Raw genomic sequence first — 55,747 nt, 5'->3', positions numbered from 1 at the left:
ACGCTTACTCTAAGCGTTGTAGAAGCGTTTTAAAACCTAAAAATTTAAATTTTTTCAAAAGGCCCGCCCGAATTTCAGACTTAGTCAATTTTTCTTCTTAATTCTTGATTCTTCTTCTTCATTTTTCATTGTTCTTCATTCTTCTTCTCCACCCTCTCTCTCGCTCTCTCTCTCTCTCCGCCGTCACTCTTCTTCTCCGCCCTCACCCTCTCTCCGCCTTCACTTCTCTTTCTCTCTCCGCCCTCACTTTTCTCTCTCTCTGCCCTCGCTCTCTTCTTTACTCCCTTACTCTCTCTCCGCCCTCACTATTCTTCTCCGTCCCCACAAAACCCAAACCTCAAACCAACAAAAGCCACAACCACAAACCCATAAACTCCTCCACCACGTCAAACTCACATAAGCCTAGGCATCTTCGGCGACAACTCCGACTCTCTCTTTCTTCCACGCCTCCATGCTCCACATCTACACTCCGGGTTAGTTTTTGGTTGAGAATTATGTATAATTTAGGTTGAAAATAAGTGTTTGTTTGGAATTGAGAGTATGGATTGATATAATTTAGGTTGAAACATCATATTTGTTTGATACTTTTGTTGGAATTGAGTTTGCATTTGATATTTAGTTGAAATTGTGGTTCTTAGATTTCACGTCATCCATTACTACTAGTTGTAGCGGTAACAGTAAAAGAAAAACTAGAAGACGACCTCAAAATACACATCGCCGCGAGGAGAATTGAGGTAGAACCCAGATATTTCTCGCCGCGGCGATGTATATTTCTCGCCGCGGTGAGATACTTCTACAATGGATATCTTATCCGTTGTAGAATATCTCACCGCAGCGAGAAATATACATCGCCGCGGCGAGAATTCTGGAATTTTTTAAAATTGGACAATGGAACTCTATCCTTGTAGAAGCTTCTACAACGGATGTGTAAGCGTTGTAGAAGCCAAGCTTCTACAACGGATATCTAAGCGTTGTAGAAGCTTCTACAACGCAGGATTCTACAACGCTTAATAAGCGTTGTAGAATCATTCTACAACTATTTTTAAACGTTGTAGAATCTCAGTTTTGTAGTAGTGTCTTCTTTTCTATCGCTTGAATTAAGTCCGTGCGTATTGCTTTTTGAGATTCATGACCTCATTCATGATTTTTAGGATTGACTTGATTCTTGAGAAATATTAGGTTGATCGTGCATAAGAACTATATCACCGTAGTACATTCCTAAGATAGCGATAGTTTAACTCAAGCATATGAGCGTTTAACTCAAGCAGATACCGTGCTCTCCAGGGCCAGGAAAGCCAAAATTCGGCGGTCTGTCTAGGACCACCGTAGTCACGGAGGCCCCACCAAAAATGGAATGGCGCAAGTACAAAAACAAAAATGTATAATATATATATATATATATATATATATATATATATATATATATATATCAATAAGGCACAAATACAAGTATTAAATTTGGCACTTGTTCTCTATTATGTAATCTCCAAAACTTTTTAGGAAAAAAAAAACAAGAAAAGAATACAAAATTACTAATCTATCATTGAAGAGCTATAAAAAACAAAAAATAAATGATCATGGCGTTGAAGGAAATGAGGGTTCGAGGTGCATTGTTTGGGAGAAATGGGTAAGAATCAGGCGGCGGCATCATGCATTCTTCGCCGTTAAAGTAGACTTTACGAGGGAACGCCCACCCATTCTTGAATGTGAAAGTGTTCTTGTCCTTTTGCAAAAGAACCTCCGATTGAATGTTCCCGGATGGCCCCGCCTCCATCAGCAAATCATTGTAGAATTTCATCCCATAGAACATCCCCGTATCATCTGTGTATTTGACAAAATCAGTATAAAGTAATAACATTAAAAAAATATCACGGGCAGAGTTTCAACCAAGGTTAAAAAATTTGGAAAAATCAGCGTGTTTTTTAAATTTTTATTTGTTAGCCAACAAATAGAATAGTTTACAAATTGGCGTTACAGTTAGAGACGGAAAAAGTCAATATTACGCACTTATGCTTCCGTAGGGGACGAGAGGCTTGTAGTCGAAGCTGAAAACTTGCGTGACGTTGTTGAGATTAGGGTGTTGGATGGCCAGAGTCCAGTGTGTGTAGTTCATCCTATAGTTGAAGTTAGTGACGGCGAGCTTGACTCGCCAATAGTCTTTGTAGTTGAGCTTGACGTGCCAGTGGACTCGGATCGGGCACATGTGGTGCGTGCATTGAAGTAGCGCTGCATTGTTCTTCCTTGGTGTGTTCACTCCCGCGGATTTCAGGATTTTTGACTCTGCTCTGAAAATAAAAAAAAATCAAGCGAAGTCATGATTTTTATTTCAAATAATACTGTAACTAGCTATATTTACACTTTCACATTGTTATATAGCCACCCTTCGTAAATACTAAGTAAATGGGTATAAACATGACGTGTCATTCATGACTTGATCTTTCATTGCGGTGGAGTATTTATGTCAATTTACGCGTGTAGATACGTGGACGTGATCGTTTACCTAGTATTTACGAAATGTTAGCTATATAGCAACATGAAAGTGTTAATGGCTATATACCTAATGGACTTTTATTATTTATATATTGTGAAATGGGGAGCTATATCATGAATTGGCTCACTTGACACAGTTGCCCTTGTTTTGGCAGCCGCAAGCGCATGTTGGACAAGGAGTGATTGTGTCGTTGTAAAAGGAGGAGAGGGAGACGCAGCAACTCGGGTTTTTATGAGCAAGGATTTGCGAGTAAGTACATGTCACGTTCCACGTCACTGCAATGTATAAACAAACAAGGGATATTAGTGATAGTGGTCATATGTATCCAATTAATTTATAGTGCTTACTTAGAGCTTGGGTCTTTCTACGCTTGTCGGTGGTGAGGAAAGTGGTGGGAGGCACTATTCTGGCGCGGCCACAAGTGTATCCGAGGCCGGGGCCGAGGAGGGTGAAGTTGCGGGGGAGCTTGACGGTCTTGTTGGTGGAGCCGGCGAGGCCGACGCTGAGCTGGAAGGAGGAGACGGAGGCGGAGGGGTCCTGGCCCCACGAGGAGAGGACGCCTCCCTTGCAACAATTGGAGAACTGTTGGTTGTAGGGCACCCCCGGGAGGAGGTCCACCACAGTGGGGTCCCTCTTACAGCAGTGAGGCACATTTCCCTTGAACTTGGAGCAGTCGCCTTGCTCAGTCGTCTGGGACCCCACGATCGACCATATCACCTCCTTCTTCGCCCACGTCCACCCCAGCGTCCACCCAGGCGACATCACGTGCCGGTACATTTGGAAGTTGTTCATCGTCACAACCGCCTACAAACAACCTCAACGTTTGATTTCTCTCGCCACACATCCAAATTAGGGGTTACTAATGTGTTACAAAAATATCAAGGGAAGGCTAGTTTAAAAATTTGCAAGGTCAAATCAAACGGGATAAAAGTCCCTGCTCTTATTGTCGGCTGATTTTGAGATAGAACTTCTAATGAACCACAAATATAGGGGGAATAATTAAATAAGGAAGTTGGGTAAGAACAAAAAAATTACCACATAGCCATCTGCTGTCCAAGACATGATATCCCATTTGATTGTAATGTTTCCGTTTGGATCCAGTGGATCATATGCATCTACATTAAACAAAATAGTGAAACAAACGTAACGAAAGATAAATGATATTTGGTGGTTATACTATATATCATTGATGCCTTAAAATTAAATCTACCTGCACAAGAAAAGATGACAAGAACGACCAAAGCTGAGAAGAAAAATCTCATCTTTGAGTTATGGTGCAACTTTTGTAAGACTTGGGATCTGGAGTTTAGTGGTTGTATTCAATGCAAGACAGGAAATTCAACTATGGGGTAGTGCGTAGTAATATCTAAGAAGAGAGAGAGAGAGAGATGGAGAGTTTTTGTTTAGAAATTGCTTGGTGAATATCATAGAATGGCTTACCTAATGGTGGTTATAGAAGTACCATTTTTCAGTTCTCACTCTGTGTTACCATGCCAAGTGTTGAGTACTTTCCATATCTTAAAGCAATGGCTAAGTTAAGACTTTTGGCGGGAGATTTGTGTAAAAGAGAAAGAGTGAGAAGTACATCCCAACCTACTAGTTGGAGAGCCAAACGTGACAGGTAATGAAATTTGGCAAATTCAAGAAAGTGAATTACATTTCTACCCCTGTTCATATATTCGATTTGTGATATCTACTAATATAATTGTGCTAGCCTAATATGGGCATTTTCGTGGGAGAAGACAACAGAGAGACTATTATATATGGCCATTTTTATTTTATTTTATTTTATTTTCCTTTCTTAGGCAAATGAAGCCATCTAACATGAGAACGAGATATAAAAAACACAGCCTCAATAAAACCTCTCTTACGTTTTTTTTTTGTCACACCACGTATTTTAGTCAGAGAAGAAGAAGATGAGAAAGAATGAGTTTGAAGCAATCAAAAGTGGGGACAGAGTGGTGAGTTTGCATGGTGAGGGAGAGAGACCTGTAAACTAATTTTATCAGTCAATTAAAAATAAAATGCTTTATACATTCCTTATAATTTTTAGGATATTATATACTCTTTCATTTTCTATTTCTCTCTGTCATTAACTTATTAAAATACAGCCTTTTAGGGCTACTTTTTAGGTTTAATTATTCATAGAATTTACATAACTTTTTTTTTTATATTTTATTTTACCTTAAAACAGACGATTTGCATATGTATTTATTAGAAACGTATGCGTTGGAAGCAATTTGGTGGCTGTATCTCAATTGCTCACTACCAATGTTTTGGACCAAGGTTCAAACCCCACCCCAACCATCCTTAAGCTTTCTTTTTTCTTTTATTCCATCTTTTGTTATGTTTCAATCAGTAAATAAATAGACTAACATAATTTAACACATTAAAACAAATCTCAATTTAAAATATCAAATATAATAATAAATTATTGTTTCTTAATACAAAACTCTAATCAATCTATTCTTCTATTAATAACCTTAAATATGGTTTCTCTATCTATTTGTGTGTGACATTAGTTTTAATTAAATGATCTACGTACCTAAAATTATTGTTAAGTAAAATCATTAATCCTTAGAATGTCTAAAAAACTCTATGAATCTTCTTATTTTATTATCATGTTTCCAGCAAATGTTTCCACTTTCATACGTTCAAGTTTTTTTTTTTTTTTTTTATAATTCTTTTATTTGAATTTTATTCTAGTAAATATATTTATTTTATAAAAGATGTCTTTAGAAGATTTACATGTAGAATTATAATTTTTTTATTCTGATTGATTTTCCAATATCTTTTGTACTGCATTCCCATGCTAAAAATATTTATTTATTATTAAGTATTTTATCCTTAATCATAAACAAATTTTGTTGGGCCCCCGAACTAATTTCTGGATCCGTCATTGTTAAAGGGTGAACCATAAAACGACATCCGAATTATTTGGTAGAGTGTTAGCATCAATGTGTTCGTTGGAAAGACTAAACTTATTTTGAATTTCGATAGTAGAGATAATTTTATTACCTTTTCCATCAAGTTTGTGGTAACATCAAATGCAAGCTTATCTGTCATAATTTTATAGCTTTTGTCGGGTCTTCCATGAACAAGTATATTTTATAATAAAATATATACCCATAAATAAAAATGAGAGATATATTATTATAATGATTTGATAAATACTCACTTTTATTAATTATCACTTCCTGTAAAGAAAATAATTTAGCTAAATAACTACATTCCATTAAAATTATAGTCTAATTATTCAAATTTTAAAAAATAAATCAACATATTTAGGATGTACTTTATATTCATCTTTTGTTGACTTCTATTGGTCGAGGATAAACATCTTCCATCTTTCATATATATAAACTTTTATATGAAAAGTTAGCCATATAACTTATTTTTTCTATGTTAAAAATGTAGAGTAATTATTTATTATTTTTTAAAAAATAGTTCAAATTAAGACAAAGCACATGCTTCGTAACGGTTTTTTACACAACATTTTTTTTTCCGTTAAGTGATGCTCATTACTACAAAAAGTGGCTTGGACGACACCAAAGAACTTTTGTCCAAACCTTGGACGACAGTCTTTTTATGCCGTTCAAATTGTTGTCGTCTAAGCTTGGACGATAATTTTTTTTAACTATCGTCCAAGATGCTTGAACGACAATTTTTTTACTGTCGTCCAAGATGCTTGGATTACAGTTATAAAATGTCATCCAAGCAGTGTAAACAAGAGATTCTTTCCGTGGCAAGGACACTTTTCGCCGCAGCAAAGTGGTTGGACGTGCAAGTCTTGATATTTTAACCCAAAAAAAAAAAACAGCGACCTTTTTAGAGTCGCTATTGGTCTCTTTTTTTTTAATAATTTTAATTTTTGTATAACCATTAGCCAGCCAACTAAAAAAAAATAGAAAAGATAAAAAAACATATAAGCAGTTTTTCATAATCCATTCACGCAATAGCAAGTAAGAAAGAAAATACCATAAGCAGTTTTACGCAACTAATATTTCCATAAAAAAAATTCATGTATACAAAGAAGATTATAGTCTCATTCATAAGGGATAAGATAACATGAATAATAACCGGAAGTTGTACCTTTTCCCTCAAGTTTTGTATAAGCCTTGGGATATATTCACTGCAATAATATCAAATGTAAAAGAATTAAGCTTAGTCAACAATCTGGTACTTTATATAAAACTGAAGAAAACAAAAGGTTACTCTTGCTGATAAAAGAAAAGTATACGGCTATAAGCACAAACACAAGAAGTTTTTACATTTAAATATTCTACAAATTAATGACAAATTGATACTTGTGAAGAACCAAGAACTGCTTGCATCATGACCATGCTCAAGTCTTCCATAATATGTGAACGACGATGACAGCAGAGAAAAGCGTTTGCAGAGAGTTCAAACAATTAAACAGTTCAATATAAGCATTTTTATGAGGAAGGAGAAAAAGTGGATCCAACACTCTTCAAGAGTTTGGTTGGAAGCCTGCGATACTTGACGTGTACGAGCCCTGACATCTTGTATGCAGTCGGAGTCGTCAGTCGACACATGGAATATCCAACTACTACTCATTTGAAGGTGGCAAAGAGGATTCTTCGCTATATCAAAGGTACGACAAACTTTGGCTTGTACTACTCTATTTCTAACAATTAAGAACTTCGTCAAGTTAAGAACTTTACTTGGAGTAACAAAATCAAGTTTAAGGGATAGTGTTGAATTAATAAACTTGATTTGGGTTATAGTATTTGGGCCTAGTTATTTTTAGTTGTAGTTTGGGCCTTTAGTATCTTGGGCCAATTTTAGTTCTCATATTATCTAGAATATTCATGATATGTCTAGGGTGCTTAGAGAGAATAAATTCTAGAATAATCTTGTAATTTTTAAGATAGTAATAAATTAGGAGAATTCTCTAGAAAATGTTGTATCTAGAGATTTCTATAGACTAGTATAAATAGAGATGTAATCCTATACTTTTGTATCAAGCCAAATAAAAAGTTCTATTTCTACAAAAAAAATTCTCTATCTCTATTTTATATCCAAGCCTCAAAATTTTCAAACCTCTTCTCTAAACACCCAAAATATTTGAACACTTTCTCCACCTACCCAAAACTTCCTTCCAACAGAAACACCGTCTAAAGTTTTACACGGCGTTTATATAAAAACGACATCTAAAGTTTTATTACCTCTCTCTTACGTGCCTCTTACGTGCTAGAACTATGCACGGCGCTATTTTACATTTTAGGCAGCATCTAATAATTATAACCTAAAAACTCCGTGATATATATTTAATGGCGTTTTTTAGGCGCCATCTACCACCCTTTTCGTAGTAGTGCATATATACTATTAAATTTTACAAAAATGATCTTCAATTAGCGGTGGCTTGATGTCGGGCGTGTTTGGCACAGCTTTTCCAAGCCGGTTTTTGTTGTTAGTAAAAACAAAACTGCAGCCCGTGTGTTTGGTAAAACCGTTTGTAGAAAAAATTTCAAAAACGCTTTCTGAAAATGTACGTGAGTTACAAAAGTTAGGAATTCTAGCTTTTAGAAAAATCGTTTAAGCCTCCTGGTATATAATTACTGAAATATCATCATGCATTTGTCAAAATCCAGAATTTAATCTCCTAAAATCTTTCTAACTAATCGGGCACATCTATGGAAACCCAATCGCAAAGAAAAAAACGTGAGATCCTAAATTTTCTCAACAGAATTATCAAGACAGATGAAATATTGAAAAAGTTAACAAAGTTCACATTTTATTAGAGCATCTGACAACATGAACATCTCCTGAAAATTTCACATCTCCGAACATCTCAAATACAGAGCCATAAGAAAAATCAAACCTGTACAACGCTGAGTCCAGGCTATTTCTCCTAATCACTGAATATTTCCCGTGTGGAAAATCCTGAAAAGAACAAATCCGGGTTAGTAGTTTCACAATTATTGCTCTAATATTTCCTGTGTGCACTACTCATATGTTTGTGTTATGTGTTTCCTCTAAAATTAACAAGCGGTAGAAAACTTACGCAGGGGCGACATATTTTAGAGACGGCAAAGCAAAAGGGTACCGTGAAAATCATACATGTTTGTCAAAATCACAATATGTTTTGATCGTTTCTTTTTTCCAAAAGATCATATACAAACATATCAACGAGTGACGAAATAAAAAACAAATCAATAACATGAGGCATAAATCAGAGTTCAAACTAAAAAAATTGCTTGTTACCTCGATAGCGCTGTAATCAACCCAATCTGATTATCTCATCTCAGCATAAAACCTTTAGCTCTACATTCAAAAAGCAGAAAAGCCAATTTTGATTAATCAGTGACCTAGCGCCGCTATGTTGCGATCTTCGACTCCTCCACCGCCTGCTCCCCTGCCGAGCTCTGCTCAGAAACCCCCAAAACTCCCTAGCTGAAAACCCTCGAACCTGAAAATCTAGAAATCAAAACCACCTAACAAAAAAATCAGCTCAACAGAGTTGATGAAAAACCTAGTGCTAAACCGAAATGAAGAAAAAATTAAAGAATAGAATCGAAGAGAACCTAGAAATCAAAACCCCTAAACAAAAAAAATCAGATCAACGTAGAATTAGCTCGAACAATCAAAACCCAGAATCGCTCGCTTCCCAGAATTAGCTCGCTCGACTCGAATCAGAAAATCCAGAATTCATTATTCTCTCGCTCTCTCTCTCTCTAAAAAAATGTCGCAGACGAGTAAAACTTGTTAACTTCACCGACTGTGAAACGAAAGTTGGGAATAAAACTTTAACTATGGTTAAGTTCGACCATGTATATATATCTGACTTTTTTTTAATTTTTTTTTGTGCCAAATCTTATTTTTCTATATTTGTGGGATAAGACTTATAGAATGTATTTTTTTTCTTCTAAAATGACTTTATTTGAAATACAAGTTTTAATTTTCAAAATAAGTGTGGACTTCTATTCAGGTTTTGTTTTCCCTCAACAAAATAGATCAATTGTCTTTGGCTTTGAAACTCCAAATTATTTTTGAAAATACATGCGTAAATATTTATGTAGTACAAATAACTCTTTTTTTAAAATATTGTTATTTTGCTTTTGTAAAAATTTATCGGAATTAAATGTATACTTTGTAGATGTCTGAAAATCAAGATACCCGATATCGACCAAAAGCAATATGGGATAATGAGGCGGTTGAAATCTTATGCGACGTCTGTATTGCGGAAATAGAAGCTGGAAACCGACCGGGAACAAGTTTCACCAAAATAGGATGGGAGAATATGGTGAAAAATATTTCTCAAAAAACACAAAGAGTATATGTTAAAGATCAGTTGAAAAATAAGCTGGAGTTATTGAAAGGTGAATGGAAACTCTGGAAGCAGTTGATCGGAAAAGAAACTGGCCTTGGATGGAATGGTAACAATAATACTGTTGACGCAAGTGAAGAGTGGTGGAGCATTAAAATAAAGGTTTGTATCGAAAAACAAATAAAATTAAAAACTTAAAATTTAAATTTCAACTAAGATAACACTTTTTTTTGTAGGAGAATAAAAAATTCGGAAAATTTCGCAAAGAAGGCATTTCCCCCGAGTTCGAAGAAAAATTAGATACGATGTTCAAGGATATAGTTGCAACAGGAGCGTATGCATTTTCATCTACAACTAACCCTCGTCATTACGATGGTATTGAGACATTTCCTAGTGTCGACATCTTAGAAGAAAGAATTGATGAATCGGAGGATCCCGTATCTAAGCCGAATCCTCAATAGAGTGTGAACAACAACAAAAATCCCCTAGACGTCAATAATTTTCCAAAGTTTAAAAAGATTGCTGGAAAGAGCAAAGTTAGTGGAGCTGCCAAATTATCTTCTCAAATTGAATGTCTTGTGAAGGCAACAGAAGAGCGTAGCGACACCGTATACGTAGTACGCAAAGAGTTGCCTGATACTAGTATCGCTGAAGTAATGGAAGTTGTTTTGTCACTGCCTGGTATTGTAGTCGGACATCCAACGTGACTTTTTGCGACCGGACTATTTCAGAGTCGCGAGAAGAGAGAGATGTTTGCAATGATGAAAGATCCACATATTCAAAGTTGTTGGCTCACTTACGAGTATAATCTAGTTTATGGCTCTAATCCAGGAGGAGCTCCAAATATTTCGTACGTTTGAATTTTTAATCAATTGTATTAAATAAGCGTTCTTATATGAGAACTACATTCATTGTTTTGCATTTGTTGTTTATTTTGTTTTACTATAATAATCAAACAATACGAGAATGTTAGTCTCGTTTATATTCCTTGGTTACTTATTTTTTTTAGCATAAATAATGTTTACATCGAATGTTATTTAGTCTTATGATATCACATATTCGTTTTCAGGAACAAATGGATACCACATCAGATGATGAGTTCGACATTGTTGCCAAAAAGAAACATAACGAATGCAATGTTCTTATACGGAAAATTGTTCATTTGATGAAAATTTATTATGATACATACATACATAAAGTTCCTTGTATGGATTAAAAAAACGGGGCATATTTTTCTTCAAGAGATGTTGAGGGGAAATAGAATTCGGTGCCAAAGAATGTTCAGAATGGAAAAAGAGGTTTTAATAAGTTTGTGCAATAACTTGGAAACAAGTTATGGATTCAAAGGTTCAAGACATATGACTGCATTGGAGATTTTAGGAATGACTCTAATTATTCTGGGACATGGTCTAGGAAACCGGTTAGTGCAAGAGATGTTTCAACATTCTGGTGAGACGATAAATCGATATTTTTCGGAGACGTTGGATATATTATGTCTCATGGGAGTCGATGTCATAAAACCTGATCCAGAATTTAAGAGTACTCCCAAAGAAATAGCAAACGATCCAAGATATATGCCACATTTTAAGGTATTATAATCATATTTTTGTGATTTATTTTCATCGATACTTTGGATAAATTAATTGAGATATTTGTTTTTTTTTTAAAGGATTGCATTGTTGCTATAGATGGTGTTCACGTTCCAGCTTCTTTACCTCAAGCAGATCAAGTACCATTTATCGGTAGAAAGAAGATTCCTACTCAAAATGTTCTGGCTGTATGTGATTTCAATATGAAATTCACTTTTGCGTATGCTGGTTGGGAAGGTAGCGCGCATGATTCAAGGGTATTCTCTACCGCTCTTCGTGATACTGAGATTAACTTTCCAAAACCTTCGGAAGGTATGACTTTAATTATTTTTTTTATATAGTTTTTTCTTGTATACAATTTAAACTAAATCATTATATTCAACTTGATATGTCACAGGAAAGTATTATCTGGTTGACGCTGGTTATCCTAATTTGCCTGGATATCTTGGTCCGTATAAAGGTCAAATATACCATCTGGAGCATTTTCATGCGAGAAGAACTCAACCTACTACAAGCAAAGAAATCTTCAATCGCGCGCATTCTTCTCTGAGAAGCGTCATCGAGCGAAACTTTGGAGTGTGGAAAAAAGATGGAGAATCCTGAATGTCATGCCGAGTTATCCGTTCAAAAATCAAGTAAAAATAGTTATCGCAACTATGGCACTGCATAACTATATTCGAATGCATGCAAGACAAGAGACGGATTTTGAAATATTCGACGAGACAGAGGGCGATGGCGAGGGGGTTGAAAACGACACAACTGAAGATCAAGATGAAAATTGTCAGACTTCTTCGAGTAGTATGGACAAGTTAAGAGATGAGATTGCTGCAAGTTTAGTAGAAACGATAAATTTGTAGTTTTCATTTTTTTCAATGATTAAAAAACTTTATATTAAAAATAAAATAAATTTTTGTCGTCCATATTTTTCTAGTTTGTAATTATAATTCATATATATGCATATAAATAAGCATATAAATAATTATTATTTAAATTTTTAAGACCATGTCTATTTTAGTCTTTTGACCATAATATATTTATTTTACCAAACGCTAAATCAGCTTTTGTTACCAGCAACAACTGTTTTATAAACAGTTTACCAAACACCTGTCAGTTTAAAAAAAAAAACAGTTTTTTTTAAAACAGAAACTAAAAGCACTTTAAAAAAAAACAAAGCTGTGCCAAACGGAGCCGTCATCGGTTCTCTAAACTTAATCATAGGGTCATTATGGTATGATGAGCGGTAGATATTCTTAGAGAAGAAACACAGTGAAAGAAAGAACGTACGTGTATATGTAGGTGACTAGTTAGCATAGAGTCAAGCCTAACAACCAACTAAGAGTTGATAAATCTGAAACTTCGTCATTTGGCTTCTTGTTTCCATAACCACACAATGTCCTTTATTGTGTTCCCACATTTATTCACATTATCCTCTTTCACACGTAGTTTCCTTTATATATGTTTTCAGTCTCAACCCTACTACGATCTTTCATTAAAAGGAAGAAAAAAAAAAAAAAAAATTAATAAACCCCTCCGGCTCCGAATAATAATGGGTCAACACATTAATCTTACTGTGACGATGATGATGATGATCACCATCACAGTTTATGCAAGAGTTACCACAGCAGCTTGCTCGAATGCCAAGTGTCGGGTTAGTGATCAATCACTTGTTCCAATAATTCAACGTTTCTTTAATTTACAATAATTCAGTATATCGTGTAGCTACTGGAAGAATGTTCAAGAGACGAAGATTGTAACTCAGGATTGTACTGTTTCTCATGCCCAAAAGGGTTTTCTGGCTCAAGATGTGTTAGATCATCCATCACTAACCAGTTCCAGCTCCTGGTAATTTACTCAATCAAATTTGGATTAAATAACATGGATATATGTATTGTATAAACTGACGTGATTACAATTTTAGTTCGCTTCATTCATTAATTCATACATCTTTAAGTACATAGATTCATAATTAAGTGACCCGTTGTGACCATTGTGTCCATAAAAAGACACCTAAATATGACGTTCATGCAGTTTAATTAACTGGATGATTTTTCTTTTCTATTTATATATATATATATATATATATATATATATATTAATTAGAGTGATGGGCAAGATAAAAAGAAGGCCACATACTTCCTAACTCCCAACCAGACGTACGCTACCAGTCAGTATGAAAATTATTTAATTTGAGACAGAATTTTTAACATTGTGGTGGGTCGTATTGCTTTCTAGGCTGACATTTTAGAGTTGGGGCGACTGAAAATAAATGATAGCTATTTCTTCTACTCTATTAGGCTTTTTTTTTTCTTTAAAAAAAAAAAAGGCACTATTAGGTATCTATTGACCATATATAAAATATTTGGAAGGTATTGTTTTAGTCTATAATTATTTTTTTCATCCCCCTTCAAGAAAAAATAATAAATAAATAAAAAATAAAAAACTTCTTCTTGACTTGATAGTTTATCTTAAATCTGTCTTTCTTAGCCTACATTTTCCCTTAAAATTTTCACTTTTATTTATAACTTAGACTTATTTTATACATTAGGCTCATATTTTAGATACCTCGTTTTATTCTATTTTTACACAAAGTTACTCCTACAAATTGGGTCACGTTTATGTGTGTCAAATTTGAAAGAAAGTTAAAAGGATAAAAAAAAAAAGTTCTTGATACTAGATTGCCATATAATATTCATCCAATAAAAACATTAAAAAATAAAAAATCTAAATTCATAAGTGCCGGCGAAATTTATCTTCCATGGTGATCAAAAGTATCTATTACGTATCATGTAGTTTTAATGCGAACCTTATTGTAGCATAACCAATAACCAATACAAAATTACAAAATTTATAAGCATGCATGTTAGACTTCCTATTGACAAAACATGACACTTTTGTTTTTTTTGTTTTAAAAAAAAAAAAAAAAAAAAAAGAACAATTCTCTTCCTTTCAATAAATACGCATTCTTGACGACCCACAACGCATTCGCTATTGATTCCGAGCCGTCTCATACGGGAGTCCCTCGTCTCACATTCACAAACCAAGAAGATTCCGTCTCTCAACAACTAAATGTAAGTACATTTACATTTACATGCTCAACTTTATATCAGTGGCCTTTTAATTAGTCAAACATCTATCAGTTTTGACCAAATCTCAAGTGTGTGACTATGTATGATTTTTTTTTTGTCCATTATGAAAATAAGCAATTTAAATGTTTGACATTAATAAATAGTCAACGTTTGATAAATCTTAAATAAATAGTAACTTTCAGACGTAAATTTTAGATAAATAGTCATTTTCATATATCAAACGTTGACTATTTACCTAAAGTTTAAGTCTAAAAGTGATTATTTACCTAAAATCTATCAAACGTTGACTATTTAGCAATGTCAAACGTTTAATTGAATTATTTTCCTAATTTTTTTTCTTATTATTTTTTGGTGTAAAGTACTAATTCATTGATTTTATGCTCGAATATAGCAATATATATGCGACGCAATCATTCTGATATTTTAGAGAAAATAGAACAATTCTCTTTTCTATAGTCATGAAAGGAAGAGAAGCGTTCTAATTTTGAAAAACAAAAATACATCGTCATATGTAAGACTAGATTGAAGTATCAAAACCCGAAGACAATACAATATATCGGGCACGACTTGAAAATATACACACATAACCGTGTCGGATGTAAAGAGCTAATAAATCGATATCTTAATTAAGTAATTGTTATTTGTATTTACAGAATGGAGTTCGGAGCCTAATGCTTGATACCTATGATTTTCAAGGAGGTGTTTGGCTGTGTCATTCATTTGGAGGAAAATGCCATGACTATACCGCTTTTGTATGTATATATAAACCCTATATATCTTTATTTACCAAAAATAGAGACATATTGTTTAACATTATATATATCTTGATTAGGGACCAGCCATAGATACACTCAAGGAGATCGAGGTCTTCTTATCTGCGAACCCATCGGAGATTGTGACACTAATATTAGAAGACTATGTTGAAGCCCCTATGGGACTGACAAACGTGTTCAAAGCCGCGGGGCTGATGAAATATTGGTTTCCGGTGAAAAGAATGCCCAAAAGTGGTCAAGATTGGCCACTCGTGAGCGACATGATTGCTCAAAATCAGAGGCTTATTGTCTTCACTTCTATCAAATCAAAACAACAAACCGAAGGGATTGCGTACCAATGGAACTACATGGTCGAAAACCAATGTAACATATCTTTTACTTTACATCCCTACTTAAATTTCCTTAAAATTTTGTGATGGTTTACCATTTCCGTTTAAAAAATTAAACTCTTTTTTAACAGTTAATTAAATTAACTGTTAAATTAAGTATTTAGATAACTTAATTAAATGAACAGTTAATTAAATTAATTTCGTCTTAATGGGCTATTTTCCAAATAAAATGAAACTTGAACTAGATTATTTCAAAAAGAGATAGATGATTGACTAGTACAATAAATAGTTGCTAATATAATAAATCATAAATAATAATAATAAATAAAAAGTTATTCTGTTTGATATTTATTTTTTTGCCATAGATGGGGATGGAGGAATGCGCAAGGGAAATTGTCCGAATAGAGGAGAATCGTCGCGGCTAAGCGATAACACCAAATCTTTAGTTTTGGTTAATTATTTCAATTCAATTCCAGTCAAGCAATCAAGTTGTGATCACAATTCCAAGCAGCTAATCCAGATGCTACACACATGTTATGGCTCGGCTGGAAACCGATGGGCTAATTTCATCGCCGTTGATTACTACAAGGTTATTTATAAACATGAATACAAATTTTCATTATAATAATTCTTCTTTATATTTAATTGAATCAATCTAATTATAAATAATAATGTAAGTGTGATACGTATACAGAGGAGCGACGGAGGAGGAACGTTTGAAGCAGTTGACACACTTAATGCAAAGCATATATGCGGATGTGATGACATACATGCATGTTTGGTAAGTATTTTTAAGTCATATTATTTTCTTCACTAAAATCCATTTAAAGAGTGTTTATTTATTTATTAAAAAAAAAAGGAGTGTTTATTTATGCATTTTGTGTTTTCAATATCTTGTCTAACAGTCAGGGTCAACCTCCGGAGCCTGCACATCGTAGCTGGACAACAAACGTACAATGGCGGTCGTTCACACTAAACTTTGTAAAGAAAACGAAGGTTATAGATTTATAACCTTTTCTTTTTTCTTCTTGTATCAGCCTTGTTTTCCCCCATTTAATGTTTTGTTCTCACCTATGCTCCAAATTTATATGTAAATTGTTGCAACTAGTCAATTCCTTGACCTTTGTTTATTAAGATTTTAGCAAAAAATTTATTTTATTAGGAAAATAGTTCACCGAGCCGAAGTAAATTATTTTAACTAAAACAATTAATTAAATTTATTTCGGTCTGGTGGACTATTTTCTTAATAAAATAAAACTTTTGCTATTTTTTAAAATAGAGTGAACTATTGGATTACTGGCCTAATTGTCCCTTATATTATTTAGATTTGTTAATAACTAACCTATTTATAAGGGGTGAGTTAAAATTATAGTCAATGTATTAAATTATTTAAAACAATAGCCAATATCAAATTGGGTTTCCAAAAATACCCTCATCGCTTACAGTACCAACACACAATAAGAAATCTTCGCTGATAAATTTGAGAGCAAACTTTCGTGCAACTTGGAACCCACCGGCTTCACAGACCACTCCGGCGGGGAAGCAGAAGCGAATGGAGAGACACGGTGAAATTGTTGGAGAGCCTCAACGAGCTTACAAAGAGGAATAGATCCAGTGCATAGACAAAGTTTGATTCATATATGTTGTTCAAGACTGCCGACACCATGAACGAAGCAACCATAAGGTTTGCAATATCCTGACTCGAATTGAATCTCCTCTTCTTTTTTCTCTGAGTTACTTCATTGATAAATTCAGAGATTGTCGAGACGCTCTCCAATTGCGATTCCCGAGGGATTTACCCCAACTGGCGAGGATCTCTCGTCTTCCGCTGCCTTGCTAGCCAAGCACGTCGCCACACAATATCCGTCTTCGGCATCGCTTTCGTCTTTTGCTTCTCCATTTTTCGATGGCGGCGTTGTCATCGTTTCAGCCAATGTAGTCCGTGATTGGACCAAAACTATTAACATTCGCTCCAAGAAAGCGATCCCCGTGACATCGATGATTCCCGGACCTTCCACAAATGTGTTTGACTAAAGGTGTGATATTTTTTCTTCTTTTCAATGTCATTGTTAGTTGATTTAGTCATTTCTTGATTGATGATTCTTGTTTTTATAATTGAGGCATGACGGAAGTAACATTAGGGCTTGGATAGGCTTCGATGGAGCAAGTATTTTTTGGAATCTCCACCATGATATATCGAATTGTGAAGAATGTGTCTTTGTATAGATTGTATTTCGCTCCAGTTCGGTGACAGTTAATCGGATTAACTGTCACTGTTAATCGGATTAATTGTGACAAACCTTTTCCGAAAACAATTTGGAATATCGACGAGTCTCGCGATTGCGCCGATCCGACCGTTCTAAGGTATCAAGTCTAGTTATGCGTATTAACTCTGATAGTTAATAGGATTAACTGTAAAGGTTAATCCGATTAACTGTGATGATTCTCGTCCATAAACAACCTCGAACGTCAGCGAATCCCATGGCTGTGTCGATCCGACCGTTTTAAGGTCGTAAGTCCAGTTCTAAAAGTGTAAGAAGAAGCTGAGATTTGAGAACTTCATCGTCGAATGTCAAGACCTCATTTTCGATGGCGACGAGCTAGACTCCGTCGGATAATTGAAGGACGTTGGAGGCGATCTAGTTAACGGCGGCGTTTGGATTGGAAGCTAGGGCAAGGAATTTTCCGTTTGAAACTCCGATGAAAAGTCAGATTCTAGCGTCGGAGACGGAGGAGATGACTGTTTATAAGATTTACTGTTAGTCATGTTACCGTTAATAAAATCTATTGTTCTTCTTCTTATGATTAACGAGATTTACTATTTTTCTTACTACGGTTAATATAATTTACTCTGACAGTTAATAATACTGACCCTTAAGGGTATATTAGAATTTTAAAATGTTATTCTAAAAAATTGGCTAATTTTTTAATTATCTTAATAACTGGGCAATAGTTTTAAAGTATACGGTTGTTTGGGATAGTTACTTAGCCGGCCCTATTTTTTTTAACCTCATTTAAACTTTGCTCGATCTTGATATTTGTTTACATGATAATTCTTTTGTCAAAACAATCACATACTTCAATAAATGTCCGATTTGAATTTGTTTACATGATCTCGTTTATGAAATCTGGTTATTTTGAATAATAATTGTCAAATATAAACTTCCACAAAGAAATAAGATGAGAATTAATTGTATATTATTTTAACGAGCTCTAATTTTAAATAATTTGAAATAATTAAGCAGGAAAAGTCACATATGCCTTGTTCGGATTACATCGAGGAATTTATAATCTAATTATAATTTTATTGATTTTATGATTGATTTTTTTTTATTAATGTTGAACATTGTACACAATGGGTTTGTTTGGCACAACATTCAAATTGGTCATTTCATTCAAACTGTCTCCATTTTCGTGGATGAAGTGCGAAGATGAAGTGAAGCAGGATCGTCCACCGTTGGCACAGGTCAGATTTTCGTGGACTCCTTCTCTGCATATGCATTGATAGATTCAGGAGCCATGCATTCATTCATTGCATCTAGGAAGTATGATCAGTTAGGTGAGCATCATAAGGAGTTCTCGTACCCGTTCGTCAAGGCTATGTTATGGAGAAAAATACCAGTCATTATATCGGTATAGAGATGTGCCTATCCGAGTTCAGGATCAGATAATGAAAGCATACTTGATTGAATTTGAAATGGTGGACTATGATGTAATTCTCGGAATAGATTGGTTAAGTACGCACCATGCAATCATAGATTTCCGAAAGAAATCGGTTCATTTTTATAATCCGGGACTTGGACCGCTGCAGTTCCAAGATACCTCTCGGATATCAAGTTTTCCAATCGTGTCGGTGCTGAAGGTTGTGAAGATGATGCATCAGGAGTGCACTGGATACCTTGGGAGCGTGGTAGACGTCACGAAGACGGTCAAGCCCCAGCCGCAGGAGATCTACCAGGCCTACCTCCTGATGGAGAAGTTGAGTTCAATATAGAGCATATTCCAAGCACAACTCCGATATCGAAAGCTCCATATCGTATGGCTCCAACAGAATTGTAAGAACTCAGGACGCAGCTACAAGAGTTGCTCGAGAAAGGGTTCATACGACCGAGCCATTCGCCTTGGGGAGCGCCAGTCTTGTTTGTTAAGAAGGCAGATGGTTCCTTATGACTCTGTATTGACTATCGTGGGTTGAACCAAGTAACGTTCAAGAATAAGTATTCGTTGCCACGAATCGGCGATCTTTTTGATCAATTGTTATGAGTGAAGGTGTTCTCAAAGATCGACTTGCGTTCAGGATAGCATCAGCTGAAAGTTCGAGAGAAAGATATCCCAAGAACTGCTTTTCGTACTCGATATAGTCATTAGAGTTCTTAGTCATGTCGTTTGGATTGTCTAACGTGCCAGCACCGTTAATGACCCGATGAACCGAGTATTTGAGGACTTTCTGGATAAGTTTGTTATCGTATTCATCGACAACATTCTAATCTACTTAAAGACTAACGAAGAGCATGAGCAGCATCTAGAACTAGCGCTGAGCAGGCTGAGGGAAAAATCGAATGTACGCCAAGTTCTCGAAGTGTGAGTTTTGGCTGGAACAAGTTGTATTCCTCGGTCATGTCATCAGTAACGCTAGTATTATGGTAAATCCTGCCAAAGTGGAAGCCGTGACGCAGTAGAGTCAGCCAAAGACGGTCACTGAGATAAGGAGTTTCTTGGGTCTTGCGGGCTATTATAGGAAATTCGTTCAGGGATTCTCTAAGTTGGCCATGCCTTTGACTCAACTAACTTGTAATGCAAAGAAGTTCCTCTAGACCGAGACATGTGAAATGAGCTTCCAATAGACGAAGAATAGGCCTGACAACCACGCCAGTGCTCACCATTCCACAAGGAATTTAAGGATTCGCCATTTACTACGACGCGTTTAAGGAGGGTTTAGGCGAAATTTTTATGCAGCACGAGAAAGTCGTCGTGTATGCCTCAGGACAGCTTAACGATTATGAGACTCGGTCCTACTCATGATCTAGAACTTGCTGCAGTGGTGTTTGCGCTCAAGATATGGCGACACTACTTGTACGAAATCCATTGCGACATCTATACTGACCACAAAACGTTGAAGTATCTCTTCACTCAGAAGGAGTTGAATATGCGCCAAGGACGTTGGATGGAACTCTTGAACCACTACGACTTCGATTTGCATTATCACCCTGGTAAGGCCAATAAGGTGGCAGATGCTCTCAGTCATAAGTCTATAGCGTCCTTAGCAAGTACAGTGGAAACGTCTCTCTATCTGAAAGATGATGTGCAACAACTAGAGCTTCAGCTAATCACAAGCAGGTTAGCCGCTCTCAGCGTACGTCTAGTACTGCTCGAGCATATCAAAGATGGTCAGTACGAAGACGAATATCTTCTTGGGAAGATGTTTGAGGCTCAAAACGGTAAAGAGGGTGACTTGATACTTCTACACATATCACGTTTTAAGACATTATAAACACGACTTAAAATATATTTCGTGACATTAAAAAAAACGACCTCTAGGTGAGTGACTTAAAAAGTCCATGTTTTTAAGACATTTTAAAAATGTCTTCATATCTTTAAGTAAAATGACTTGAAATCTGTAAAAAAAATGACTTAAAAAACGACACACATAGGCAAAATAATGCTGACATGGATATATTTTTGGAGACATTTAGAAAACGTCTCCGATTCTCCAAGGAATATCGACTTCAAATCTATTAAAAATGACTTAAAAAGAGTCCACATATGAAGACGTTTTTTTTCCATTGAAGCACGTGAACACAGTGTTTATGACTTAAAAAAATGCTGAAATGATAATTTACATTTTTAAGACGTTTTTTTCTTTAGTCACATGGAAGATTATAAAGATACTGTGGAATAAAAAAATCAATATAAATTTGAAATGATATGATATTAATCGCTTTATTACATGTTACTAAAATTAAAGAATAAAAAAACAGTAGCCCTTAATTGACTAACACGAAAAAGACTAGAAGACTTAGTATTTTTCATTTCTAATCAGTGACTTGGCTCATCAAAGTTTATTCCATCAAAGCCGTTTGCCGGTCATGGTGTTCATTCTCAGGCATGTCACGCGGGACCAAGAGATGGTTGCCAACCCTGACCTTGGTCTCTCGATCGGCACCCATAGCTCTCCCACTTTGCCGCATTCCGTAGCTTTTAACAAATTGTTTCCTCGTCAACCATCCTCTATGCCTTTTCACACTCGGTTGATCAGACCAGCGATGCTGAGATGAAGCCTGCGGTTCAGCAGTATGAATGGCTCAAAGTGACGATCCAACGACACTGTAATGAAGTAATTTACCATGTTAAATTTGGGGAAATGATTCAAACAGTAACATAATAAATAAAAATATGAGACTTTTATTGAGATGTAGCAACCAAAATAGAACCACGCAAAGTCAAATTCAGTATCGTGCACCAACAATGTTAAGCCTCAGCGAGAGGTTGGTCCTAATCCAACCATCGCTTGAGGCTCGCAGCCGTCAATTTCTGGTCAGTCGAGTGTGAGAAATAGGATCCAAAATGAATAGATCGATCAAAAAAGTTACGGATATAGTGAATGAGCGAACCTTATTGACATGGTCGAAGAGCAGAGGGCAAGGAACTTGAGAGCTTAGAGTGGGGTGGGGGAAGAGGATTTGAAAATGGATCAATGCGATCTAGATGTTCTCCCGCAGCCTTTGACAAACGGAGATTTAGTGCTTTCTGATTGACAACAGAGACTACCTTGTGATAGGTGCGTTAATCACGCGTAAAACTCCTATTTCCCGAACCAAAAACCGACGAGTCCTCAAGTATTTTAATGGTTTTTAGTAGGTTTTTGAGTAGTTTCAGGTTCAGAGGAGTAATAGAGCGTCTACAATCAATTTCGTGGAAAGAGGACGAGATTTGGAGACAAAACGGTCGAAATAGAGTCAAAAAGCACAAGTAAGAAAATTGGCGACCACGCGCGCCGCGCGATGACAGGATTCGAGACCGCGCGCCGCACATAGACGATAGCGCGCCGCGCATACGGGAGCACAAATCATGAAAATACACAGAGTCTTATGCGCGCTCCGCGCATAACCTGGATTTCAGACCGCGCGCCGCGCCCTCCTTCGGGTTTTGACGGACTTACTTTCCGTTTTTGATGTTTTTGGGCGAATTAAACCATTCCAAAGGCCCAATATGCTCCGAAAATCACCCCTTGACCTATTTATGAGACTCTAAGCTCTGAAAAACATATCTTTCCTTTTGTTTTAGTTTCTATTTTATTGTTTTGGTTGTTCTTGAGAGCTTTTGAAAGAGGAAAAAGGCGTTCTTCAACGGAATTGACAACCCGACGAGTTCTCCTTCTCCGAATTCATTCGTTCTTCTTTCTTCTCTTTTTTTTATTTATTTTATTGCTCTAAATTATTGTTGAACATCAATTTTATTTAATATGAATTCTGTTTTGGTTTCAATCTTTATTTTAGTGTTTTTAATTATTCGGTTGTGTTTAGCGTTGATTATGAATACCATTAGAGGCTAAGTTTCTTATGGGGTTGCGATGTAGCCGGGATTGATAATGGTTGGGGGGCTCGTTAGGGTTAGATAATTATTGTTTGCTTCCTTATTATGGATTAATTGATGTGAATTGTTCATTATGCTTTCTAGTGCTTGATCACCATTAGAATTGTTATCTAGGATTGTTTAGCTACTCGAGAGAGAGTAAATAATCGTGCTTTTGTTCATGTCATCATAGTTGATCCTAGGTTAGAAAATCTAGGCAATTTATGTAATCGTTTGAACTCTTGTTTCATTGCGTGTGATTTTTTTAATAGGATTAGATGCCGAGAGGATAATAATCCGTCAATTGCATAGGTTTGCTAGAACACTCGAGAGAGGCTAGTGAATAATTTTGATAGAGTCAGATTAGCATCCATAGGAGTAGATTTTGTTGTTCGAGCCCGAAACCCCCGTCCTAGTTAGTTCCGGTGAAATCGTGACCCCTACTTTCTCTTCTTGCAAAACTCGTATTTTAACTCTCTGCTTTAGTTTTATTATTGCTTTTGTTACAACCATCTTCTTAATTTTACTTGGAATTAATTAGCATCAAGTTTTAGAAAATCGCTATAGTAACTAGTCTCTGTGGGATCGATATCCGTTACTTACGTAACACTATTACTTGTTCGATACGTCCGCTTGCGTGCTAGTTATAAAAATATCGCAACACCTTGTTGTTGAGAGAGTTTGCGATCTTGGTGATTTAGGGCTTTCCGATCGACGACGGAGACAAATTTGTTGATGAGAGAGTTGGTGGGGGCTGGACTTAGTGGGAAGCCGATGGCCAGAAAGGCGGGGCAAATATACATGTTTGGATTATCTACAGCTAGGGTTTTTTAAGTGAAATTTAAGATTTGAAAACGAAAAAAAGAAGGTAAAGTGCGGGATTATTATCTAATAATTCAATTTTTAAAAAATTAACTACCTAATACATGGTAAGGTGCCTATGTGGAAATTATTATTAGATAGTCTCTTTTAAATACAATAACTCTTTGTATATATGGATATATTTCAAGGCATTTTTAAAACCACTTAAAATAATAATAAAAAATATGTAAAATCATATTTTAATAGACTTAAAATAACTAATAAAGACATTTTTTTAAACGTCTTAACAAAATACTATATTCTAAGTCGTGTTCTAAGCGACTTAAAATATTTATGTGGATATTTTAGAGTCATTATACTAATGACTTTAAAATTTCATTAAAGTCGGTTTTTGAATGACTTAATAAATCAATTTGACAATTTAGACTATTGAAGTCGTGCGATTTAAAAAACGTCTTAAATATCATGTCTTTAAATGTATTATATGTAGTAGTGTGAAGTTGGATGAGAACGAGCATCTGAGATGCAATGGAAGAGTTTGTGTGCCATCCAATGAAGAAGTCAAAAAGCAGTTGATGGAAGAAGCTCGCGGGACACCATATTCGGTACATCCAGATGTGACAAAGATGTATCGAGACTTGAGAGAGGTCTATTGATGGCTAGGAATGGAGAAGGACGTGGCTGAGTTCGTCCAAAAGTGCCTAACTTGTCAACAAGTTAAGGTAGAGCATCAGAAACCAGTTGGAATGATGTAACCCCTTGAGATTCCGCAGTGGAATTGGTAGCAAATAACGATGGACTTCATATCTGGGTTGCAAAAAACCACAGTTGGTCACGATTCAGTCTGGGTCATTGTTGACAGATTGACCAAATCAGCTCACTTTCTTCCCATTAAGACTCATACCATGGATAAGCTCGTTGAATTCTATATAAAGGATATTTTACGTGTCCATGGGGTTCCTAGATCAATCGTTTCTGATCGTGATGCTCACTTCACATCCAAGTTTTGGAAGAGTCTACAGGTAAACTTGGGGACTCGTTTGAAGTTCAGTACTGCTTTCCACCACCAAATCGACGGTCAGAGCGAACGAACGATCCAAGTGTTTGAGGATATGCTCCGAGCTTGTGGTTTAGACTTCCAGGGCTCTTGGAGTCGTTACCTTCCGCTAGTTGATTTCTCGTACAATAACAGCTACCAAGTGACGATTAGTACGGCACCGTATGAAGCTTTGTATGGACGAAAGTGCCGCTCTCTAGTTCATTGGGATGAAGCTGGTGAGAGCAAGTCTGTTGGACCTGAGATGTTGGGAAGATCACAGAAGCGATAGAGAGAATCCAAGCTCGAATGAAGACATCTCAGAGTCGTAAAAAATAACTACGCTGACAGGCGTAGAAGACCTCTGGAGTTCGAGGCAGGGGAAAAAGTTTTTCTGAAAGTCTCACCAATGCGAGGTGTGACGAGGTTTGGAAAGAAAGGAAAGCTCGGTCCAAGATATGTTGGACCTTTTGAGATCCTTGAGCGTGTACGCAATACATCTTATCGCCTGGCATTACCACCATCCATGGCCAACCTCCACGATGTGTTTCACGTATTTATGCTACGGATATACGTGTCTGGCCATTCGCATGTTCTACAAGAGCAAGTGGTTGAGATATCTCTTTAAGTCAGATATGAAGAGCCAGCCGTTGCGATTCTTGATCGCAAGGAGAAAGTTTTGAGGAACAAATCCATCCCTTTGGTCAAGATGTTGTGGAAGAGGCACGCTGAAGAAGAAGCTACCTAGGAGTTCGAGAGTGAAATGAAAAAGAAGTACCTTGCTTTGTTCTAAGTTTCGAGGACGAAACACTTATAAGGGGGTAGAGATTGTAAAGGATAAACTTTTGAATCACTCTACTTGTAAATTCGAGTTTAATAAATGAGCTTCCGTTGTTAGAATTAAGTTCTTGAGTGAATTATGGTCCTATAAGTTTATCGAATTAATTTAAAATAGTTAAAGGAAAATCTCGGAATAAATAAAGGATTAATCGAGTTCGTCTCGAATAATCAATTATTTTCCGAAGAAATATTTCAAAAATTAATTTAATATATAAATTCTCAAGGACGAAAATTATTTCCTAGAAACCTTAAATATATTTAAATTAATCGAGAACGAACGAGAAAACTCTCGGTTTAATCATATAATTAAAATTCGTTTGGTTACGGATTTAATTAAATAATTATGTGATGAATGATATAATTGTAATAATTTTAAGGACCCATTTGAAAGTGGGGTCGGTTTTGAGGTTGTGAGAGAAAAGAAGGATTTAATGAATAAATATGAAAACTTCATTCATATAAAAGGGAATCATTTCTTTCTCTCTCATCACCCTTATTCTTCGATTCTTCTTCCTCGCTTCTTCTCTTCTTCTTCGCGTGAGTCCTGCAAACATTAACAGAGAAAAAAAAAATTCAACAACAACAACCCGACCACACAACCATCAATCCGAGCACCGTCATCTCCTCCATCTTCACCTTCTTCTCCTAGTTCTTCCTCTTCCTCCTGAGTCTTCAACTTAAAACATTAATGAGCATAAAAGGGAAATGATCTTTCTTTCGAGATTTATCCCGAGTTGCTCACCTGTAAGTTGCATATGTGTGTACTATGAGTGCTGCAGAGTACCCAAACCATAAAGAACTGTTGTCGGTGGTATATACAAGTCATTGGCTTGTATTGCGGACTATATCGGTCTAGACGGCGCTGAGTATTCAAACGGAGGCCCACTGAGTGCCATGTACCCAATGAGGTTGTTTCTCGAAACACGTGCTCATTGTCAACTGGAGACCCTGACGGAGGCTCACTGAGTGGCCCTTGTGCATTGGGACTTCTTCGCAAAATGAGAGCTCATTGCCGACTAGGGACTCAAGCGGAGGCCCACTGAGTGCCCGTGCCGTAGTGGGATGGTAAACGCGAATCGAGAGCTCATTGCTGGAAAAGCTCGGCCGCGCCGACGTCAGATGAGGACGGTACCACTAGTGGATCCTAGATAAACGTTAAAATCTTAGGCCGCTAGACGACTTCTGCTCGAAGTCTAAGGCTGGTCTCTTGTCATTCCGAAGGTTATAGCAGGGGATGTGTGCAGCCTTGCGGACGACAAGTACTAGTTAGAGTGTGCACACATTAGTCATGCTCTAGAACTAGTTAGATTTGCATCATGCATTCTTATGTGAGACTCGAAGTTCGAATTGCGAAGAACAAAAAATTTCCCCGCGTTTTTCATATAACCATTTTTTATACTTATGTATTATCGTACGTAAATTATGTTTCATATAAGTATTTATGCTTATTATGTTTATTTACTTTTGTATTTGTTTGATATGATATATTGATATGATGATTATATGAAGCTGTGTTGACCTCCATCGCGGCTCGTGAGTCAACGAGAGCTCGCGGGTCCTGACAGAAAGATTATTCGGAACGTTACTTATTTCAGAAGTGCGCGCAATCTATCGGTTCTGGAATCAACCCTTAGGTGAGTGAACATTTACATTCTTTCATGAAGGCTTGATTCCGTATCTGTGAATTATTTTCTGCTCAGATCATATTCCGGATTCCTAAGATATAAGTTTAATCAGCGTCTCAGTAGCCTTTAAGGAAATGAGTCTAAGAACCCGGCGATATGGCCTAGAAGTCCATGATTAGTTCAGGATTTAGATAAAGTCTCATTGTGATCATCATAGGTGATCCCGGATAGTGTGTCGTAACCAAAGTCTGTCCAAGTCGTACACTTACCACAAGTGCAGAATGCTCCCACTGAGTCATCAACCTTCACTCGTGTTCCACATATATGACTATCTAGGCATGAATCAATCATCGACCATGTTTTAGTTCGCCGCCCGAACTCGGATGCCCATCATGCGATTCAATTTAATACGAAGACTACGGATTGATGGATGTTTGATAAATCTTTTATAAGAAATAACCACTTTCAATTCAAATAGATAATAAATGTCGAACTTTATTTTATTAATAATTTCAGCGAGAATTACAAATAAAATCTTCTCGTGGGCAAGAATTCCTAACAGTGGTAGCCAAGGAGAATTTGCATCTTTGGCAGATGGATGTGAAGACATCATTTCTTCATAGTGATCTCCACGAAAAGATATATACAAGGCAGCCTAAAGGTTTCGAGGTGAAGGACAAATAAGAGCTCATTTGCAAGCTCCAGAAGAGTCTCTATGGGCTTAAACAGGCCCCAAGGCAGTGGTACAAGAAGCTCGACAGCCTCATGAAACGAGCTGAGTCCAGAAGATGCGAGGCAAACCACTGCTGCTACTTCAAGAGGCTTGAAGACTCCTACGTGATTCTTCTGCTCTACATCGATGACATGATGATCGTAGGTACCAACCTACAAGAGATCGACGAGTCGAATAAGAGATTGTCCGAAGAGTTCACGATGAATGACTTAGGAGCCGAAAAGTAGATCATCGGGATGAGGATCAAGAGGACTAGAGAGAGCATCAAGCTCTCGCAGGAGGAGTACATGAAGAAGGTACTCCAATGCTTTAACATGGACGGTGCGAGGTCAGTCAACACACTGCTGGCTAGCCATTTCAAATTGTCCAAGGAGCAATTTTCGGTGATGGAGGACGAGCTGGCGTATATAGACAAGATCCCATATGCTTCGGCCATCGGAAGCTTGATGTGCGCAATGGTGTGTACGAGGCCGGACATTGCTCATGCAGTGGGAGTTGTGAGCAGGTTTATGAGTACCTCGGAGAGAGAGAGCACTGGGAGGCTTTGAGTGGATCCTCTGATATCTAGGAGGCAGCTCGAGTTCGGCGTTGATATTCAGGAAGTCCGAGTTGGGACTTCAAGGCTACGTCAATGCAGATAATGGAGGCGACGTTGACAGCATGAGGAGCATGCCCGGTCTACATGTTTGGAAATACGATAACCTGCTAGGTGTCGAGGTTGCAAAAGATTGCAGCCTTGTCGAACTGCGAGGCGGAGTACGTGACCATCACCGAGGCCACAAAAAGAAATTATATGGATGCAGACATTTATGCGCGAGCTGGATCAAGACCATGACGGAAGTGTGTTGTACAGTGATATCCAGAGTGCCATTCAGTTGGTGAAGAACCCGAAATATCATGCTAGGACAAAGCATATACAGTTGAGATACCACTACATCAGATTTGCACTGGAAGATGAAGTGTTGGTACTTGAAAAGATCGCGGGAAGTCGGAATCCAGCTGGCATGTTAATGAAGTTGAGGTACCACTACATCAGATTTTTGCCGTATGACAAATTGAAGTTGTGCTCGACCTCAGTTGGACTCCTCGCCTGATGAGTTGTGTCTCCCCTAAAAATATGAGACAACTGATGTGATTAGTCTCCAAGTGGGAGATTGTTGGTGCGTGGAGCCTAATCTGGTTATCGAGCTGAAGACCAATACCGAGCTAACGAGATGGAATGCTGAAGACCGATGTCAATTTCCGCGTTGAGCTGAGACCATACGCCAGTGTGACGTCATTTTTGGTATGAAATTATGTTAAAAGGTATTTAGGATATTTCAGGCCTGCATGTTGCCCTAATTGTTTCTCTATAAATATGTTGTAGTCGTCACTCTTGTATTGTGTGGAAAATAAAAGAGAGAAAAGTAGGTACAAAGAGAAAAGAAAGAACGAGTGTAAACACCATCCCCGATTTGGGTTTATAGTAGATTTGCAGCGGCAAACTAGACGTAGATCTCACGTTGAGATTAAACCACTATAAATCAGCGTGTCCTTTCTTTGCGCTTGTTGATTTCGTAATCTGTTTGAGAGAGTGATTTCGGTGGTGAAATCCTAAAATCTTGTCAATAAAAGTCAAACAGAATCAAGCTCAACCTGTCTCTCTCTCAAACCTCTTTTATTTCTTTGTAATCCGTGGTAGTTCTTGGCCTTCTATCTCAAATTTTATCTGACACCGTCAAAAATTTTATGCATATTTTTTTTATCCCATACGTCGTTAAATCTTTAGAAATTTGTTTTTATGATTCCAACACATGTAGGAGAACAAAAATAAAGAAAATGATTAACACTCTCGACTGTTTCCTGATTTTTTTTAAAACTCAATCAATTAAGGTTTATATTTCATGTTCAATCACTACCAGAAATATTGGATACAACTATAGTTTTTTTTTTTAACTCCAGTTTAACCTTTTAATGGAGTCTTTCAATACAGACTACGGTCACCTTTTTTTAGGCCTATATTAGACTCCAGTCGAATATAAAGCTGTAGAGAATGGTCTATTTTTCTCTACAGCTAATATAAAAAAGTAGTGGTAATACTCAAAAAATTAAAAATGATCAAAATTTCACCATTTTTAAATGGAGGGAAATTTCCCACAAAATTTTGACACATTTACACTACAGGCAAAGGTAAAAAAGGAGTTGTAATACTTAAAATATAAAAAATTAACAAAATTTTAGTTGGAGGGAAATTTTCCACAAAAGATTTTGTTTTTGGCGGTGTACGAAAACTTCAAATTCCACCAAGTATAGAAACAACACTATATTCACTTATACTAATTTCAATTTACCATTTTTTTATTCATCAAAGTCTCACTCTCATCCCGTTCTCCCTCTCTCACACGCACTGCATCCGTCTCATCACCTCTGTCATGCGCTCGACCGCCTTTAGCCCTACTTGAAGCCTTTGAAGTTTTTCTTTGCTTCTATTCTCGTCACATTACTACCAAGAACAACAAAAGGAAAAAAAGAAAAAAAAAGAAATGGGACTTTGCTCTGGGCGATTTCGCGAGGGAGAGTGAGCCAGAGAGATTCCGAGAGATAGTTCGTGGCCCGTGGCTCGTTCATTAACAAGGTAGGAGTTTCGATTTGAAAATATTTTCCTCTTTGGTCCGATTTTAGTGTTTCTGATTAGGGGTTTTAATTTCTTAGCTTGAGTTTCGTGGTTTGCTTATGCTTATTTCTAATTAGAGTTTGTGAGCTACGGTTTGTGTTTATGAATTTCTCTTCTTTTTGGCCAAAAATTGGATTTAAATTTTTGGGGTTTTTACAATCTGAAGCTTGAATCATTGGATTAATACATGGGTCTCGATGTTTAAGTGTTGAGTTGGAGTTTTATTTGCTCAATTTCTAATTTTTTGTTCAGATTATTTGCTCGGTTTTGTGACGTGTTCTTAAAGGGTAATATTTGCATTAAGTGTTTATAGCCCCAAAAGAAATGAAATATTTCTTTTCATATCTCTGCTTGTTTATTTATTTATTTTTCTAGAGAATACATAAATGGATTTTTACTTGCCAATTGCCGCCGCAAGGAATCAGAGGCGGTGCTAGTCGCTGGAGCTTCACAGCCGATTCATCAGCGCTGTAGATTTACAAGTTAAATGTAAAATACAAGTTGTGAGGATTGCTGTAATTTTCCACAGGTGCAACTCCAAAGCAGATTAGAGAATTGATGCAAGTCGATGGACTCACAAACGACGAAGTCAAGTCATTTGCAAGTAAGTCCAGTTTTTCCGTGGTATATGGATTGGATTGGGCTCGGTTTGTTGTTGTTCTTGATCTGAAATTCTTTGAGTTAGGGTTCCTGAATTTTAATTGATTTTTTGGCCGAAAATTTGTAAAGAAATTGGGTTTTTTCTATGTTGTTTAGCTTGAACCTGTTAATTGATTTTTGGGTCTTCGTTTTGAGAGTTGAATTGGAGTTTTTGCTTGGTCAATTTCAGATAGCCGGAGCTCCGCTCTTGTAGATGACAAAATGCAACTACACTTAAGATCTGTGTCACTATAAGTTTAGCGTGAGTTGAATTGTGTCTTCAGAAATCGAGCCAGAAACAAACAAGAGCGCATATACTTGTTTATTCGTGGATGGTTTATGTTTGTGTTGTAGAAATTACGAATTTTGTTTTCTCACAACACTTGTTTGCTATTTGGAATAATCTGAATTTCCATGTTCATGGTATGGCATTAGGCATATTTACCGGCCAAATAGCAAGGATATTTTTGAACAAAAAAATAAAATAAAAATTTAACGCTGCAGATGACTACGGCTATCGCCATCGAAGATGTACGGCGAGAAGTGAAGATCTTGAAAGGTTTATCCGGGCACATACATCTAGTTAAATTCTATGATGCATATGAAGACAGCAACAATGTGTATATAGTAATGGAGTGAGTATTCTCTTGTTCTTTACCTATAAGTTTGAACAAAAAAAAAAGAGAGAAAAAATCTTTTATGAATCGCTTGGCCATTGAAATTTTACATTCTTGACTAGGTTTCTATGATATTAGTTAAAACCGGTTCCAATTGTTACCATCTTCTTGCTGAGGTTTTGTAAAGTCATCTGCATTTCCAATCACCTCATAATGCACTCTCTCTCTCTCTCTCTCAGGTTGTGTGAAGGTGGAGAACTTCTTGACAGGATTCTATTGAGGTAGTAGTTATTGTATCTCTTGTGTGTATGTGATATTGGTTTGTTATGAATCATAACATGTTCAAATTTCTTGCCTGTATTGCAGAGGAGGAAAGTATACAGAGGAAGACGCTAAACTTATAGTGACACAGATCTTAAGTGTAGTTGCATTTTGTCATCTACAAGGTCTTGCTTGGTCAATATCAATTGGAACCTCAGCCTCTCCGCTCCGCCTCCGAATCTGATAGCCGGAGCTCCGTCACTCTCTGCCGCCTCTGCAAAGGAAGCTTTGCCGACTCTGTTCTCTGGTCGCGATTGTGTTCTTCACGCTCAGGTCTAGATTATCGTTGATATTTCAAAGCAGATATGGTTCTCTTTATCTCTCACATTTGTTTTTTCCATTTTTCCTTTCTGATATTCATCATGTTTTCTCTATTCGATTGTTTTCTCTCAGTTATCTGTAGCATTTTCTTTTTGTAAAATACAGTGTCTTATGTGCTTCAATTTTCAGCTTCACCTTATTTTGGTTTCTGGTTTATATCTGTCTTATTATATCTGTCTTATTAGAATCTGAATTAGACTTAGCTTACGGTATTGAAACATGCGTGCTCTTTCAGTTTCAGGAAAGAAAAAAAAAGAGATGCTACAGTTACCTGAATTATACACCTTGTTATCGTGCTTCTACAGTTACTGAAATTTATGAACTCACTCTTGTTATTGTTGTCAATGGTGCCCACAAGAAGAGTTGTAGTCTTTATTTTGAACATTTGATGTAATAAAGTCTCATGAAGACTCTTGCTTGTAATTGCCTATTCATTCATTAATAAAGTTGGAACGTTCATTCAATCTTCCTTGTCTGAAGCTTTATGATAAAACCATAGTCTTTTAGTCCATAAACAAACTTAACAACTTCCGAAGAGACAAATGTAGATTTGCATGAACAAACTCTTCGTAGTTTGCTTAAAACGATATATTCGCAATCTTAGGGTCAAAGGACTATTGACCTCAGTATGATTGTTAGAAGAATCTATGATGTCTGGTTATGAGGCATTGAGAGTTTGGGACTCTATAGTTCTTCTAGGTATCTTCCGAAGATACTGAATTGACCAGTGCACTTCTAGAGACAATATAAGAACAAACCATTTAACATCTTATGTCTCGAAGTCACTATGTATGAATTGCATCATGCTTACCTTAATCCTGAAATGAGACATGCCATTTCACACCTTAGTATTCTCATTTGAGAAAGTCAAAGTTCGGACTCACTATGTGATTCCGAACAAGGCCTATTGGTGAAGTACTAAGTTGTGAGTCTGTCATGAGTAACTTTGTGAAGTTCTCATAGATATGGAATTCATGTACAAGATTGCTGAAATGCAATATATGTCACCTCATGCTTTGTTCCTTGGAGTGTGAATAAATGAACTGGCCAGTGTCCAAATTGAGTCCTGACTCTTTTGGATGAAACAATGTGACTTGTTAGCTCCTCGTCAATACATTGTTTCTAACTTATTCACAAGCGACAAAGGAGTTGAGGAAATAGCAGCTAGAAGGGTAAAATGGTAATTTAGTAAATCCCGACTAGCTGATGACATTCATGAAGGGTAAACGTAGATAATATTCAGTGGATCCGCTCATCATAATTAGGTCGAATTCTTGAGTAGAAAATAAATTCATTTGAACCGAGAGATGTTCAGTGTCAGCTCTTTAGTGGAGTCAGTTGACATTAAGCTAAACTTGGAAAAGGTTTGTGAACTTTTGAGTCCAAGTGTTTAGCTCAAGCTTTGTTCATTTGGGTCCATGAGTTCACTGTCACGAATCACATCGATAGGAATAGTTAAACTGGAAGCTAAGTCAAAACAAGAACGAAAATTGTCGAAAGGGTATTTTTGTCTTTTGAGACATAAAGATGAAATGGATGTCAATAAATTTTGACAAGTTCATTTGATGACTTAATGTCACTCGGCCATAATATGATTAACTGGGCCTTGTGAATTAATTTCATTTCATGAGAATTTTATTGAAAATTCTTAATGGGCCTTTCTCATGTTGTCATGAACAAATGAAGAAGCTTCTAGAAGCTCCTTCTAGAGAGACTTGGGCGCCTACCCTAATAGAGAAATAGGAGAGTTTATTTTGTGCATAAATGTATTTAGATACTTGCCAAAAGAAAAAGAGGAAACAAATTTCCTCCAAGAGGAAAGTGGGAATCGGCCAAGTGAGAGACAAGGCAAGGCCTTGAACAAAATTGGAAACAAATCAAGGCTTCTAGAAGCCTTGAGTTGGCCGAGTGTCTCAAAGGGAAAAAAGAGGAAATTGCTCATGAATATGTGATATTCTATAGAAGAGGAAACTACCTTATTGAAGGTGAGACCTCTCCTATAAATAGGAGCCTCATTTCCTCACATTTCATTCATCCAAGTTTAAGAGATTTGAGAGACTCTCTCTCTAGAACTTGGCCGAAAATCCTCTCTCTCTCTCTCTAGTTTATTTTCGATTATTTCTTGTCTTGGCACCTAGGTCCTCACTCGACCTAGTGTTTAGCTCTGCGACTTCGAGACTCGTTCTCAAGTCGTAGTGTTTAAAAGTGCCCACTCACTGATTCCTTCTTTTCGAGTGATTTAGTGATAGAAACTTTCGTGGTTGCTCGAGGTGCCGAGGAAAGAAAGAGAGACGTGCTGCGAGGGGAGACGAGCGTTGCAACTTTCCAAAAGCTTCTACAAGGTTCAAGCTTCAAGAAAGGTTAGTAACTTTAATAGCTCATATTAGTTTTTATTTACATGTACATGCTCTTGTCTAGGTTAGTAAAAACTAGTTTTACTTTAAAAGAAAATTTTTAAAATTCCGCCGCTTAACGAAGCGTTAAACTTTTTCTCAAACCCTAGATCGATTCCAACAAATGGTATCAGAGCTATGGTCAAAGATTAGCATGTACATGTTTTTAAAATTATGAGCTTGAAAATCGTTTTCGAAAGTTTACTAATTTTGTGACAAGTTAGAATTGTAATCTTAGATTTTTTTAATTTAATGCTCTTGTCTTTAAATTAAAAAGCATGTTGATTTTCTATGAGTTTGGGATGTTTTTAAAACACATTAGAATCAGTTCTAAAAGTTTTTAATTTTTTATATTGAAAAACGTGTTTTAAAGGTTTGAGAAATTTCGAGTAAAATTTTGTGACTAGTTTTGATATCTTGCTAGTTTCTTATTTTTACTTGAATCGTTTTATGCATGTTGTTATTTCTTTTATTCTATGTTATTACCTTGCTAATAAAACACATATAAAAGCTTTAAACAACATCTTAAAACGTTCCGTTACACTTTATTCTTTTTCGCACCTAAAAAGGACCAAAGTTTTAATTTATTTCTTTTTCTTTGAGCTGGAGTAAACCCGCATTAAAAGTGGCATAACTCTCTGGTCAGAAATCGAAATTTAATGATTCTAGAATCAAATTAAAGCTCTGTCTGTCCTCTGTCCAATGCCACCAGTTTTGGCTCAAAAGGACATCGGAGCCGCCAGATATGGCGTTTTTACTCCGAGGTGCGCGGCTGTCTGAAACTCCAGTTTTTTAGAAATCCGGATTTTCAAACCCCACTACCATGAGTTATAGAACTCTAATGAGAAAACTTTCTTGAGCAAAAATGTTTTTCATATGATTATAAACATGATGTGTAAGATTAAAATGTTTTGATTTTTGAAAGTTTAATTGAAATTGAATTTTTACAAAACTAGTTTGAATTTTGAAAAACCGTTTTCACTTTCAAACTTGAAAATATTTTGTCATCCAAATCAAATAAATTTTCAAAATGTTTTCAAAACTATATCTATATCACATATGTTCAAAATCTATATGCTCTTGAAAATTTGAGTGGGAGGTCTCCTTGTAGACAAGCCGAAAAATAAAAAGATGTGTAATCTCAAACTTTCAAGTGTTCGAGTGAGTTGAAGTTCACACTTCCCTCACGCACTTTCCCGAAATAGAAAATAGGAAAAGATCGAGTATGTACCTTGTGCCTTTATGCACTAATACTGCTCTGAACATGTCGATCTAGGATTCTCTTCTAGTTGTCCGCTCTGTCGCTCTCTAACTAGGAAATTTGTTTCCGAACTTAAAAGAGTCGATGAACCAACTCCAAAAACTAAGTGGGAGGGTTATACTTGTTGTTTGTAACCCACGATCCCCAACACTAATGAAAGATGCAATAACGTGGGACTAAGAGCCGCTCTTGCGACCCTCACTTAAATGTGAGTACTCCAAGGCGTTATTGCTTCGATCATTGCTCAATGAGCTACGTCCGAGAGTGATGCAATGATGGCAAGGCCTCCCCTTGGGGGATTGTTTTTCAAAGCTGATATTTTGGACTAAGTGGTTGGTTGCACACTTAGGCTCAATCCCTAGTATCCTCCCTTGAGGCTCTGCGAAAGGATGTGAGTGATCAAACCAATTTACAAGGTGGCTAGTCAAAATAGATGTATTGACATCTTGGCTTAGCATTAATGATGTGTCATTTACTTATAAATGGAGATTTTTTGCGGCCTTCTCTTGAGGGAGTAAATTATCGTTTGGTTTATAACACCTTTGGATTTTACAAAAGTCTTAATAAAACTTAAATCCTAAACCAAAGACTAATCATAAACTTGTTTCAACTTACATAGGCAATATGTCTCTCAACCATCTCTCTATCTTTCTTTCCTCGATCAAACTCGAAAACGAAAACTACGTAGATTCGAAACGTAACCTCGACATAATACCTACCGTTAACAAGCACAAATGGGTACTCACCACCCCGTGTCCTCCTCTGACGAATGATGATTCAACTCAAGAGGACAATGACGCCTTAGCGGCCTGGCTTCGATCTGATGAGATTGTGAGGTGCTATATCTTGGCATCTATGAACAATGTGCTGAAAGAGCAACATCGTGATATCGAGACTGCCGCTGACGTGCTCTACAATCTCCTTGAGATGTTTGGAGGGCAAAGGCGTCAGGCAAGGCTACAAGCAGTCCGACAGTTTATGAACTGTCGCATGAAAGCTAGGACTCCTGTTAGGGACCATATGATGCTGATCATTAGTTACCTAAATGAAATGGAAATCCTAGGATCTGAGATTGATGGGAAGAATATCATAGATATGATCTTAGAAACTCTCCCCGAGTCTCTTGATACCTTCATGCTGAACTACTCCATTACAAAGCTAAAGTACACTGTTACCGAGCTTATGAAGGAACTTCACACTGCTGTAGGTTTCACTAAGAGAAAGAGGAATCAAGGAGAGGCACATGCTACTGAGCAAAAAGCCTCCGCCTCTGGAACTGTGAAGAGACCTCACAAGGCCGATAAAACGAACTGTCCTGCCTATCTCAAAGCAAAGGAACATAATATTGTACTAGTTACTGAAGCATGCTTAGTAGCTGATAATGTATCAACGTGGATTCTTGACTCCGCTGCTACTAACCATATTTGTTGTTCCTTGAATGGTTTCAAGAAAACCAAAAGCTTAGAGGAAGGCGAGTTCTGTTTCAAATGGGGTGATGGGAGCCTGGTGTCCGCGAAGGCTGTGGGATCCGTGACGCTGTCTTTTGAAGACCGCACTTTAAACTTGAATAATGTTTATTTTGTTCCTACCTTTGGGAAGAACTTAATATCCGTTGCTCGTCTTCTTGAGCAAGATTATTGTTTAAAGTTCATTAAGAATGGAATTCGTATTTCGTTTCCTGATAATTCTTTTGTCACTGATGCATGTATGAAGAATGCTCTTTTCTACATCTATCCCACTCAACCTTCTCTTTTAGACACCGAAATAGATAACGATCTAATTAGGGAGCCAAAGAGGATCAAACTTTCCTCCGATCTAACAAAATCAGCATCCCTCTGGCACTTAAGACTTGGTCATATCAGTCTAGATAGGATTAAGAGACTTGTGAGGGATGGTCCACTCCAAGCCTCTGCAATAGGCTCACTACCTACTTGTGAATCCTGTATAGAAGGAAAAATGACTAAGCGACCTTTCTCCGATAAGGGTCGAAGAGCCACTGAGTTGCTGGAACTAATACATTCTGATGTATGTGGTCCGCTCAACCAACAGGCACGTGGAGGATACGAATACTTCGTTACCTTCACTGATGATTACTCAAGATATGGGTTTGTCTATTTGCTTAAACACAAATCCGAGACCTTTAACGTATTTAAGGTCTTTAGGGCTTTAGTGGAAAAGCAAACTGGCAAAGTGATCAAAACCCTTCGATCTGATCGAGGTGGTGAGTATATGTCTGGAGAGTTCGATGACTTTCTTAAAGAAGAAGGTATCGCTTCTCAGCTTACCGCACCTGGCACACCTCAACAAAACAGAGTGTCAGAGAGAAGAAACCGAACTCTTATGGAGATGGTTAGATCAATGATGAGTTACTCATCACTCCCGCTTTCCTTTTGGGGATATGCCCTCGAAACAGCCGCCTACATTCTGAACCAAGTTCCGTCCAAAACGGTTCCTGATACTCCTTATGAACGATGGACTGGCCGTAAAGTGAATCTTGGCCGCATCCGAATTTGGGGTTGCCCTGCACACGTGCTGAGGCAAAAGACTAGCAAGTTGGCTAGTAGGTCAGAATTGTGCCTGTTTGTAGGATATCCGAAGGAAACCAAAGGTTTTACTCTCTATAGTCCCGAGGACGATAAGACTTTCGTTAGCACGAATGCTCGTTTCCTTGAGGAGGACTTTATGAAGGATGCGAAACCTAGAAGCAAAATTGTGCTTGAAGAAAAGTTGGGTGAGGAAGCTTCTACCTCATCTGTAAGAACTGTTCTTACCCCAACTGAAACACAACCTAACTCATCAGAATCTCGTCAAGTAGTACTTAGACGTAGTGGGAGGGCTACTCAAAAGCCTGACAGGTACATGTCTTATGGAGACTCTCTTGTAGCCGTCTCCGACATGGATGACCCTGTTTCCTATAGCCAAGCGATGGCTTGTTCTGAATCAAACCTTTGGCTTGACGCCATGAAAGTTGAAATGCACTCGATGTATGTCAACAAAGTCTGGAAACTTGTAGACCTTCCTGAAGGGATTAAACCCGTAGGGTGTAAGTGGATATACAAGAAGAAAAGGGGTCCTGATGGGAACGTCGAGACGTTCAAAGCACGACTTGTGGCGAAGGGTTATACCCAACAAGAAGGGATTGACTATGAAGAAACCTTCTCGCCAGTCGCGATGCTTAAATCCATCCGCATACTCCTATCCATAGCTGCAGCTCTCGACTATGAGATCTGGCAAATGGATGTCAAGACAGCCTTTCTGAATGGCAATCTTGACGAGCGCATTTACATGGCTCAACCAGACGGTTTCGTGGATAAAGGTCAAGAGACCAAGGTTTGTGAGTTGCTTAAATCCATTTATGGACTAAAGCAAGCATCTAGGTCATGGAATATTAGATTCGATGAAACTGTAAAGAGCTTCGGCTTTGAACAGTCAATAGATGAGCCTTGTGTTTACAAGTTAATACACGAAGGCAAAGTTGTGTTTCTGGTACTATATGTCGATGATATACTACTCATTGGTAATGACGTGGGTAAGTTATCTGAGGTTAAGGTCTGGCTAGCAAAGCAATTCGATATGAAGGATCTAGGAGAAGCCGCGTACATTCTGGGGATCCAAATCTTTCGAGATAGGAAAAACCGGACCCTGTCGCTCTCTCAAGCATCTTATATTGATAAGGTGATGGATCGTTTCTCGATGCAAGACTGCAAGAGGGGTCAAACACCCTTTAGGCATGGAGTTTCACTCTCTAAGGACCAGTCTCCCAAGACTGCACAAGAGATTGAAGACATGAGGAAAATTCCTTACGCCTCTGTCGTAGGAAGCCTTATGTATGCTATGCTTTGCACTAGACCTGACATCTGTTTCGCCGTTGGCGTAGTTAGCCATTTCCAATCCAACCCTGGACCCGAGCATTGGATTGCTGTTAAGCATGTTCTTAAGTATCTTCGAAGAACTAGGAACTTGATGCTTACATACTCAGGTACTGACCGGACTATGACGGGATATACCGACTCCGATTTTCAAGCGGATAAGGATTCCAGGAAATCCACTTCGGGATCTGTGTTCATCCTTAATGGTGGAGCTGTTGTGTGGAGAAGTATTAAGAAATCTTGCATTGCTGACTCCACAATGGAAGCAGAATATGTGGCTGCTTGTGAAGCATCCAAAGAGGCTGTATGGCTTAGAAAGTTCCTTAAGTATTTGGAAGTTGTTCCAAACGTCGACGAGCCCATGACCCTTTATTGTGATAATAGTGGGGCTGTCGCTAACTCAAAGGAACCTAGAAGCCATAAGCGCTCTAAGCATATTGAGAGGAAATACCATTTGATTCGAGAGATCGTGCAGCGCGGAGACGTGGAAGTGAAGAAGATCTCAACGGTGGACAACCTCGCAGATCCATTCACCAAGGCCCTAGCGAACAAGGTCTTCGACCAACATCGTGAGGGATTAGGCATGAAGGACTACACACACCTTCTTTGAGTCAAGTGGGAGTTTGTTGTCAATGGTGCCCACAAGAAGAGTTGTAGTCTTTATTTTGAACATTTGATGTAATAAAGTCTCATGAAGACTCTTGCTTGTAATTGCCTATTCATTCATTAATAAAGTTGGAACGTTCATTCAATCTTCCTTGTCTGAAGCTTTATGATAAAACCATAGTCTTTTAGTCCATAAACAAACTTAACAACTTGCGAAGAGACAAATGTAGATTTGCATGAACAAACTCTTCGTAGTTTGCTTAAAACGATATATTCGCAATCTTAGGGTCAAAGGACTATTGACCTCAGTATGATTGTTAGAAGAATCTATGATGTCTGGTTATGAGGCATTGAGAGTTTGGGACTCTATAGTTCTTCTAGGTATCTTCCGAAGATACTGAATTGACCAGTGCACTTCTAGAGACAATATAAGAACAAACCATTTAACCTCTTATGTCTCGAAGTCACTATGTATGAATTGCATCATGCTTACCTTAATCCTGAAATGAGACATGCCATTTCACACCTTAGTATTCTCATTTGAGAAAGTCAAAGTTCGGACTCACTATGTGATTCCGAACAAGGCCTATTGGTGAAGTACTAAGTTGTGAGTCTGTCATGAGTAACTTTGTGAAGTTCTCATAGATATGGAATTCATGTACAAGATTGCTGAAATGCAATATATGTCACCTCATGCTTTGTTCCTTGGAGTGTGAATAAATGAACTGGCCAGTGTCCAAATTGAGTCCTGACTCTTTTGGATGAAACAATGTGACTTGTTAGCTCCTCGTCAATACATTGTTTCTAACTTATTCACAAGCGACAAAGGAGTTGAGGAAATAGCAGCTAGAAGGGTAAAATGGTAATTTAGTAAATCCCGACTAGCTGATGACATTCATGAAGGGTAAACGTAGATAATATTCAGTGGATCCGCTCATCATAATTAGGTCGAATTCTTGAGTAGAAAATAAATTCATTTGAACCGAGAGATGTTCAGTGTCAGCTCTTTAGTGGAGTCAGTTGACATTAAGCTAAACTTGGAAAAGGTTTGTGAACTTTTGAGTCCAAGTGTTTAGCTCAAGCTTTGTTCATTTGGGTCCATGAGGTCACTGTCACGAATCACATCGATAGGAATAGTTAAACTGGAAGCTAAGTCAAAACAAGAACGAAAATTGTCGAAAGGGTATTTTTGTCTTTTGAGACATAAAGATGAAATGGATGTCAATAAATTTTGACAAGTTCATTTGATGACTTAATGTCACTCGGCCATAATATGATTAACTGGGCCTTGTGAATTAATTTCATTTCATGAGAATTTTATTGAAAATTCTTAATGGGTCTTTCTCATGTTGTCATGAACAAATGAAGAAGCTTCTAGAAGCTCCTTCTAGAGAGACTTGGGCGCCTACCCTAATAGAGAAATAGGAGAGTTTATTTTGTGCATAAATGTATTTAGATACTTGCCAAAAGAAAAAGAGGAAACAAATTTCCTCCAAGAGGAAAGTGGGAATCGGCCAAGTGAGAGACAAGGCAAGGCCTTGAACAAAATTGGAAACAAATCAAGGCTTCTAGAAGCCTTGAGTTGGCCGAGTGTCTCAAAGGGAAAAAAGAGGAAATTGCTCATGAATATGTGATATTCTATAGAAGAGGAAACTACCTTATTGAAGGTGAGACCTCTCCTATAAATAGGAGCCTCATTTCCTCACATTTCATTCATCCAAGTTTAAGAGATTTGAGAGACTCTCTCTCTAGAACTTGGCCGAAAATCCTCTCTCTCTCTCTCTAGTTTATTTTCGATTATTTCTTGTCTTGGCACCTAGGTCCTCACTCGACCTAGTGTTTAGCTCTGCGACTTCGAGACTCGTTCTCAAGTCGTAGTGTTTAAAAGTGCCCACTCACCGATTCCTTCTTTTCGAGTGATTTAGTGATAGAAACTTTCGTGGTTGCTCGAGGTGCCGAGGAAAGAAAGAGAGACGTGCTGCGAGGGGAGACGAGCGTTGCAACTTTCCAAAAGCTTCTACAAGGTTCAAGCTTCAAGAAAGGTTAGTAACTTTAATAGCTCATATTAGTTTTTATTTACATGTACATGCTCTTGTCTAGGTTAGTAAAAACTAGTTTTACTTTAAAAGAAAATTTTTAAAATTCCGCCGCTTAACGAAGCGTTAAACTTTTTCTCAAACCCTAGATCGATTCCAACAGTTATCCGTACTCTCAAGCTCTCCACTCCTAGCTTTGAGTAATTTTTCTCTTCTCTCTTTCTATTTAACTCTAGATCATGAGATTTATAACATAATGAAAAGAAACCTGTTTGTCTTAGTTATGTTTACACATTTTTTTTCTGTGAATTGTCTATGTATATTAAAACTAAATGCATTAAGAAATTTTAGTATCAACATAGGTAGCACTGGAATGAATCAGACAATTTCCATAGATGTTGTTCATAAGCCCTACCACAAAGATGCCTGGAATTCAATAGAGATGTTCATTAGGACTGTGATTTGTTTATTTGATCTTGGTTTCTGCAATATAGTCGGAATAGTATATCTTCGATTTTGAAAACTGCATCGGAACAAGGGTTTTACGTGTTTTTATTTTTATTTTCCTACCAAACGAGATTTGCTGCAGATTGTTTTCACTTAATAGGGAATAACACATCTAGATTTCTTCTTGGTCAATAATGGCGGTGAAATATCCTATTTTTCTCTTCGTTGACACAATGTTTCTTATGGGATTTTTTTATTATCTCAGGACGATCCGCCTCTCGCCCAGCACCCCGTGCTGCTCCCCGTCCCGCCCCAGGTATCTACTCTTCATTCTGTGTATTACTTAAATCATAATTATTTACAATACAAGATTCTTTGATTTAAAAGCTTTACTTGAAAAATACCTGATTAAACCAAATAAAGCTATGTGCAATTTTTTAATCAACAAATTTCTGATTCGATGCAGTTCATCAAGCACCTCCCCCGGCTCCCTTCCAACAAGGCGGTGGTGGTGAGATGCTAAGCGGTATTGGATCCACGATCGCTCAAGGTATGCTTCGAATTCTTCGACGCAAACCGAAACCATCTAATATATGCATTACAGATCATCTTCGCAGTGAATTGGTAAATGAACGTGTCTGCTATTTTTATCCCGTTTGTGCAGGAATGGCCTTTGGCACCGGAAGCGCCGTTGCTCACAGGGCTGTCGATGTTGTGATGTGTTAGTTTCTCTGATCTCGAGTTGTTTCTTAGACCATTAACTGTTAGTAAGTTTCTTATATTTGCTTTGTTTACATCAACTCAAGTATTCATGGTTGAAACTTTACTTACAGGTCACATTCATGAAAAGCTATATTGTTCTTTTTTTCCTGAAAAGATACCATGTCTATTGCCTCAATCCTAGTTAGAATATTATATGTATAGAACTCATTAGGTACAATTTGGAATTTGTTTTGGAAATCATTATTTGGTGTTTTTTTGGATATTTATGTAAATGATATTTATTATTGATTTAATGAAATATGAGATTTTTTGGATATTATTATTGTGTTTAATATAAATGTATTTTTTTATTTATTTATTTAAATATATGTTTTTATTAAAAAGAATTTCTCTACATAGATAAAATGTAGTCTATATTGTTAAAATATAACTTCATGAATATAAACTACACCTAAAAGATGTAGTCTTCAACAAAAAAGACTGAAGTCATAGACAAAGGGATAAGACTCCAGTGCAATAGATGCCACAAAAACGCCGTAGTCTGTCCAACTCAATTAATTATAACTACTATTTAAAGCTGTAGTGTTTATTGACTCAAAATTTGAACAACTACATTATAAAAATGTAGTCTTCAACAGAAAAGACTGGAGTCATAGGCAAATAGATAAGACTCCAGTGCAATAGATGCCACAAAAACGCCGTAGTCTGTCTAATTGACTCAATTAAGACTACTTGTTAAAACTGTAGTTTTTTTTTTATCTTATGTAATTGAGTTCTATATAACTACAGCATAACGTTGTAGTGTTTATAGATGTCACTAGTAAGACTACATCTAAACAATGTAGTTATATATTTTAACTACAGTCTTATAAAACAGATACACTACGGCCAAACACTGGAGTCATAATCAAAGAGATAAGACTCCAGTGCAATAGATGACAGTCAGTAAACTGTAGTGGATTTAAAATGACTACGGCGTTCGGCAGTAGTTAGAGGCCAAATTTCTGGTAGTGAATTGTTTATCTTGAATTATATTTCCAACTACGGACACTCATATCATCAACTTATCCCTTTCAATTCAAATCCAATTAATTTATTAATCTAAACTTTAGCTAATATTGATAGTCAATTTTCAAAAATAATATGAATACCAAAAAACCGAAAGTTACCAGCAGAAAACTGGATCGGTTACCGAAACTCCAAAAACCAGTTAATTTTTTAAAAATTTTTAAAAAAATTCAGCCAATAATCGTGGGCCAACTTTTAAAATTTTGAAATTTTAAACCCATGATCCTGGGCATTATATAATAGAGCGTTGATTGTTTCAATGGGTGTCTTGAATTGCAAAACGTGATGCATTGTAATGAAGATATTGTAGACTATTTACATTTTTATCTTATGTATGACAACACTTTTTTTTTTATAATGATGTGTTCACTGGATAGCTCTCGGTAAATCCGATATTTAGCGGTAAATCACGTCGGTAACTGTAACTTCACCGGTACAGCTTATCATTACTTTAACTGGATACCCCGATAAACCATTGGTATCTCGCGGTAACCCATCAAAATTTGAAACCAGTACAATATGGGTAACGGAATCGATTATTGATTAGTATATGAATCTCAAATAGAAGGTCCTAGCATAACTTTTTTTTTTTTTTTTTTTTCATCAACCGGTCCTATCATAACTAACTAAGTAATACCCTTTTTTTTCAAACAATTCCATCGTTTTTCATGTACAATGGTAGCATTGTCGTTTGCATAGAACCTTGATTGTCGTTTTAGTCTATTTGCCTCTGAGCTACTGTCGTCTTAGATACCATGCCGTTTACACGATTGATTGTCATTTTTGTCACAACATGAGCAATGTTGGTGGTACCTATTTCTATTCGAAAATTAAATGTAAAAAACAATATACTAAATAAGACCTTGCTATGTGAATAAATAAACAAATATGTTAACGATTATATAATAAGTTAATGAATAAGATTTCGATTTTCGCCACTATAATTATTTAGTTAGGATAATTTGTGCATGACTAAAAAAATTAGACAAACAATTTTTATTTTTTCTTAAATGTGGATTAATTTTTTTTATACATGTACAAAGAAGAAACAGTTTGGCAAAAAGTTCGGTAATGAAATTTGAAACGTCTAATAAGATAGGCATTTTAATCAGATTATCAAAGCTTTTATCAGGCTACAGACCAATAAATCAAGCTTTTGGGTTCGCCTGATCTATATTTCATGGATATAATATATTATAATTGGTACATTCTAGAGCAACGAATAATTTGATTACCATTTTCTCAATAGATTAACATATTTGTCCTATTTGTTTGCAACATAGTGCTTTCCAGATTAAAAATTAATATGAATATGGAATCCAGATACAAACCGCGGTAGTAGTAGTAGAGAACTTTTTCCCCTCATTATTTTCAGATTTTATTTGCTTTTTCGTGGAATAAAAAAGCTGAAGATCTTGACTTTGCCCATATATTATCAAATTTGCATTAGCGACATAATAAATTAATTAATAAGCTTATGGGATGCAGGTTTCAAGCATTAATAATGTCTGGAATTATATGTTCCAACTTTTTTAAATAATAGATTTAGTTGTGTTACAAAGAGATAAAGAATAATTTTTATATATTAATATAGTTGAGATTGATTTTTGATATCATGATGTAGACGTATTTATAGATAGAAAATGATCTTAATGTGTTTATACTTTTATGGGACACGTGGTGGGATCGAGTCTCAACACATGTTTTCTTTTGAGGTCCTCGATTCGCGGATTTGGAGAGGCTCGTAGAAGATTGGGGTATGAACCTGAATATCCACAAGTTTTAGAATAACCAATGAATTATAATCGATGAAGATGAATTTATTTCTCGCCGGAGGTGATCAGTTGTTGACCTTTTTCCAGGCGCGATTGCCGACACTCAACATTAGTTTTGGTGGCAATTGTTCTTTTTCGTCGCAATAAATAAATTGTGTAGAGAATTTGGTATAATTTTTCGTTAAGTGGTGTTGACGTCATATTTATCGTACTTTTGAGGTTGTAGTTGCTATATACAAGTCATTTGGTGGGCCCATGCGGAATGGGCTTTCAAATTGGCCTTAGAAAAGTCAATGGCGAGAAGACTATACGATTGGCGAGAAAGGGCTTCGTGGGCTTGGGCTTCTATGATGGGCTTGGGCTTTCAATTTTTCGCCTTGGATCGTCGTCTTTTCCATATAAAAAAAACGACAGTACAACATTTCTTTATTATTCGAGTTAGTGATACTGTATAAACAGCGGGCTACAAGTGCATGACTGAGATTGCAAGTGGGAACATTAAATTATTATCATGATATAAATTGTATTTGGACTTTTGCAATAATTCAGCTAATTTAATATAAAAGAATATATATCGTGTCATAATTCTTTCATGCTGTCACAATCATTCTATTTATTTTAAGTAAACAGTTTCTGATGTTAAATACACAAATAGCTGTTTTGTTTGCGCATAAAATAATATTGAGGAAGAGTTAAATAGTAGAGAGCAATTTCAAGACAAATGTAAAGCTAAAGCATATGAGAGGATGTGTATCGATCGCCATATGGATTTTCATGCAATAGTCAACCACGCTTGGTCGTCTTTAACACTTGTACGTACGATTTCATGTGTCACACGTACGTGAAATGTCACGTTCAATATGGCAAATATTTCCAAATTGGCAGCCCAATAATGCTTTATACACGATCAAAAGGAAGGTGAAGACCTATGAGTTAGATTTACTACGACCTAATTAATGTCCAAAAAAGGGATCGTCGTCGATCGATTGGAAAGAACATATATTGTTATTAAAAGAACGTGTCAATTGAAAACCATGTAGTCTTAATTCAATAATATATATTTTTTACATAGGATTCATGCATATTTCAAAGATTAATCCAAATCATAAACACAATATCATGTATGATATATATGCTTTTTGAAAAAGTGATTAAGACGTAACTTATCTCTACTTATCAAGTATCGACGACGGTACCGGACAAAACCTAGCCAGGCGTGTAAATTAGATTGTGTGGCTTCTGGTTGGTTTTTGTCTATTGTTTGGGACCATCTAAACTTTGAATTTTTTTGTTCTCGAACCTCTGATAAAAGTTCATCACCATGTGCAACGTCACATATATTATCAACGCCTTCTTTCCTGACAAAACCTTAGTCTAGTCCTTGTTCATCTTTCTCTGTATTTTTTTTCCTTCTTCTTAATTTTATCATATAAGTAATATCATTTTCAACAAAAATTATAAAGTAAGTGGCTTTCTAATTGAATCTGATTGCCGTCACCGACTGCGCAGAGCTAAACAAAGGAAATATTAAAAGTTAATTCAAGTTTAATATATAGCCCAAGGTCATGTATTTTAGTGGAAAATCATTGATATTTGTGTTGATAAATCTGTGCTGAGCATGTGAGTTGGTGGGTAAGAAGGTATCTAACACATGCTAGCAAATAGCAATCTTTGAAAGTCGGAAATAAGGTCGTATATAAGTAATAATGTAATATATATCATTTTAGGTGCTATTCTTTCTAGAATAGGATATCAAATCTATATGATGAATTATACTTGTATTTATTCCCTTAACTTATTGGATAAAATCCTTAAACAAATGTTTTTATTTATTTATTTCTCTACTCTTAATTTTTGTTAGCTAAGAATCCTTCTTCAAAGACTTTTATTCATATTTTCAATAAAAATTTCGCACTACGACGATACAACTATTTTTTTCGAATAATATAATTTTAAATCATACATTATGTCATCAATTACATTGAATATTTAAACACAAATTACAATATCTAATCTTCAAACGTCAATATTGTGTTTCCTAAATATTGAACCTTCGCTCTCTCGCAGATATCACCTCACAGGCAGCAGGTCTTGTCTCACAAGCTCAGTCTTTGAGGGCGAGAATACAACTATTTTTTAATACGTAAGATCTCAAATCATTCTATTAAATATATATGGAAAATTCTCTTAAAAGATAATACTTATTACTCTTTAGTATTACATATTGTGAAATATTTAGTGACATTACTAAAATATAATTAAAAAGTAGCCATATGCTTTAAAGAAATATTTCTTTGATGAAATATATCAAAAAAATTACGGATGTTCTAAAAATAATAAAATCAAATGTTTAAGGGGGGTGAACGGCAAAAAAAAAAAAAATATAAACACAAAGCCGCAATACTATCCAACAAATATAAACGGCATCCATGTAAAAACAAACCCCAATTAAATTAATATATGCTTTCAATATAATACACATGTATATTCAAATATGTTTATCCTTTGTTGCTTCATCGGCGAATAATGGGAGTCGTGTTATTGGTCTATGAAAGACTACTACAATGACCATAAGAGATTGAATTAAGATTAAAGATTTCATCATCTATGATTCATAGATTAATTGATTAATATTATTTAAAAACAATCTGTCACCGAAATCAATTAACGAATATGAAATATAGTAGTGGTTTGAAAAACTAATGCCTACACATATACCTACAATTTTGCCCTAAAATCTTCCCAACGACTTTAGTATGTATAAAATTTCTCATTTGTTGATAATATGTACTGTACTCAAATAGGGGTGCTTATTTCAAGAGAACTGATAACTTAGATAATGACGATCACATGCACTCGTACATTAAAAATAGTAATGCTAGTAAATTTTATTGCTGTTTAATTTTAAGCATGCTAGTTTCAATACCTATAAATATGCATATATCTACGCATAGATAGATATATTTATAGATAGCTAGGTTCTGCTCAAAAGATGATCAACTAGTTTTCTACAACCTCTTCAAAGAGTTATATCAAAAGAAACGTCTCTCCTTCGAACACATAGCCAAGATACAAACAAATGGGAAAATAAAATATGTCGCGTTTTTTATATTGAAAACTCCGTAAAACTGAAAGCTTACTAAACCAAATTCATCACCTCTGCTAAAAGTTCATATATATCTCACCTACATTTAAAAAAAAAAAAAAAAAAAAAAAAAAAAAAAAAAAAATCACACATACAAATGAACTGCTTTATGTTTTTTGGTCCCCCACTTCAGACCATAAAAGATAAGGGACCGATCAATATATATAAAATTAAAATTGGGATACTATGCGATATATCAAGATATACGATCATCACTACCGAACATATCAGGAAAGAAATAATAAGAATCCGGCCAAGAGTTTTCCTTTTCTCCATATTATTTTTAAAATACCCAAGTTGACAAACATGATAGTTCATAATGATCAAAACCACACCAACAATAAAACTTTAGAGATATCTGCAATTGTCTAATGTTACATAGGAAAATTCTTTATATATATATATATATATATATATATATATATATATATATATATATATATATATATACTTTAGAGATATCTGCAATTGTCTAATGTTACATAGGAAAATTCTTTGAAACACAGAGAATCTTTAGAAGTAATGGTATTGGTTTCATTTTTTTATTATTATAATATTGCTTTATAAAGAAAAAGAAAACTAATTCTAAGCATCAATAATAATAAAATGGATCACCCTAAAAAAAAAAATCAATGTCACACTTATTATTTAGCTCACTAAATCCGACTTGTACCTATCAATATTTTTCTTCGATATGGACCAAAGGAGTACGATTGTAATACACCCACGAGGGGGTAACATGCAAAAGAAAATTGATCAATCGTTTCTAAATTTTGTTTGGCTGCAGAAAAAAAAAATCTATGTTTGGAATTGTATGTGAAGGCCCACAAAAGCGTGATGAAAGCTATTTCATCCATGTTGTGGACAAGCAGTCACCGGTTCACATGGGTTTTGGTAACACTAGGTTACCTAATCCGGGGCTCAATGAAAATAAAAGCGAAAAAAAATTGAGAATTTTAATAATTTTGACCTAATAAATAGAGATACATTAATAGTGAGTTTGTTATTTTAAAAATATTTGAAATTAAATATTTGACATATTTTTGGACAAAAATACCCTTTAAAACATTTAATCATTAAGTTGTCATTTTTTTCTCTCCTTTCAACTCTATGTCTGTCGACCTTGACGGATTACAACGATCTTCAATGATCTCCGATGCGCGGAATCTACTTTAAGTTTTTTAAAATTTTAAACTCTATTATTGCGAAAAATATTGAATATTTTATAAAAATTTAACGAAAATTATTATAATTAATTGACAACATTCGAATTAATCGGAAAAAAATTTGAATCAAGGAACAATGACACTTTTTTACAACATCGAATACAAAAAGAGTCCTTGTAGCAATTAATTTAAATTAATTTTGATTGTTCCGATTAATTACAATGAATTTCGATGACTTTTCAATATCGGAAGTCCTCCGAATTAATCAAAATGAAGAGGAACAACGACTCTTTTTTATGTCGTTTTTGCGAAAGAGGGTCGTTCTCTGCTTTATTCTAATTAATTTCGATAACATTTTATAAATTCCGATGAAAGTTAATATTTTCTTCAATGATATAGTTTAAAATGAAAAAAAAAACCTATATATTTTAATCATTAATTTTGCACGTGTTTTTCGAAAATCATCGAAAATTGCCAAAATATGTAAAGGCCAAGAGAGATAGGGTAGAAATAAGAAGGAAAAAAATGAAAACTTTTGTTTAAATGCTTTGAATGGCACTTTGGTCTAAAAATAGGTCAAAAATCTGATTTAAGAGTTTTTAAAAGAACAAAGTCATTATTGATACGTTATGAAATTTCTCGAAAATTAAAAACCAGATATCTTTCTCTTATTATTTTTATTTAAAATTATAGTTTTTAACAAATAATATTCCAAAAACTAATAGATAGTAGGCTTTGGATTGTCATGTATTCCTTCAGATTTCGTCACATATGTACTTTTGTGATGTTGAGAAGGAAACAAGCGATTGGTGGATATACTAACGATATGTCACAATTATAATTTTATTTTTGTGATTGAAAAAAAGAAAGAAAGCATAATATTGGGAATTATAATGTATGTGAAAGAAAAAACAGCAAAGACAAGCACTTGTTGTATCAAACAAAAGGCAAACTTGTGGGGGACCTTTTACACATGGGTGTGGCCATATACTTGCTGAATGTGGAGCCAACTTAAGGCCAAGAATCTCTTGCAAAATGCACACACACACACACATATACGAGAGAGAGAGAGAGAGAGAGAGAGAGAGAGAGAGAGAGAGAGAGAGAGAGAGAGAGAGAGAGAGAGAGTGCTTATGTGCATGATCAACTCATTATTATCTCACACTTCTAATACCAACTTAATAATTTTGTTTTTTCTCTTTTGTGTTATAATACATACCCATTATGCTTGTGTGTCTTTTAAGGTTATTATATTGGTTGTTAAGATTTCAGCAGATCGATAATCTAAACAGCTAATAATTAATACAAATTGATCCAATTCAAATTTCATAATCAGAAAACCTTTTTATACATGAGAAAAATAAATTGTTGATGATGAGTTGTGTTGTGGAAAGATGGAGAAAGAAGAGAGAATACACTTGTAAAGTCCATATGGCAACAAACCGTATTGATTGCATAGTTTGATTAGTGTCCGGTATTCATAGCAATACTATTATAGTGCTTCCTATTTTTAAATGAGTATATCTTAGCTTTACTTAATACTCTCTAATTTATTTGTTCATTTTTTTTTTTTCCAGTTAGAGAAAGGAAAGAGTATCAAGACAACTTTGATGACACGTATTCTATAATTCGCTAAGTACGTACCTTTCATTTGCTGAAAAGATAAAGCTATAATCCACAAGATATATATAGAGCCCAATATAATATACTAATACTTTAATTTTCTTTTCTTTTTTTTTTCTTTTATATATAAAAAGCGATTCATGTTCCGATACTGTTCTTTATCAAACTGAAACTTTCTCTGAAAACCAGGGTAAACGGTCCAGTTCTCAGTCCCCTTAAATCGACTTGGTTCAGTTTAATGTGTTATCCTAACTGGATACTCCGATAAACCAAATATATTTCTTGGTAACCCATTAAAATTTGAGTTTCGGTACGATAACGGTAACGGTCTTTTGATCATTGGTCTAGGAGAGATATTCAACAATCCAATGTACGTAATACTAGTAGTAGTAAGCCAATCAAAATATATTTTAATAGTGATTTAGAGAAGAAAATAGCTTCAAATATTTTTGGTAACCGGCGTTTTTAATTTAATTGTTATATAAAAAATGCATATTCTAGCAATATAAATGAAAGTTGCAAAGCAACCAATAAACATATAAAAAAATGTACACATTATTCTGCTAGTATGATTAAATGTAGGGGTGTGCACGGTCCGGTCCAATCTAAAACCGGTAAAAAAATTAAACCGAACCGGTTTAAACGGTTAAAAAAAATTAAACCGGACCGGACCAAACCGGTTAAAACGGTCCGGTCCGGTTTAAACCGTTTTAGACCGGACCGTTTTGAACCGTTAAACCGATCTTTTTTATTTTAACCTATTTTTTATTCATATTTTCTTAAAGATCGGTCCGGTCCTCTTTTAGACCGTTTTGGACCATTCTAGACCAAACCGTCTTAGACCAGACCGATTTAGACATATTTTTTTAATAATTTTTTTTATTTAAATACTAACCGATCCGGTCCGGTCTATACCACGGTTTAAAATTTTTATACAGGACCGGACCGTTTAAAAGTTCAAATCAGATCGAACCGGAACGGTGAAATTTTAAACCGTTTAAAACCGAACCAACGGTCTAAAAACCAACGGTCCGGTCCGGTTTACGATTTTACCGGTTTTTTTACACCGTCCTAACTAAATGTATGTATTATTTGACCTTTTCCAACACCTATAATCATACATTTTTTTATTTATCTTTTTAATAATTAACACAAGCAATCAATTATTTGCCGGCTATAAATAGCTGGGATGTTTTAAAATGTGCTCAGGCTAATTATATCTCCAAGTGGTTAATCACTTAATTGAGCATTTATGGATTCTAATTATATCTCAAATAAAACTTTTTTGAGAGAATCTCCTATTACATCGCTAGCTAGACAAAATAGATTGCTACTCTTTCTTGTCTCTTTTATCATATAAATATTTATTTTTTGAATGAATAAAAAAAAACACAATTAATTGTGTCTTAGTTTTTGGCTCCAACATAATTTTCAGAATCAGAATGGCAGCTTTAAGAGAAGGGATGATTAATGATAGCCTGATCGAGTTGTTTGAATTAACTATAATTTGTTTAATATGAATCTACCATAGTTTATTAACTTCAAGTACATTAATTTGTTGGGCGAAAAGTGATGGAAATTTTTATGATGTAAGAAAATAGTTGCAAACTAAATTCAAATTTTCTTGGGAAATGATACATTCATGTAGAAGTCAATACATACCAAAATAATTAACAAGATTTTATGGAGACTAGTGCTCTCTCCCAAACCCTAGATACTCCATATCCCAAAAAATCAAGACTTACGCTTTCAATCTTTGGTATCGTCACTTTTTCTAAGATACGTAGGACCCATTTGGTAGTTAACTCAAAAAAATTTTGTTTTCTATTTTCTAATTTTTGTAGTTGTACTGAAAAATTATTTTGCAATTGTTTTCAAAAAGCTGTTTGGTACAGTTTTCATTTTTGTTTTTGAGAAATTGAAAAAACTGAAAAAAACTGTTTGGTACAGTTTTCATTTTTGTTTTTGAAAAAATGAAGAAAAAAAAAATGAAAACTATTTGGTACACCTTTTGAAAAAATGAAAAAAAATGAAAACTATTTGGCGGCGATGGTGAGGCTCGGTGGTGATTGAAGAAGATGGCCGGATTTTTTTTTGTTTTCAAGTCTAGCGCGCGGGTGAGGAGAAGGAGGAGAGAAGAGAAGAATTTTTTTTTCAAAAACACATTTTATTTGTTTTCAGTTTTCTTTACTCTTTTACAAAACAACTTCAAAAATTTTAAAAAAAATTTCCGAAAATTCTACCAAACACAATTTTCACTTTTTGTTTCCTATTTTTTTTTATCTCAAAAACACTTTTTGAGATGCATACCAAACACTCCCGTAGACTCTGGTGGTCTCGATCAATAGAGGACTCTCGACTTAAGAAAAAAAAAATATTGTATCTTTATTTTTATTTTAATTATGTTTCAATAATTCAGAGTTATTAGATCTGGTTTTTGTACCGCTCGATATTTGATCGGAATGATTTTGAATATTTCTTCATATCTGAATCTTAGATCTAAGATATATTTTTTTTATGTGTATTTCAGACGGACAAGAACCTTAAAATCGTAATCTGCAACAAAAAAAAAAAAAAAAAAAAAAACACCGACGTTTCCGCTAATGATTCGTGTAGTAATCTGATAATAACTTATTACTTGCATAGACGGGTAACGTACAAGTTATTTTTTGGTATTTATAATTGTTTGTGTTCCGCTTTTCATTTTCTTCTTGTAGAAATTTTTGAATTTCATTTGCGTATATATATATATATATATATATATATATATATATATATATTTATATAATATATATATAGACACTAAACTAATTTAAATAAATCAACGAAGAGGAGGATGAGCATTAAATTTATCATAGTTTACTATTTTCATTATAGTTTGATACGTAATAATAACA

General features: G+C 35.7%; 2 protein-coding genes, 2 long non-coding RNA genes and 1 pseudogene across 5 annotated transcripts; 4 read left to right on the top strand and 1 right to left on the bottom strand.

The window, feature by feature from the left end:
• Positions 1-1,440: 1,440 nt before the first annotated feature.
• LOC149408355 (COBRA-like protein 4) lies at positions 1,441-4,012 on the bottom strand. Its single transcript, XM_089617026.1, has 6 exons — positions 3,702-4,012; positions 3,527-3,606; positions 2,839-3,295; positions 2,619-2,766; positions 2,008-2,285; positions 1,441-1,821 (listed from the first exon to the last, which is right to left on the bottom strand). The coding sequence occupies exons 1-6, from the start codon at positions 3,751-3,753 to the stop codon at positions 1,541-1,543; spliced, it is 1,296 nt and encodes a 431-aa protein (XP_089473152.1). The 5' UTR covers positions 3,754-4,012; the 3' UTR covers positions 1,441-1,540.
• A 5-nt stretch (positions 4,013-4,017) lies between these two features.
• Positions 4,018-12,228, top strand: LOC149408354 (uncharacterized; annotated as a pseudogene).
• Positions 12,229-12,855: 627 nt separating this feature from the next.
• Positions 12,856-17,849, top strand: LOC149408353 (PI-PLC X domain-containing protein At5g67130-like). 2 transcript variants are annotated; one of them, XR_016299748.1, is made up of 9 exons: positions 12,856-13,019; positions 13,091-13,213; positions 14,302-14,439; positions 15,111-15,209; positions 15,290-15,593; positions 15,925-16,148; positions 16,254-16,340; positions 16,465-17,243; positions 17,315-17,848. XR_016299748.1 is itself a non-coding variant. In XM_089617020.1 (8 exons), exons 1-8 carry the CDS (start codon positions 12,918-12,920, stop codon positions 16,495-16,497), a joined length of 1,110 nt encoding a protein of 369 aa, XP_089473146.1. In that variant the 5' UTR covers positions 12,856-12,917; the 3' UTR covers positions 16,498-17,849. The 2 variants fall into 2 exon arrangements, 1 of the variants encoding a protein (XP_089473146.1); XM_089617020.1 differs by having other exon boundaries at positions 16,465-17,849.
• Positions 17,850-31,938: 14,089 nt separating this feature from the next.
• On the top strand, positions 31,939-32,524 carry LOC149408352 (uncharacterized). Its single transcript, XR_016300715.1, has 3 exons — positions 31,939-32,114; positions 32,336-32,377; positions 32,463-32,524. It is a non-coding gene; the product is annotated as an uncharacterized LOC149408352 (long non-coding RNA).
• A 10,543-nt stretch (positions 32,525-43,067) lies between these two features.
• On the top strand, positions 43,068-43,838 carry LOC149408351 (uncharacterized). Its single transcript, XR_016297039.1, has 3 exons — positions 43,068-43,103; positions 43,616-43,666; positions 43,817-43,838. It is a non-coding gene; the product is annotated as an uncharacterized LOC149408351 (long non-coding RNA).
• The last annotated feature ends 11,909 nt before the right edge of the window (positions 43,839-55,747 follow it).

This window comes from Urtica dioica, chromosome 1, assembly GCF_054948205.1.
Source record: "Urtica dioica subsp. dioica isolate 48M chromosome 1, U.dioica_male_clone48M_v1_H2, whole genome shotgun sequence".
Classification (NCBI taxonomy): Eukaryota; Viridiplantae; Streptophyta; class Magnoliopsida; order Rosales; family Urticaceae; genus Urtica; species Urtica dioica.
The sequence above is the reverse complement of the archived record's forward strand: the minus strand, read 5'-3'. Positions and strand labels throughout refer to the sequence as shown.

Bases quoted from the DNA above. Each gene is read 5' to 3' on its own strand.
- LOC149408355 (XM_089617026.1), bottom strand. From the start codon at position 3,753: ATGAGATTTTTCTTCTCAGCTTTGGTCGTTCTTGTCATCTTTTCTTGT. The intron at 3,607-3,701 runs GTAGATTTAATT...TGTTTAATGTAG, and splicing joins TGTCATCTTTTCTTGTGCAG to ATGCATATGATCCACTGGAT. The intron at 1,822-2,007 runs GTGCGTAATATT...TCAAATACACAG, and splicing joins CGTCCCCTACGGAAGCATAA to ATGATACGGGGATGTTCTAT.
- LOC149408353 (XM_089617020.1), top strand. From the start codon at position 12,918: ATGGGTCAACACATTAATCTTACTGTGACGATGATGATGATGATCACC. The intron at 13,214-14,301 runs GTAATTTACTCA...AAAAAAAAAAAG, and splicing joins CTAACCAGTTCCAGCTCCTG to AACAATTCTCTTCCTTTCAA. The intron at 15,594-15,924 runs GTAACATATCTT...TTTTTGCCATAG, and splicing joins CTACATGGTCGAAAACCAAT to ATGGGGATGGAGGAATGCGC.